General features: G+C 39.9%; 2 long non-coding RNA genes and 2 pseudogenes across 2 annotated transcripts; 1 reads left to right on the forward strand and 3 right to left on the reverse strand.

Moving 5' to 3' along the window:
* Positions 1-21,032: 21,032 nt before the first annotated feature.
* On the reverse strand, positions 21,033-25,791 carry LOC129351991 (very low-density lipoprotein receptor-like; annotated as a pseudogene).
* Positions 25,792-41,927: 16,136 nt separating this feature from the next.
* On the reverse strand, positions 41,928-47,057 carry LOC129352040 (uncharacterized). The gene is made up of 3 exons (XR_008604839.1): positions 46,949-47,057; positions 42,239-42,285; positions 41,928-42,097 (listed from the first exon to the last, which is right to left on the reverse strand). It is a non-coding gene; the product is annotated as an uncharacterized LOC129352040 (long non-coding RNA).
* Positions 47,058-55,662: 8,605 nt separating this feature from the next.
* LOC129352037 (uncharacterized) lies at positions 55,663-56,074 on the forward strand. Its single transcript, XR_008604836.1, has 2 exons — positions 55,663-55,895; positions 55,961-56,074. It is a non-coding gene; the product is annotated as an uncharacterized LOC129352037 (long non-coding RNA).
* Positions 56,075-63,822: 7,748 nt separating this feature from the next.
* LOC129351992 (very low-density lipoprotein receptor-like) lies at positions 63,823-65,986 on the reverse strand (annotated as a pseudogene).
* Between the last annotated feature and the right edge of the window lie 6,103 nt (positions 65,987-72,089).

The raw sequence follows: 72,089 nt of genomic DNA on the forward strand, positions 1-72,089 counted from the left end.
CCTTGTCCTGGTACAGACCTCTCTCCTCTTTAAAGATCTGTGTGAACACTCCTGAGTACACTGAGGCTGCTCTGATATCGATGCCACACTCTGTCAGGTCTGATTCATAGAAGATCAGGTTTCCTTTCTGCAGCTGATCAAAAGCCAGTTTTCCCAGAGACTTAATCATCTTCCTGCTCTCTGGACTCCAGGGTGGATCTGTTTCAGCTCCTCCATCATACTTGACCTTCTTCACTTTGGTCTGAACTACCAGGAAGTGGATGTACATCTCAGTCAGGGTTCTGGGCAGCTCTCCTCCATCTCTGGTCTCCAACACATCCTCCAGAACTGTAGCAGTGATCCAGCAGAAGACTGGGATGTGGCACATGATGTGGAGGCTTCGTGATGTCTTCATGTGGGAGATGATCCTGCTGGCCTGCTCCTTATCTCTGAATCTCTTCCTGAAGTACTCCTCCTTCTGAGGGTCATTGAACCCTCTGACCTCTGTTACCATGCCAACACACTGAGGAGGGATCTGATTGGCTGCTGCAGGTCGTGTGGTTATCCAGAGGAGAGCAGAGGGAAGCAGTTTCCCCTGATGAGGTTTGTCAGCAGAACATCCACTGAGGTGGACTCTGTAGCATCAGTCAGGATCTCCTTGTTGTGGAAGTCCAGTGGAAGTCGACTCTCATCCAAGCCATCAAAGATGAACAGAACCTGGAAGTGTTCAAAGCTGCAGATTTCTTTGGTTTCACTAAAGAAATGATGAACAAGTTCCACAAGCTGAACTTTTTCTCTTTCAGCACATTCAGCTCTCTGAAGGTGAATGGAAATATGAACTGGATGTTCTGGTGGGCTTTGTCTTCAGCCCAGTCCAGAGTGAACTTCTGTGTTAAGACTGTTTTCCCAATGCCAGCCACTCCCTTTGTCATCACTGCTCTGATTGGTTGATCTCTTCCAGGTGGGACTTTAAAGATGTCTTCTTGTCTGATTGTTGTTTCTGGTCTGTGTGGGTTTCCTGGATGCTGTTTCAATCTGTCTGACCTCATGTTCATCATTGACCTCTCCAGTCCCTCCCTCTGTGATGTAGAGCTCTGTAGATCTGGTTCAGAAGGGTTGGACTTCCTGCTTTAGCAATTCCCTCAAACACAGACTGGAACTTCTTCTTCAGACCAGATTTAAGTTGATGTTGACAAACTGCAGCAAGGTTGTCTAAATAAACATAAAAATTAAAATCAGGAACAAATAAAAATTATATTTTGAAGAGGTTTGAGTAAATGTGATTCCATCTCTTTACACATCAGTAAATGTGTGATTTATCCGTCTGGTTAAATCTTTGTAGAAATCCTCTTACTGATCTGCAGACGGTCAGCCAGCTCCTCCTGCTTCATCTTCCTCAGGAAGTTCAGTGTGATCTTCATCACTGCATTTCTGCTGCTCTTCCTCCGCTCCTCATCCTCACCTCCCAACATCTCATCATCTCTCTGACTCTCTGAGCATTCTTGGTCCTCTGGAGTCAGAACTTTCTGGATCTTCTTCAGCTCGTTCTTCACATAAGTGACAATGTTGTGCTCCAACAGCTGGAACAGAATAATAGATGAAGGAAACATCAGAGTGAAATCATGGAGCCAAACACCAGATGGATGTTGGACAGACTGACAGTCCTCTGTCTACAAAGTGCAGCATGAAGGTAACTTTGAACAAAACACATGGAAAAGTAGTTCTTGTACATTTACAGACCATAAATATGGAGTCCAGTTCTGTTTGATGCTGCTGGACAGATGGACCACTGGGAACCTCTGAGCTCTGCTGGTCCACTCTGTGGAGGAACCAGGAACAATTAGGATGTCAAGAAATATTCATCCAGCAGTTTTCACAGATGAAATCACTAGTATTTCACATTAAAAGTCCTTAATATAGAAAAACAGAACATCACATGAATACAATTCCAAGTTAGAAAGCATATGATGATCTAAGAACCAGCAGAACCTCTGATGGTCCACATCAGCTCAGTTTGGTTGAGTTCCAGCAGATCCCACCAACCACATCATGAAGCATCCTATTCCCCGCTGAACTGCTCTCACAATGCACACAGGAACCAAGTCCTGATGGACCAGAATGGCTTTACCAGGTATTTCACAGTGGGTTATGGAAATATGTCCACCGTTAGTGTGACATGGAGCTGGAAGCAGCAGATTATCATCATCAACACCCAGCCATGAAGATATGAAGGTGTTGTCCATGGATTTAGGTCTGGTGAGGAAGGGCACCACTTCATTATTCTTTCCTTTTCTGGATAGACACATGGTGGAGTACTTTGATGCATGCAATGGAGCATTGTCTTGAATAAAAATTATGGTCTTGAAAGATAAAAACTTGTTCCTGCAGAAACTGTCTTCTAAAAACTGGCAGTAGGTTTGGAAGTTGATTTTGAGTCTGTCTTCAACCCAAAAATGTCCAACTAGCTCATGTTTAATAAAACCAGCCCATACTAGTATCCCACCTCCACCTTGCTGGCATCTGATGCAAAGTGGAGCCCTGTGGCCATTACTGATCCATCTTCAGGCTGTGAAGTAGATTTTTCTTTAAAGAGAAAATATGTTATTTGCATCATACAGTGTCTTTTATGTATCACATAAATGTAATTGTATCATAGTCAAGATGTTTTTAGGTGCAGCTGCAGAGGGTGTACAAATTAACTGAACAAGATGTGTCTGCTGAAGTTTCCCAGGCGGGTCGTCTGGGAACTTGCTGTTTTTCCCATTCCCTTCCCTGCATGGAGATAGAGTGTTTAGTTTTTGCATCACGTAGACATGATAGTGAATGAGCGTACAAAGTTGAACTATTCCGTCTGTTTTTCTTTGTTTGGTCCTTGAAGATTAAATCTCTGCCTCTGTTAGCTGAGAGAGGTGAATAAAGCAACTAAGTAACTCTGAGTTGTTAGAGCAGATTTTGATTTTCGCCTAATGCGGTGTATTTTTTGCTCTCCGTCTGCAGGTGTGTTAAAGATTTATTTTGCTCCCTGAATTTGGACTAGATCTCAGTCTCTGAATTGTGCACTTCACACTGTAGCTGTACATCTCCTTAGGCCCCAGCCTTCCTCTTTAAACAAATACACATCAGCTGATATTCAATACGCCTTCCATGTATCCTGCTAAGAGCTGAAAAATGTGTATAAAAATGATATGGTCAAATCTAAAACTTGCCTAATAATTGTTCACACAGTGTAAGTGTATGTGACAGAATGGACATTAGAAATAATTACACCACTCCCCTTTTTCTTACTTTATTTAAAGACTTGACTATATTCTTAAGCTGCACTTTTCCTACTTGAACTGAGAAAATGCATTAAACTGCTGTTACAGCACTTTTGTCACTAGTTGGCACATTGAGCACAGTGAGCACTCCTGACTCAGAGAGCCAACAGCAATTTAGCACAGTAATGATTGGTCAGCGGAGGCACTCACTGTTGCTCTTGTTTGTTAACTAGCAAATATCAACTAGTACTACTATTTATATTTTGTCTCTTGTAGGGGAAATGAGCTAGAGTAAAGTAATGAAATACATCTGTGAAATTTTGAATGAATATTTCTTTTGACCTATATTGTAAATATTTATTTATTAAGTGAGCCAATGGCAATTTAGCACAGTAATGGCTGGTCAGGGGAGGCGCTCACTGTCACTCAGTTGTTAACAGTGTTCATCAATGAAAGAACCTTTGAAAACCACACTGATTAACCATTAAGTGTGCAACATGTAGTGAAGCATTCAAACCAGTTTCGAAACTCATTGTTATTAGTTTATTCAGTTCTGCAATGTCTGAAGCTCAAATTTTTGAATCCAATTATATATTTAAGAAGAAAATGCTGCACCTTTAAACTCATGTAATGAAACAACCCCAAGTCACTGGTTAAGTATTTGTGATTGTTCAAACTAGAGCTGAGAATAACTGAAACTCTTCATCACTACAACTGAGGAAGACTTTCAGATAAGATAACAGAACAAGTTAGGAACAAAGAAAGAATGTCCAACTGGTTTCATGTGAAATAAGATTAAATCATTATGAGAGGGATTGCACAGTGTAGTTATTCCTGTAACATGGAACAGAGAACCAATCAGAGAGAGCTACAGTACAGACTAATTATTTTACCTTAAGAAGACGAAAGTGTTTAATGATAGCAGCTAATCAAGGAGGTCCAACTCAACCTGATCATATCTGTTAAACATGATGCAGCATCATCCAGGATGCCTTTAACAACATCTATTCTTTCCACTTTGGTTCACTGTAAATGACTTTGTTTAGCACTTTATCTAGTCCAGAGGACCCCAAAGTGCCTCACACTACATTCATTCATTGATGGTGGTAAGCTACTGATAGTAGCTACAGCTGCCCTTGGGCAGTCTGAAAGAAGAGGGACTGCCATGCACTGGTGCCACTGGGGCCTGTGACCCCCGTAAGTAACCAAGGTGGGTGAAGTGTCTTTCCCAAGGACAAACAACAGAGGAAGGTTGAGCAAGGATTGAACCAGCAACCTGCCAATTGTCACAATTCACAATTGTCATATGTGAACATAGAAACGTAGGGAAATGAGCTGAGCTCACACTAAAACACATTTGAAATAAAGACATTTCAGACTGAACAGTTTGTACAGTTGCAGCAGTTAGAAACAGCTCAACTCTCTGATGATGGAGATCCAGGAGATTTGAAGTCAATCCATTTATCCTTTGACCTGTCGGTCTTAAAGGACACACAGCTGGGTTCTGGTTCTGGTTTGAGTCTCTGATGGATCCTGATAGAAAAACTCTTATTAAAAATCTTCTGTGGAGTAGATTATTTTTTAATCCACAAACAGATCAACCTGATGTTCTAAATGATTCCCATCAGAACCGGTCCAATCCTTCAACATGTTTCTGATCATTGATCCTCCTGAATAATGTCCAGCATTGTTTACAGAGCAGAAAGATCAGTTTCTGAGACTAAAATGATGGTTTGAGATGACTAGCAGAGGAGAACCTGACAGAACTTTATTCAGAACCAGATGATCAATTATAAACCATCTGCTTCTGAACGAGAACCACATAAGATATTATTTAGATTAACTGCAGAAATGATTGATAATCCACCATGTTGGATAATGTTCGAAGCTCATAAATTAATTTAAAAACGTTTTTCTTTTTCAGTATTAATCTGTCGTCAGATTTAAAAAATGATCCAAATATCAACCTAGTAAAGAAATTCACTTCTGCCTTTATGTTTTTGTTTTAATATTAATATTCAACTAAATAATGAGTCTGTTTCATCTGGGAGAAAATTGTTTGATGGAAAAAAAGATAAAAGTCATTTAAGTATTTGTGCTTCAAGAGTCATGTTAATATAATATTTAATATAACAATGTCCTTACTTGTTTTTTTTTCTTTATGTGTATTTTAAAGCTTATGGCGGAAATGTATGTTGATTCTGGTTAAATATTTTGTTTTTTGTAATTCACCAGCAGTATTTTTTTACCTATAGTCCCAATATCTGGCCAGTAGGGGGAGCATCACTACAAGAATGATGGTTAAATTGATCTCAGTAAAACTCAGATCAGATATTGAGATTTCTGTTAAATAGATGGACCTGGACATGCACTGAGTAGAGAATGTGGATCTAAATGGATCTGTTTTATTCACTGATGTTCTTCTGTCAGTCAGAATGCATTAAGATCCTGTTGAAGTTTTCCGGTCTTAGTTCAGCAAACTTTAACCATTTTTTCAATTTATGTATCACAGCATTCAGCTTCTTCTGCAGAAATGTGTTACATATTTTGCTAAATTTTACGACTGTCCTTTTTGAAATATTTCAGCTTTTATGCAGTTTAGCCTCATAAAATCTTCAAAGATCAAGAAAATTTAGGAAAATATTCTATGTTTTCATAACTTACTATTTCTGTCTACTTCAATGTAGAAATTCTATTAAAATTTTAAACAAGTCATGAGACTTTAAACTGTCTGGCGTTTTGATATCTCATAAGATTTTTCCATGAATGCGATTTAAGTTTTATACTGATTTTTAAAAATGTTTTCAGGTTTACAATGCAATTTTAGGATGGATTTCTTGGTAACACTTTATTGATGGGTTGTGAATAAGACATTTATGACTGTTGTCATTAAGTGTAAAATGTGACACTTATTAGAGCCATAAAAAGAAAATATTTTAGTTATTTTATGATGGTTTGTTTTTTATTGTATTATATTTAGTTAAGAAGATTGATATTTGCTCAGGCCAATTTTATTTTAATTTTATTTTTCAAAAGCTTACTTCCTCTTGGGCCATATATCGTTTTAGAAAAACTTGATAGATTGCTTAGACACGGATGGATTACCTAGACACAGTGCAGTACAGTTTTTGAGCATGTAAGCTGTGTATTTTTGGGGGAAAAAAGGAAAATGGGATTGTAAAACTGATTTATTATCAAGTTTGTATTTGCATTTTTTACAGGTAAAGAATTTTTGTTAAATTTATGGTTTGCGGGCGTCCTTTACCTCGAGTGTCTAAGGAATGACACAGATATTGGATTTGTTGCCATAAAAACACTTTTAAAAACAAAGTTGACATTATCCAAAATGTCTATTATGACAGCTTGACATTAACCCAGAAATCATGAACTCACATAAATTGGTTATAAAAGTATGTCTGATTAAACTTTAGCTTTAATAACATAAAGCTACATAATTTTTAAATGAACTCCCCCTGGATCTGCATAAAATGGTTCATTCCTGCTTAGCGTTCTTAACAATGTTCAGCAGCAGACAGTGGAAGATAAGAATGACTGTGGCAGTTACTATGCTGCCAACAAAAATAATAAAATCAGGTTTTCAAAAACACAGAGGGAGAGAGAAAAAGGTAACAGTGTCAATTTGTAACCCAATTTGTTGTATGTGACTGTTTCTTGTGAGGAGAGACATTTCAGTAATCTAAAACTGGTAGAAAAAATTAAAGCAACCTACTTGCATACTGTATGCAGACTGATGGATGTGAAATTCAAGAGCAGTAAATATTGTGCTAGTATCAGTTTTGAACCAAAGAAAGCAAAGCAGTTGCAAGCCTTTAAAATTGTGGCCCTTTTTATGGATCAAATAGACTAAAAAAATTGTAACAGCAGCTACATGGGGGGCCGATTTAATTTTTTGTCATGGGCCCAAGATTCCTTATGCCGCCTCTGCAGACAGATCCAAATGACTTATGAACCAGCACAAATTCCTCTGCAGATACAACCAGGAGGAATTTGTAAGGCTGTAGGTTCAGACCCCAGCAGTTAAACTGCTGGTATTTTTAGTGGAGTCGTTTGATTTAATTTATTATCAGGCCACAGTCTGTGGTTTTTCTCACTGTGGAGAAAAAGTTTAGAAGTTTATCTGCAGCTGAATAGCCTATTTTAATATGATGATAATTTGACAGGTAAAAATAGTACATGGCATGTTCCAGATCATTGATCCTCCTGAATAATGTCCAGCCTTGTTTAAAGAGCAGAAAGATCAGTTTCTGAGACAAACATGTTGGTTTAAATGTCTGAGAGAAGTTTGGTGATTTAGTGTTGAGTTCTGACATGGAGCAGAACCAGGAGTCCTTTCTACTCTGACCATCCAAGGAGGATCTGATGGAGCTTCAATCAGAATCAGATGGTCCATTAGAGACCATCAGATCCACAGGAGACTTTATGTTTTTTAGCTTAACTGTGGAAATGGTTAATAATCCACTATGTTGGATAATGTTTGAACCACAGAAATGAAATTGGATTCATAAAATTAATTCATAAAAGCCATTTTTTCAGCAATACTTTGTCTGGAAAATGAATTACATTATATTTAGACAATAATCCAAATTAGGCCTGTCGCAATAAACGAAATAAATTAATTGCACGATAAGTTAAAACTATCAACCTCATTTTAATTATCGGCTATATCGTGTCATCTCTTACTGTTGATGACATTGAATGAAAAAAGGCTAAACTCCGGTGCTCTCCACTGACCCTCCCTTCCTTATTTCCTTAGCGTAATGCCAGCGCGCGCTGCGCGATCTGATGTCACGGATTGTCGGTCCATTATCAAAACATATTAGCCGACAGAAATCCTAGCTATAACGGTTCGATCGAAACCGCGTTGTGTCCAACAATGGACACAAAATAATAAATCCAGTTCACTAATTTTGAAACCAGGCATTGATCAATTCCTTACTACAATCTACCTGCAATGCATGTGGCGAGTGTCAGTCTGACTGAATGAAAATCATTATAACTATTTATGTCACGTTAACGAAGAACAGCTGAAAAGTTACCGGGTTTTCTGGTAGTAATTTCGCTCCAACTCATCCCCTAGTTATTTATATTTCTTTGCACGAACTGTTGAATAAACATTCATGTTGTTTCCATGTCTGCTGGACTTCGGGTTGCATCGTGTCAGCTGTTCGGGATTCCCTCCGTGTTTCCCCTCAGAAAGCAGGAGGGGAATCCGCGCTTTCTGATTGGCTACCGGTCACATTCAACAGGCTGCGTCACTCTCCCAGTCTGGGCAAATCCTTGATTTAGATCGGAGCGGCACAACTATCGACCGTAACACACAAGGGACAATCTCAGAACGAAGAACGTTCTAAGATTGTCGTTCAGGGTAAAAAATCCTTTAGTTTGAACTATTGCATCAGACAGTCGGATTCTTCTCTATTAAAATCTAATGATTACTGAAGGGCAATAAACTATACAGACTTCATAATCTGCACTCTTTTGGTTGAATGCAGTATTTATTTCCACTTTGGCTTTATGTTGTTGAGTTTTAATTAAGTACATTTATTGTTCATGGAGACTAAGAATCTATTTTATTTTTGGTTTTGATTGTTTTATTTATTTTGTGTATCAGTCCCAGTGTTACGTGTTCTTTTGAAATTAAAGTGTATCTATCTTTGGCAGGAAATCGCATGTATTATTACGTAATTTCCATTAAATCAATATAAAAAGGTCTTCAAACAATATTATTGTTGGAGAAATTGTGATATTATTAATCAATTATTTGTTATTCTCATTGATCTTTATAATGTATCTTCAATTGATGCTTTCCTTAAAGTTAATCTCATTATAGAATTAAGAATGTTTCTTGTATTGTTGATTTGCTCTGATTCTTTTCTCAGAAGGCCTCACTGACAGAGAGCAGAAACAAAATCTTCCTGCAGGTTTACCTCTTGGTGAAGAGCTCTGCTTCGGTTGAGTTGCTGGCCCAATAAAACCATCATTGCTAAGATCACTACATATTTTATTAATCTTTGTGCCTGGAAGGACATTATTAGTACAGAATGATTGTGTGTTAGTTAGTGAATAACATTTGACGCTGTAGCTGTTTGCCCCCTCCCTTTAGAGCTACAGCGTCCTTGTGATTAGGGATCCTAGAAACAATAAAATAGAGGAGCAGACAAAATGTGCTTCAGAGCGGCAGGAGATTGTAACTGAAGCACATCTCTGTCCGTTCTCCTCGCGAGTGAAAAAGAATCTAACTCTTGTCTTTTCTGTCTTGTTAATGTATGTTTAACAGGTGTTAACCCTAACATTTTTGGTCCTTCGAGCTGGAGGTCATATACTGGAAAGATTCCGGCAGGTGTGGCGGACCCCAGTAAGACCGTGCGCACGGCAAGAGAACCTGTTAAAGGACTGGGCTCGCCTGCCTGCTGGGATCTGAAGGTTGACGACACTCCAGGGAAAGACAAGAGGGTGAGTGATTCTTTTTAAAAGTGGTGAATGACTGAGGGTCGTTGCGCGTACAGAGAAAACCCTGTCAATTCTAGACTCTAACAGGTAAAAATAGTTGCACAAAATCCGTGTAGGGCAGCGGAGTCCTGGCGCAAAAGTTCCGCGATAAGGTGTACGGAGCCTGGTGCTGCAAGGTTGGAGACCTTGTCCTGTTGTGGGCAACGGGGCCCGACGAATACCCGTGTTTAAACGGACGGCGGAGTCCGGCGATAACAGGCGCTTAAATTCCGTGATAAAAAAAAAGTGTGTATGTGAGTGTGATTGGAGGTATAAATACCACGTGGTATTTATCTCATATAAAACAGTAGGATTGCAAACAGCAAACCTCTTGTGGATGCACAGGCAAGAACTCTCCACTCGAAAGAGTTGAAGTGAGAGTTACCACAACAGGTCTTTTCAATTGCTGGCCTACTGAATCAGATCTCCAGTTTCTAGGACTCCCTAGGAGTCGGCAAAAACTGGTCCAAATTTAAATAAAAAAAAAAAAATGGGGAAATGAATAAGTAAAACTAAGCCAACAGACAGTCTAAAATCAAATAACTGGAAAGTTATTAAAGATCAGGATAAAAAAAAAACAAATTCAAAAAAAATTGTACGAGGAAGGGTATGATGATGTACAATTAGTAGCGCAAAAACAAGAAAGTGGGGAGAAAGAAATTACAAAAGAAAAGGAAAAGGTTCCAGGGGCCTTTTTCCAGGGTGAGGAACAAATGTTCTATCAGGAGAGGAGAGGAAGAGAAGGCTTTAGGGGCAGAGGTCAGAACCTTAGAGGTTTAAAAGGGAGACCGGGGAGAGGAAACTACAGGCAAAGTTACTCGGGTGCTGGTGTTGCGGGCAGAAGGACATTTAGCCAGAAATTGCCCAAGAAAAGAAAACAAAAAACACAGGACAGTCAGCATGATTAAGATCAGAGAAATTGGGGAGTGAAGAGGTCCAGTTAAATCTTCAGGATTTACTTTCTATGGACAGCATAAGACCTGAAATAACTCTCCTAATAAATAGCAAACCTGTAAATTTCCTCTGTGACACGGGTGCATGTAGAACAACATGTAGAGAAAACATTCTGGGGTAAAAAAAAAAAATTTGTGGTGAAAATGTCAAGATCAGCTACAGGAATAAAAGAAGGGGATTTCTTTGTTGTCTAGGGACACAGGGAACTGTATTACTTTTATTCATTGGATGTGCCCAACAAACCCCACACAAACACTGCACAAACACTTCTGGCAGAGGGGCGTAAAGCCATTTCTGCCCACAGGATCAAAAGTCTCCTGATGATTTGCATGTCACACTTTGGTTCAAAACAGTTCCTGGGCCTTATAGGAACTATGAAGCCAGACTCAACAAGGTCACCACAGCCAAGATAACTGTGACCTATCTGTACACAGACACAAAAACATGTGCCTGATCCACACACATTGTTGAATTCTCTTAGATCAGATGCAAAAGTATTCACGGTTGTAGACATCAGTAAATGCCTTTTCTCAATACCAATTGAGAAAGAGAGCCAATTTGGTTTGCTTTACTTTTGAAGGGAAAAGATACACATACACCAGACTACCTCAGGGCTACTGTGAAAGCCCTACAATTTTCTTTCAAGTAATGAGTGCAAGTATGTCAACTTTTCAACCCCCAGGAGGGAGCCAAGTTTTGTTGTACATAGATGATGTTTTATTGGCTTCTCCAGAGAGGGAAACCTGTAAGCAAAACACTTTAGCGCTTCTGTAACATTTAGCTAAAGAAGGTCATAAGGTTAACAAAAAAACTTTAACTGTGTAAACGACAAGTAAAATATTTGGGTCATAATTTGAGTGAAGGAGGACGAACCATAGCGGAGGATAGAAAAACGACAATTCTCCAAGCTCCCAAACCAAAAAACAAAAAAAACATGATGTCCTTTTTGGGGTTGACTAACTATTGTCGAAACTGGGTGCCTAATTATGCAGAAATTGTGGCAGCTCTGAATAAATTAATGTATAAAAGATTTTAAAATGTCTTCTTTGTTGTGGGCAGATGAAGCAGAAGAAGTACTTTGCAAACTAAAACAGGCCTCGTGTCAAGCGCTGCGTTAGCGTTACCAGATTATCAATAAAAAAAAACCTTTTGTTCAGATGGTGGATTGTAAAGGTCATGTCATGACCTCGGTGCTAGTCTAACAGCATGGTGATAAATGAGACTAATAGCATATTTTTCTTCAAACTTGATAGTGTAGCGTGTGCCTTACCACATTGTGTGAGAGCTGTAGTTGCTGCTTCTATGGCAGTAGAAGTTAGAGCTCCTATAGTTCTGTTTCACCCATTAACATCAAAAGTAACACATGCAGAATTATTAAAATAATTATTACAAGCCGTGCACCTACCAAAACAACTAGCAATCTGTAAATGTGCGGCGCACACTGCAGGGACAGATAAGGTGTCCCTAGGGAATGCTTTCGAAGACAAAATAATAATAAAATAATTTTAAAAAAGCAGCTGAGGGAGAGATAAATGTATTACATGTGGACGTAAAAATTAAATTTATGAAAGAAACTTTAAGAGACATGCAACAATTAAGTCCTCAAAATGAAAAGGATTTATGGATAAAAAATGGAGCAAAATTGGAAAATTATATGAAACTGAACCTATTTTACCAAGAAAAAGATGTGTATAAATGGGCTGCAATATTGAGCCATGGCGTTTTCGCATGTCTCAACAGGGGGGATGGTAGGATACATCAACATTTACACTACTTATGGATTTATTTCTTATTTAAAAAAATTCTGTAGGGCCTGTTTGATATGTGCAAAACATTACTCTCAGGGAAATCTAAGATCACTTAGAGGAAAGTTTGAATAAAAGTGAAGTATTGTTTAGAAATAATTGATGCTTTTCTAAATGGTTTGAACATTTCACTAAAAACCCAGATGTAGCGGAAAAGCCAACTTGGATACATTTAACACACTGCAAAAAGGAATTTAATTTCAAAAGTAATTGGGAAGCTCAAGACGCTCACCGACCTACAGGGCAAAGTCCAGGTTTAACCAAAGGGGGTTAAACCAAATAGTTTTTCCGTCTCAAAACTGGTGAAGATTGTCCACAACCCTGTAGTGTCTTTAGGAGCAGAACGGACTTGCACATTAATGAAAATAACAAGCGAATATATCTTTTTGTTTTTATTTTGTGTTTTTATCTGGGAACAATTCACGTCACGAATAAAAATGTTTTCTTGTAACACTGTTTACAGAATGAGGACGAGTATTCAGGTATGTTTTCCACCTAGTTCTATTATCTTTTTTTTTTTTTAGTCTGCTGGGCAAGCATGACGTCAGCAAAATACAGAGATTAAACTTGATGTATGACAAATGATGTTTTAACACTGGACTGTTCTCTCTGTGAACAATGAATTTAACCCTGTCTTTCGTGCGGATGTCTGGTGGTGGTGCAGTGGTGACAAAATTTTTAATAGATTACCTAGGAAGGTAACAGGGATGTCTGCATTAATTTCTTTATTATTGCCTGTTTCTGTTTATCCTATGACTGCTGATCATCTAATTCATGCTTTAAACTGATGTTGTGCCTCAGCAGTGGCGTCAGTTGCAGAAGCGAGACCTGACCTGGAGGAACAATGATCCTACATACATCGATGCCATTGGTGTTCCCCGTGGTGTACCAGATGAGTATAAATTGGCCGACCAAATTGCAGCAGGATTTGAGTCCACAATTTGTTGGTGGTGTACATTAAACAAAAACGTTGACAGAATCAACTACATCCATTACAATGTACAAAAACTGGGCAACTGGACACAAGCAGGCTTCGAGGCGGTACACGAGCAGCTGGCCGCTACATCACTGATGGCTTTCCAGAACCGTATTGCACTTGGCATGGTGCTGGCTGAACGGGGAGTGTGTGCAATCTTTGGTGAAGGATGCTGCACTTTTCTACCCAACAAACACAGCGGCTGATGGCAGCCTGACGAAGACCATTGAGGGGCTCCGTACCTTAATGGTAAGATGAAGGAGTTCTCTGGAGTGAATACTTCCAGGTGGGACGACTGGATGAATGTTTTTGGAAAGTACCGAACCCTTGTGTCCTCTGCTTTAGTGTCGATGGCAGTCTTTGCTGCCATTCTAACCTTGTGTGGATGCTGTTGTATTCCTTGCCTGCGTTCTTTGTTTAATAGTCTCATCACTACAGCAATTTAGCCCATGGGGAACCAGATGACGCCGATGTATCCTTTATTGGCGAGAGAACCTGAGTCTGACAGAGAAAGCTCTGATGAGGACTCTTTTGATGTGTTTCCTGATTCTAAGTTTTGGACTGAGTATAAACCTTGAGTGTAAACATGTTTGCTTTCTTAAAAATGAACTCCTAGTTGAAAATTGTTTGAAGTGGCTGTTTAGGAAGGATATGAGAATTAGAACAAATATTTGATAAACAGGGGGGAAATGTTGGAGAAATTGTGATATTATTAATCAATTATTTGTTATTCTCATTGATCTTTATAATGTATCTTTAATTGATGCTTTCCTTAAAGTTAATCTCATTATAGAATTAAGAATGTTTCTTGTATTGTTGATTTACTCTGATTCTTTTCTCAGAAGGCCTCACTGACAGAGAGCAGAGACAACAATCTTCCTGCAGGTTTACCTCTTGGTGAAGAGCTCTGCTTCGGTTGAGTTGCTGGCCTCCAATAAAACCATCATTGCTAAGATCACTACATATTTTATTAATCTTTGTGCCTGGAAGGACATTATCTAGTACAGAATGATTGTGTGTTAGTTAGTGAATAACATTTGACGCTGTAGCTGTTTGCCCCCTCCCTTTAGAGCTACAGCGTCCTTGTGATTAGAGATCCTAGAAACAATAAAATAGAGGAGCAGACAAAATGTGCTTCAGAGCGGTAGGAGATTGTAACTGAAGCACATCTCTGTCCGTTCTCCTCGCGAGTGAAAAAGAATCTAACTCTTTTGTCTTTTCTGTCTTTGTTAATGTATGTTTAACAGGTGTTAACCCTAACATTTATCATTTACCGCAATAAATTTTGAGACAATTTATTGCCCAGCAAAATCTGTTATAGTGACAGGCGTAATCCAAATACCAATCTATAAATTAAACTCACTTCTGCTATTTGTGTTTGTGTGTCAAATGAATATTGGATTGTCACAATGAGAGATATAATCAGAACAGTTACAGCAGTTAGAAACATCTCACCTCTCTGATGGTGGAGATCCAGGAGATTTAAAGTCAATGATCCCATACATTGACCTGTTGCTCTTAAAGGAGACACAGCTGGGTTCTGGTTCTGGTTTTGGCTGTGGATCTGGTTCTGGTTCTGGTTTGAGTCTCTGTTGGATCCTGACAGAAACATGATGATTAAAACTTAATCAGCAAAGAGGAGCAGCAGCAGCTTCATCACCACGTCTGTTCTGGCCTGATATAGTGAACGCTGTGTGAAAAGGGCTGTGGACAGTTAGAGATGGTGACCTCACCTCTGACCTTTGCTCTGGCTCTCATCTTCCCCACACAGAGTGGTTTTAGAGGGAGGGACTCCCTCCTCTCTGTCCTCACACTGATCCATGCTGCTGAATTCACATCAGCTCACACACACTTTCTAGCTTCACCTGCAGAGGAAACACACATCATTCATCTGCACATCAACTCTGATCATCCTTTACATCATTAGTGCTGGAAAAAGATCAGCTGCTCCTCCTCTGATTGGCTCTTCTTCTCTGCTTCATATCAGTGTCAGGTGAATGCAGTCAGACAGCAGAGAGGCAGAGGAAGCTGCCTCTCTGCTGCACTTCTACTATTAGTCCACTAGATGGAGACATGGAGCAACATTTACATTCACTGATTCAACCTGAACAAATAGGAAGTGATTTAGTTAGTTAATTATTAATCTTTACAAGCAGATCAAATGCACCACTAACAATGAACTATTTAGTAATTTGACTGAATTTAACACATTTTACTGTAGCAGCATTTTATTTTGAAAGGAAGCAGGACAAACTTGTGTTTGTCTTTAATGGTGGAGACCAGAGTTTGATTCAAGGAAATAAAAACCATCAATTTGTTCAGAGAAGGAAAAAAAATCTGATGTTGATCATGTTTGATTCTAACTCATCAATAATCCTGCAGATTAACCTTCAAACAGCATAGATTAAAGTTTGATCTGAAATTATAAATTCACATTTAATTTGTGAACATTTTATCTCCAAACTTCCGAGAGAAACATAATAACCAGATATTAATATTCTTGAAGACAAAGTTTGAGTAGAAAACAAAGCAAACTTACAGTTTCTTCAAATGATCCACAGAGTTGAACAAGAATATGTGATCAACAAACTGAGACCCAACAGAACCAGACTGGTGCCAAACATGAACAGGTGAGTTTAATCAGGAAGTAGAAATGAGGCCAAACTGGTTTGACTGGAAACTGTCAGAATAAAGATTATCTGTTGACGTCTGAAGATAAAAAATCTACTCATGACTCCCAGTTTGAACACAAACATTCTGCTGCTATTATTCTACTGATCCAGGTTCTGTTCAGCTCTAATGGAACCAGAACCTGTTTTAACTTTGAACCAACTGGACTCTTCATAGGGGATTTGTCTCCCTCTGGTGGAGAAACTACAACCTGCCTGATGTCTGATTATTAAACAGATGAATGATTTTAAACTATCCAAATGGTTTTTAGAAAAGTGACCAGAACCAGAACCAGTTCTGCTGCTCAGCACATGAATAAAAGATCATTTGTTTCTCAGCAGCTCTTAAATGAAATCAATACAACGGCAATAACATATTACATTGAGTCATTTATTAATGACCTGAACCAAAAGACTGAGTGAAAAAGTAAGTCCATTCTTTCTGCTTCCACAGCAGGTCAAAGGTCAGCATCTGCTGATCTAAGTGAAAGCTCAACTTTAACCACTTTTTCTCTTTAGCACTAAACAGAAATTATTACTGGTTCATGGAATTATGGCAAACAAAAGTAAAAACTAAGAAACAAGAACAAAGGTGTGCAGCTTGTTGGATGTTTGGAGGAGAACCTGAACATTCAACCTCCAGGTTTTGCAGGAGATTCTGGATTCTGACCTCAGTAGCTAAAACAATGACACAGATGAAACCAGTGACTCCTGAAAATGGGATGTTTGGATCTGATCAAGTCTGTAGACTCCACTGCAAATTAAGGTAGAAAGTTTACACTGATAATGTAAAAGCTGATCATCCTTTACATCATTAGTGCTGGAAAAAGATCAGCTGCTCCTCCTCTGATTGGCTCTTCTTCTCTGCTTCATATCAGTGTCAGGTGAATGCAGTCAGACAGCAGAGAGGCAGAGGAAGCTGCCATCAGCTGCTGCACTTCTACTATCAGTCCACTAGATGGAGACATGGAGCAACATTTACATTCACTGATTCAACCTGAACAAGTCTTATAGTTCACAATTATTAATTTCTACAAGGGATCAAATGCACCACTAAAGATGAACTATTTAGTAATTTGACTGAATTTAACAATTTAAAAATAACATTACTTTATTTTGAAAGGAAGCAACTTTCTGACTTTAATGGTGGAGACCAGAGTTTGATTCCAGGAAATAAAACCAAGAATCAGTTTGTTCAGAGAAGAAAATAAAGGAAACCAGATGTTCAGCAGAGAACTTCAAACAGCAGAGATTTTGGTTTTTTAGCTGAAATCAGGAGTGAACATTTTCTCCAAACATCAGAACAGAAACAAGCAGGAATATGCTGATGACAAAGGTCAAGTAGGAAACAAAGCAAACTTACAGTTTGTTCAAATGTTCCAAAGAGTTGATGAAGAAAATCTGAACAACAAGCTGAGACCCAACAGAACCACAGTAGATCCAGACTGGTGCCACAAATAAACAGGTTAGTTTAAACTGAAAGTGTTGTGAGGAAAAATGAGCCCAGACTGGTCTGACTGGTCTGACTGACTGGGAGTCAGAGGAAAGTTACTCTGCTGATGTTGGAATCTATCTGTCAATCAATCAAATTTTATTTGTATAGCACATTTCAGCAAGGCATTTCAAAGTGCTTTGCACCATAAACACAAAGTCATGCAACATAGAATCAACAATTAAAAAATTAAATTAAGTTCCATCATTAAATTTGTAATTGATTACGTGTCAAATCCGACTCTAAACAGGTGAGTTTTCAGTCGAGATTTAAAGAAAGTCAGTGTTTCAGCTGTTTTACAGTTTCTGAAGTTTGTTCCAAATTTGTGGTGCATAGATGCTGAAAGCTGCTTCTCCAATTTATTTTTTGCTAATAAAATATTCCAGTTTTATTAGCTGAACCAGAAGAACTGAGTGTCTGGAAGGTTGATACAACAACAGCAGATCTTTGATGTATTGTGGTGCTAAACCGTTCAGTAATTTATAAACTAACAGTATTTTAAAATCTATTCTTTGAGCTACAGGGAGCCAGTGGAGGGACTTTAAAACTGGTGTTATGTCTCTATCTTCCTGGTTTTAGTGAGAACAGGCAGCAGCAGCATTCTGGATCAGTTGCAGCTGTTTGATTTGTTGGACAGGCCTGTGAAGACGCAGTTGCAATAATCAATGCGACTAAAGACAAACGCATGGATGAGTTTCTCTAGATCTGGCTGAGACATTAGTCCTCTAATCCTGGAGATGTTCTTCAGATGATAGAAGGCCGACTTTGTAATCGTCTTTATGTGGCTCGCAAGGTTCAGGTCAGAGTCTAACGACACAATCACTTCTCATACATCTGGATCTGCTGTTATTCTGCTGATCCAGGTTCTGTTCAACACCAATTGAACCAGAACCTTTTTTAACTTGAAACCAACTGAACTCTTCATCAGTGGGGGTTTGTCTCCCTCTGGTGGTGAAACTCTTACCTCCGTATTATCTGGTTATTAATAACATATTAAGACCTTGTTAATGATTCAAAAACAGCTCTTGAAAAATTAAGAAACCTCTTCAAATGACCAGTTTCTCTGATTTTACTTTTTTATACATATAAGTTTGAGTAAAATGAACTTTGTTCTTTTATTCTATGAACTAATGACAATATTTCTCAGAAATTAATTTATTAGCAGAAAATGAGAAATGGTGAAAATAAGGAAAAAGATCTCAAATAATGCAAAGAAAACAAGTTGATTTAGAAACAACAATACTAATATATGAACTCAAGAAGAGATCAGAAATCAATATTTGCTGATTAACCAGGAGGTTTTCAATGAGCTTCAGTGCAGTGGCCTCTTCATTTCTTCAGAGCTGCATGTCAGAGACGGTAAAAAGTGATCAGAACCAGAACCAGTTCTAAGGTTTCATTATGAATGACTTCAGGGTTTGTTTGTTTCTGCTCACCTGGAGCACCAGCCGGGTGGAGTCAGTCTGAGTTCCTTCATCATCTAAAGAGAACATTGAAGATCCTCCTGGAACAAATGGAGCTTTGGAAAGAAATCAGCAGGAAGTGAAAGAAAAATGGATCTTCATCACTTGTGAAGTGAACAACACCAGAGTTGGATTCAGTGGAGTCACATGAAGAACAGAAAACTGAGGCTAGAATAATAAACATCATGTTAAATATTAGCTTATATTGCTCTCAGTGAACTTTATTTGCTGGACTTTGATTAGAAAAATAAAATCTATGATAATCCTGAAGTTACTATGAAGGAGTGTTTCTTCATCCAGTCATTTATTAAACTTGCCTGATTCTGTCTCCATAAAGCTCCACTGGGTCATCAATATGTGATTGAACAGTTCAGTCAGTTTAGCTCATTTTAGCAGAGACTGAAGGTAACAGACTGTGGGATAAATTGAGTTGGACTCATATGAACATTCATGGTTTGTCTGCACCAAAGCAATGTTAGAGTGGGAGATCCTGGATGTGGGGTGAGGGAGGTAAACTGGGTTACTGCTGCCCAGCAACTCCTTCCCATTTCCTTAAACTACATCTACCTGCAGGAACAAGGAATGTGGCTTTATGTCCACATCTGAAGCAGTGCTGACAGATATCACCCTGCATGCTTGGAATCCTTTAGCCCTCACAGATCTGCCATTAAACTGTAGATATGTTTAGAACTGCAAAGTGATCATTTAATGTAGCTGTCCCCACTAAGGAACCTGAATTATGTGGAAACCTTAAATGTATGGATTTCATTGCAGGATGATGCAAATGGCCAAGAGAACAAATGCAGAAAATTCTTTTCAATCTGTACCATTAGAAATGGTATAAATTGCTTTGCAGATCAGACATCAACTCCAACAGGGGGATGGATGGGACAAGAATTTTCCTTCCAAACATGAAAATGTTTAGTTTTCCAGCACTACTTTAGACCTAGAAATGTAAATTTGACATAATATTTTCAGAATCATAAGTAGATCTGGTAAGGAAGTAAACCAGAAAGCCCTTATGATGCAACTTGTATATTTGACCCATTTCACTCAAATTAAAAACATTCAAAGGGATTTTTTAACACTGATGTTTTAATTCAAAATTTCTTTGTGAATCAGTTCCTTCAGATACACATCATTTCATTCTCCTTCACTGTACAAGGTTATAAAAAGTTCACAGCAACAGCACAAACATACAAAATAGTCATTTTTACCAAATTCATGTTTTTCCTCCTCTGCTCTCCTTAAATAATCTGAACTCTGGTGAGGAACCAGCCATAGCAAAAAGATTCAAGTCAGTGTTTACAATCTTATTTACAGAGAACATTGATCAAAGTGCATTGAAGAGAGTCCTGATTTACAGTCACGTCTCTGAGGGAGGAAATATATTTACACTGTTTACAAACGCTGCAACCATGGTGATCTCAGCAGCAGCAATAATAATAATGCAATTAACAGAAGAAACCTGTCAGTCAGCAAAGCATGATCAGAAATATTAACAATCTGTTTCATAATTAAATACTTTTAGTCTCCAGACTTGTTCCCCGTTGAGACCTGAGAACTTTGACCCGGTTTGAATCGGAACCAGGAAACGGGTTGATGAAGACGCCTGGTTCTTCAGAGGTTCAGTCCAGGCTGGACATGAAAGACCCTCAAAGACAAACTGTTCTCTGAACAGACGGCAAAGACGACGTCGCAAAAGCAAGAATAAAAATTCCTCAACACTGTGGAGTGAATGTGGAAAACTCATGGAAGTATTCACATAATAAATAACATTTCCTCTTCACCACAGATCAGGACTTAATGCACTTCTGAAGGCATGTGGTTGAACTGTAAGGTCCGCCGTTACGGCGAACCGTTGGCATCGTAACACGGAGGAGGTTTCCGCAAGGAGAAGAAATAAAAACCAAAATCCTGAGAACGATCAGGATAAATCATCGTCTGTGCTCACTATGGAAATCTGAACAGAAACAGAGGAAGGAAAAGATGGGATTTTATTTAACTTTGTGAGGAAATGGCAGCATTTTCAACCACATCACAAAATATTGACTTGAAGATTTCCAAATATCAGATTTTAAAAAATTAAACTCACCGCTGGGTAGGTGTGGCCCACGTTGGCGCCGTGGCGGGTGATGTCGATGTTGAGGTCTTCTTCTGTGGTTTTCAGGTAGACTGGGTTGTCAAAGTTCATGCTCTTCTGGTTCTTCAGCTGCCAGTTCCTCCACATCAGGTAGGCGCCCGCTCCGGCCATGGCCAGCAGCACTGCAGCAGAGACACAGGCTGCTGTGAAACAGATTTGACCTCATGTTTGACCTTAGAGGAGGAGGCAGAGGCACTTACAGACAGGTAGGATGGTCCAGGCAGCAGCAGAGCCTCTGGCTGTGGAGTCCACCTGGATAGATGTGCTCACATTGGCTTCTGGAAGAGACGACAAAATCAGTAACTTCCATAAACCTTAAAGAGTTTAGGATAGGGTCATGGTCTACACAAAACCTGCAAAACTCAATCTTGGATAATGTTCAAGTCTGCTTAGTTCAGTGAGCCGTTTTAAGACTTCTTGTCACCAATTCCAAATAAAATATAAACAGATTCACCACTGTACAATTGTATAGCTTTTAAAAGTAGAAGTGGAGCCTCCTGCAGAAACGAGCAGCAAATGGTTTCTAGATTACGGTTGTCTTTTCCAGCAGCCATTGTACAGTGCAAACAGCAGTAAAACCTGCTGGGATGTTTCATTTGGAGGGTTTTAAGAAAGGCTCATTTTCTGAAGCAGAAAATATTTGCCAAATATCAGCTTGGTGTAAATCTAAAGCTCTCAATCAAAACGAGCTTCAGCGAATTCCTGTATTAATCTTTACAAATGCAGAATAGGGGGTAAAAAAAGGTTCCAATAGCACTAAAAATCTTCCAGCAGGTTTTGAGGTTTGTAAACTACAGTCAGGCAAGAATGTAGGTTTTGTTTGAGCCAAAATTGCATGTGTACTTCCCATTTTCTACTACTAGATGGCGCTCCTGTACTAGATTAATTTGTCAGAGCTTTAAACTCTTCCAGCAGCAGAGAGGTGATGACCGAATGTCACATGGATTGTTCAGCATTTAGCAACAAGTCACAGGGATTCCTCATGTTTCTGATTAAGATCAAAATTACTTCAGTAAAAAATAAAACAGGGAATTTAAGTTCTTCCAAGAGTTTCCAGTTTGAAATGATCCAACTGAACATTTATAATCTCAGCTGGATTAGAAGATTTGAGGAATTACAGGTTAATTTCAGCTCTTAGATTCAGATCAGGACCAAAGCAGCAGAAGTTTCAGTTAAAGCAGAAGAGAAGGTTAATTCAGAAAAATCTTTGCCAGGAGGAGAAAACTGGAAGCTACTTGATTTGAGAGCCCAGCATGCTGAGATGACGGCGTTAGGTTTTACCTTTAGGCTGCGTTACAGCTTCACTACCGTCCTCACAGGAAGAGTCTGTCACTAGAAGAGCAACAACAAACCTTAAGCATTCAAGGTCGTCCCATTTCTGAGTTCTCTTTGAATGTAGACCAGATCTCTGGAGAGTAAACTGGTTTATCTGATGCAAATCAAGAGGATGGGAGAGTCGCTGCAATCTGCATGAATGGTTTCACCATCCTGTAATAAACGACTCACACTGGGAAGTCTGGTCCTTTTGCCTGGAAAGGCCAGTTCATGTGGGAGGTGTGAATGTGGAAACTCTGGTCCACCTACAAACATCGGCCTGTTTGGTTGAAGTGAAGGCTGGTGCAGTTTGAATGCATATGAACGAACCACAGATTGTTCCTAAAGCAGGAAGTGAACTACAGCGTAGGGCATTCTGGGTAAATACAGTGAAACAAATGCTAGCTAGTTTAGTGCTAACAGGAGAAATGGCTTGTGGTCTTTTGCCAAAGACAAAATAAAACTAAAATCTGATGTCACTTTTGTGATGAAGGTTATTTATAGTTATTTATTGACTATACTGGAGCCTTTGGTCTTATTGCACAATGATCAGAGGCGTCGTCACACTGTGTGCATAAACTTCTATTTGAGTTCTGCAGCCAAATCTGGATTCCTAATGTAGAACAAATTGCAGGGTCCATTTTGTTAGATAATGCCACATACAGCATATTATTAGGCTCTGAAAACAGTCAGTAATGATCATATTCCTGTGAATTATCACAAATATCAAGAAGCTGCTGACATTTCTGAGGAGCTTTGAGTTTCTCGGTTCTGATCAGTCATTCTGTGAAGAGGAAAATAAAAAACTTTCTTCATGAAATGTAAACAAATCTCCCCACTCAAAGCATTATGGGACTTCAAGTTTCTCATTGTAAGCAATGAGAAACTGAAACGTCTATGATTTCAGCTCCACTGGAGGAAAAACCTCCACTGATCTGTAACGGCGTGAACAATAAAAACAGTCGTTTGTCGCTGTGAGTTGAGCTTCTGTTCACTTTGTGTTTCTAACTGGATTAGAGTCGGCCGGAGCAGCAGCCTCACAAAGCTCTACAGTTCCCGGTCGGCCCAGCTGGAAAATGGGCTGGACGGGCAGGAATTAGTCTTAAAGGGACAGGCACCCATTTTCACTGCAACCAACAGAGGTTCAGCATAGAGCTTCAGTCCTGCTAAACCTCCAAATGGGATTTAGGTAAGCTTCCCAATATAAAGAACTAAAATTGACCAAGTTTAGGGTAAATACTTCAACAAAATGTGGAACAACCAGAAACTAAAGGGGAAATGGAAGCAAACTCAGAAGATCAAGGATGCAGTCGAGCTGGGTGATAAAATTTAGTTTTTAAGGTTCGATATCTGAAAGATATTGATTCCCCCTGTTCTGTTGGGTTTTTTGAACCGACAACCTCAGCATGTTTTACACTCAGTTAAAACTCTTAATCCTCCACAGATTCTCAGCGTTTCCTGCAGTTTGTTCTGAGCGCCGTCATGAAGACGGTCCAGCGATCCGCGAGTCCCGGCTGGAACCAGAGTCCAATTAGTGCTGCGGATTCAGCTGTCAGGTTCTGTTGGGTTTGAAAAGGCTAATCTGTGAAAGGAGCGAAGCCGCAGGGAAAAACAAAGCGAGTCTCTAAGCAACCGGTCGTCCAGCAGGAGGGAAAGGCCAGCGCCGCTGCTCTGCCTTCACTCCTGCAACCGCTAATTGTTGCAAACAATCCTGGAGCCGCTGCAAACTGGACCACTGCAGACATTTACCCACAACTTAAAATTCAAGACGCCGCTTCCTTTTCTCCTCTAGAAGCCTTAAAACAGGCGAGTGGTTCTTACTATATTGAAAACAAAAAAGACTTCAGCAGTGGAAAGAGGTTGATGTTGAAAAGCTGCAGCAGCAGAATCAGTGTTTGCATTTCTGTGCAGAGCTCACCGGGTCTGCAGCGCTGGCCGTCTGCTGCCAGCTCCTGGCCTGCAGGACACACGCAGCTGTACTTGGGGAATGTTTGTTGATCTGTGGAGCAGGAAGACACAAGAAGCTGCAGCCGCCATTTTCACTTTTCTCTGTGCACCAGTTGGTACCTGCAGAAAAACAAAACAAATGAATCACTGAGTAACTGAAGCCCAAATCAAGCTGGAGAACTTGTTCCACACCAGTTCTGGGTTAAACTGGGTGACCTTTGACCCCTCACCAGCCAGCTGGATCAGCTCATGGTAGACGATGACGTCCTGAGGGTCGTTCAGGTTGCTGGCGAGCGTGACGACATCAGAACCAGAGAACTTGTTGGCGCCGAAGATGGCTTTGTTTTCACCGTCCGTCCAGAAAACCCGATCCTGCCAACAGAACCAAACATGGCCGACTTTCATACAGAGCTGCAACTGATTATTTCAGTAAGCAATTATTCTGATCAATGGTAATATTTTTTTTACAGATTTTTATTTGACTAAGCCTTTTTGTACAATTAGAAATAATTCTGTAAACATTTTATTGCTTAAAACTTTGTATTTGACTGTTATGTTTTATGAAACATTTTGAATTTGCTGAAATGTGCTAAACAAATAAACTTTATTAAAAAGCAGCAGCATTTCTTCAGTAAGTCTAAATGAACGAAGCTGAAGGCCAAACGAACCTCGAACACGGTGAGAGCGAATGGATGAGCCAGGAAGTCTGCAGACTAAATGAGGCCGATGTGTCTTAGTGACCAGAGGATCAATAAGGCCTTAATCAGCCCAGAGGTTCAAACTGATGAAACATGAGGATGGAGGCTCTATTAAAACATTCCTCACCATCTTCCATGTTCTTTCAGCAAACAGTTGAGACAGCTGGTTTTGGTTCCACCACTATTGACCTGCTGCTTTAGCCGCCATTGAAAGTTTTATTAAAAGTCTGTCTGTCAGGATTCCGGTTGTGAGAGCGTGTGCGTGAGAGTGTGAGTGGGAGTGTTACATCTTCTTTCAGCGAGGATCTTCGTGAGGAGCCTGTGGAGCCAGCGCAGGTGACGCTGATTTGCCTCATCAGCGTGCTGGAATAAAGGAGCGGCAGAATCCTCCAGTCATCCCTAGATGGTTAACGCTACCGGTAGTCACTCTGGCCTCACCTGTTGAAAACTTGTTTCTTGAACCTTGTTGTGTAACTCGAAGTTACTTACTCTCCGTATCCTGTTCGTTTCCAGGACTTTTTGTGTTCTCGTTTCAAGAAGCTCCTGAGATTGCCTGCCTGCTCCGCCGTTTCCACTGACTCCATCCTGTTCCAACACCCGAGCTAACTCCTCGCACTCCCTCCCGCACCGTTGCACACCCTCACGCCGGATCCTGACGCCTCACCCCTAAGCTCTGGAAAATCCGCACCATGTAAACCAGCTCCTGATTCCTCCTCCGAACTCACATTCTGAACCCATTATAATTCAGCTCTCGTTTCAGGCCAACCTGGTCGAGCGACCCTCGCCGCATATCGAAGTCCAGAGGACTGAATTTTATTTGTCCTGTTGTAAATAAATCACTTACCTTTCTATCCAGTGTGTGGTTACTGCATGTGGGTTTGCAAGTTAAATCAAACCATGTCACTGTCAGTCTGCAGATCATGTGACCAAACCAGAAAACACACTGAAAACATAGAGAACAGCAAGAAAAAGGGAAAGTTATCAAAAATTTTCATACTCGAGGAAAGTATGATGTACTCCAAAATATGCTAAAGTAAAGTAGTGAAGTATTTTTACTTTGTTACTATACAACACTGAATCAAATAAATACACCACAAGATTCATTGTATTTCATTGAGATGTTAAGGAACAGACCACCACAAGGTCCAGAACCTTTGTGAAGTCAATGAAAGCGATTGATGGTTTTAAATACTTTACAAAATAAAGTAAGATGCTTTTGTGTGAGTCAACGTGTCTCCTGCATCAGGTAAAGCTGCAAGTCTTTCAGGTTTTGTTTTTACCACCTTTGCACATCTGATAGGCAACATTGTTGCCATTCTTCTTGACAAAATAAAAAAAACAAACTCATCCACTGTGAATGGAGACTGTCTGTGAGTATCGATTTACAAGTCTTTTAAGAGATGCTGAATTGAGGTTTGGATTTTGTCTCTCATTCTAAATCAGGACATGGTTTAAGTAAATGAGTAGTTTTGACTGCATGTCTAGGGATGTTGTCTGAGGTTTGTTCTCTAACAAACATCTGAGTACATCAGTCGACTGCTTTCTGACATCTAAAAATCATTTTATTTGGAGGAATCAAACTACAGCATATTTAAATTGATCTTTTTCTTAAGAAAACTTGAAAAACCATAGAACTATCTTCTTCCTCTTTGAAATTATACATTGTCTTGTGTTGTAGATAATGTAACATCCATTTGCTGCTGTAATGAGACAAATTATTACAAAAAGTTCAAGGATAAGTAATCTTTTGTAAGGCACACTACTTCAGTTTGGTTTAAAACATGGTGGCACAAGGCTGTCAGGTTCACCATCGCCCTCCACCTGGACAATTTAGCTGAACAAAACACCAAGGTCCAATAGGACCGGCAGTCAAAGTCAATAATTCCCCACATTGATCTGTTCTCTTTTTTTCTGCTTTCTCGTGGGTCTCAAAACACAAAAGACTTGACATGTGATGTTCTCTTTGATAACTGCCTTTTCGGACGGCAATTGTGAGCTGATAGAACCAATGAACAAATTTATTTACTTGGTGCTTGTGAAAGGTAGTTTCTTGTTTCAAAGGCTCCTGAAGTTGTCCACAGATCTCAGTCCTTGCACCTTTTTCAAACGTAGCAGCAGGTGTTTTATTTCTGGCCGTGTCTTTTTGTCTTTCAAATATCCCTCTTTGACAAAATCCTTCAAAGCCACTGAAGCAGAAATAAAAGCCCTTTGTGGGATGGCTCACTCTGCCAAAGTTTTATAGAGTGGACTTTAGCTCTGGCATATTCTTGTTTATATCCACATGTATTCCACACTCAGCACAAGACTAAGAAATCATGCAAGAATAACATGCAAGAAAGAGCATGACATGTACCGACCATCAGGCATGGAGTCTTTGAAATATAAACTGATTGTGTCTGGTTTTAATTTACAAAGTCAAACTGAAAATAGCAGCACATGAAGTCACAAAGTTGATAAAAGTCTGTCTTTAAAACATTGCTAACCTGTTTTTCACTTTTTGTCAAAAGATACTCAAAAGTTGTTGGCAGGTGGAGACAATATGAATCTAACTGGTCAGTGATGTTGCCACGGCCGTTTAAAAGGTTTAGTGGTCGACATAAAATGTTTGTTCAGATTAAGGAAGATTGTCTTCATTCATGTTTGAGCCGTCAATGACGACTAATCTGTGATTTGGTAAAGCAAAATAATCCAAATCAGAGCAGAAAGCAGATGGCACTAAATTCATGCTAATGCAAATCTGCCCATCAATAATTTGCACTTGCTTATGCGACAGGTTGGGGTTGTTTTTAGTTCAGCCACAAACACAGAACATGCAGGAAAATGTTCAGAGAGAAAGATGTGCTTCTTTCACTTTTCATAACTTGACTGAGTAAAAACAGAACTGAGCTTCTGAATGCATATGATGCACAATTGTAGATTCCTAAAGGCCACAGAATAATGCGTTTCTGTAGCTTGTTGATTTTATATCACAGAATGACATTAATGCATCAAAAGCATTGAAAGCACTGATTAAAGTTTAGAAGGGATACGATTGGACAAACTGTGTGAACAAATTAAGGGGCAAAATCACAAAGATATTTCCAGTAGCTAATTGTGTGTGGACAATTTCAGCTAACTCTGAAACCAGCAACAGAAACATGTTTTCTAATTTCTTTACAAAGCCAATAGTCTTTCTCAGCTTCTCAGCTGTTTGTTCACTGATTTAGTTGATTGTGTCCTTGTCTGTCTGTCTATTTACGTAAAAAGTAGTAAAATAGTTGCAGAATTTGAAAAATGTGAATTTATTTGCACAAATTAGATTTCATGGCAAAAATACTGTGTGGTTAGAAATCCTGACAAATGGGAAAATAAAACGGTTGGCAACTCAGGTGTGTCAGAGACATTGAATTAATCTTCTCCTTTATTGAGGTGTCCCTTGTATTTTTACAAATAATTTCTCTATTTCTTCCAACAGATGCTTCACATGATCCTGCAGAGATTACTACACTCAATTCAACAAATTTAACTGAGCACAATTTGGGTGAGTTGAACTGAGGAATCTTCTGCTTATTATGCTGATGGCGAGAAAAGGGATATCCAAGAAAATGTTGAAGAGTCAGCTTCCTCATCATTTACTTTATACTATGCTACTATTAACTTGTACTTGTATCAAACTTGGAGACAAAATAAAACATGTGTCCAATTAATAACTTGTCTGTGGATGCTACTTTGGGACACAACAGTGGAGCAGTCCAGTCCCAACAGTTCCCCCAATAGTACCATAAACAATGGTACCACTTGTACCATTGTTTACCATGTTGTCCTTGTCAAACAATGTCCCTGTCCCTTTACCATCATTCCTCATTTTACAATGAGAACAGCAGTCAAATAGGACAGAGAATTAGGTTTTTTTTAAATTAGCACTAGATCTGCCAGCCACATTCCTGCACATATGCCAAACATACATCCAGCCCCATTACACACATCTTCACAAGCTGCACCTCATCATGTTCCTGCACCTTCAGCAGAGACACAGATGCAACCAATTCAATAGCATCTTCAAAATAACAGCCACAGATTCACCTGCAGCAGAATGTATGAAGAAAATAATAAAACATATTGATAAGGGCTGATCATCATCATCAGTCGTGTTCCTACAATGTCACTGCTAGTGCATGTTTTTGTGCTCAAATAAAGCTGAGGACAATAATATCTGTTTAGGTAAATACATTTTAATATCTTACAGGATGCAGCATTTATTTTTATCAATTATTCTCCAACAATCATTTTTACAAATACATGTAACCCATTTAGAAAGGAAAGAGGAGAAAAATGTTGATCTTGAAATGTTTCTATGCAGATGATGGAGAGAGAGGAGCAGAGCTGCAGAGAGGGTTGAGACGAGGCTTTATTCACAAGATCCATCTAATGGCCTTTACCACACAAAACGGGAACATTTAGGCATCATGGCTGAAAATGGTTCTGATGGCCCAAATCCAAGACCAGAGGAGAGTAACAGGTGTTTTCCCAAAGCTTACTGGTTTGGTTCACTGTCTAATGGAGAGAAAGTTGAAGGAGATTGGTTACTGTATTCCAGAAATACTAACAAAGTCTATTGTTTTGCATGAAAGCTCTTTGGAGAAGCTAAAGTTCCTGCCACGTGGCTTGTGGAGGGAATAATAACTGGCCATGTCTTTCAAAAACACAGAAGCCCCATGAAACCAGTAGTTGTCACATAAACGCTTCTCTGATGTGGAAAGAAATGTGGCTTACGCCTCGGTAAGACTATTGATAGTGAACTGCAGAGAACCAGCAGCTGGAAAAGCAACTGGAGAAATGTGTTGGCTCCAGTTATTGGCTGCATCCTCTTCCTTGCAGAGAGAAACTCGCCACTAAGGGGGAAAATTGTCAGCTAGGAAATCTTAAAACTGGAGCTTTTCTGTGAATCCTGGAGCTCAGAGCACGATCTGATGTCACACTGGCAGAACATGTTAGAAAGGCTGCAAACTCCAAACAAACCCCTGGATATCTGACATGCTGCTCAGAATGAACTGCTGGATTCAATGTCAGAGTGTTTGGGCTAAATATCTGCCCAGACCAAAGCCTCCAAGGACTTTGCAGTGGAACTGGAATATTTCAAAGCAAGAGCAGGCCTCAGTCATCATTCCATATATTGATACAGATGGGAAGAAAAAAGTCTCTATTGCAGAGTCTTTTGTGGGTTTCACTGCTGTGAAGGACACAACTGGGAAAGGCCTCACACTAACAGGGGACTGGAGAGTTTGGGCTTGGATTTGGCTGATTGTAGAGGGCAAAGTTACCATAATGGCTCTAATATGAGGGCAATAAACAAGGCTGCTGAAGCTTTAATACAGCAAAGATGTCCAGAGGCTCCATTCATCCCCTGCTGCAGCCACAGCCTGAACCTTTTGTTATGTGATGCAGCCTCATCTAGCAGAGAGTCTAACTGTCTTTGGCACTGTCCAAAGATTGGACACCATCTTTGGGTCTTCTGTGGAGCATTTTATCAATAGTTTTACTGAGATGGACATTTAATGCTAGTGCAGCACAAGTTAGTCTGGATCTTCCTGCAGCTTTAGATCACAGTTTTCTTCCTCTTAAACATGAATCTCTTTGAAGCCACTGCTTTCATTTCTTGTTGCTTTCATGGGCTGTAGGGTCAAAGGTCAAGCTGGCGTCTTTCTTTGGCATCTTTTGTGATAATTACAGCGAGATGAGAAACTTGTGTTTCAGCAGCAGGAATGTTGTAAAGATGGGATTGGCGACAGGATGACATGGGAAGCGATTCACATGAGTTTAATGGAGTTTGAGGCCTGAAGCATCAGAGAAAGTTTGGATGAGACGGATAACAGGAATTTGGTCGGCATCTCTCAGAAACAGAGTCGTGTCATCAGCAACTGGACTGATACACATTTCTCCATCAGCAACTGGGATGCGGCGCATTTTGTTTCCCAGAATAAATGTTGCAAGAAGTTGGGCTGCCATCAGGAATAAATAGGGGAAACTGGGCGGCCCAGTCTCTCTCCTCTGGATACTGGGAATCTGGGACAGGAACCAGTTTAACACAGCAGTTACCTTCTTGTAAAGAGGCTGGATATGAAATATGGCCTGAAAGCAAATGTTTCTAAGCTCCCATACGTAAAGCCGTCCTCTAGAGAGTCAGAAGCCTTATAAAAGTCCAACAAGCAAATCAAGCTGTTATCATTGATTGGTTCTGAAGGGTCCAGTAGATCCAGCACAAGCCTCAGGTTGTTTGTGTCTGTGGGACATGAAGCCTGATTGAGATTCATCAGTAATAGAACTGAGGGTTTGTTTCATTCTTCTGGCCAAATCCAAACTTTCCAGTCATTGTTCAGTCAGCAAATAGGTCTCCAGTTGTCAATGGGTAACTTGTCTTTGCCAGCCTTTGGGATCAGAGTAATAAGGCCTTGTGTTAAAGTAGGAGGCAATTCTCCACCATCAATACTTTCTGAAAGAGCCTGAGAATAAAGGGACTCACATCTTTGACACATTTCTCATAAAGCTACTTGACAGCCCATCACTACCTGCTGATTGGTTGTTTTAAGCCTTCAAATATCCTCTTCTACTTCCTGTAGCGTGAGGTTAGCATCACACATGTTGTTCTCAGATCAACTTCACAATGTTTCATGGAGTCAATCAGAAAAGAAGCTTTTTCATGGGAGTCTTCAGAGGAGTAGAGGTTGTTGTAGGAACTGGAACCAAATGAACCAAGAGTTTTATGGTCTGATACAATCTTGTCATGAACTTTAAGTGAGTCTAAAGTCTCATGAAGTTTAGATTGTTCTAAACCAAAACAGTAGGAAGAACACTGCTTCCCTTCCTCCAACCATCTGGCTCCAGACCTGACAAACGCGCCTCCAGCTTCTCTTTCTATATTTCATCCAGTTTAGTTTGACCTTCACTAAGGAGAGAAAGGTCATCCTCATGAAGGTCATCATGGCTGATCCTGGATAAAGAAGCTGTCTGAGAGCAAAGACTTTCTTCCTCTTGCCTTCTCTTGTCTGCAAGGTTCCTGCTGAAGGATCTGCTGGATTTTCCTCTGTCATATTTGAATAGTTCCCAAAAAGGACTAAAGGAGTTTTGTCTCCAGGCTTTTCCTCCCAGCGGGATTTAATCAGGGATCTGATGCTTTCAGTAACATCCTCATATGAGAGAAGACTGTTGTTCCTCTTCCAACAGACGGCTCTAGGAATGCCGGGCGTCCAGAGCCAAAGGCTTAACGGGATTATTTCACGGTCAGAGAAAGGAGCAGGGTGCGTATCAATATTAACAGCAGCAGAACCGACTGGCTTTGATACCAGCCAAAAGTCAATACGGACTTTTTAGAAAGGTCTTTGGTGGAGAGGAAAAGATCCGGTTTATTGCTGCCGATTCCGATGCCGATCACCATGAGGCCCATCTTTGCTGATCGCCTGGATCCGCTGATTATTTTTCATCTTAGTTAAAATGATACTATGTGATGTGGCAAAATTAAAATGGATCTGCTTATAAATTCACCTCATTAACATAAACATGCAACAAACTTGCAGGCATAAAACAGCAGCTACTGAGTCAAAAGAAGAGAAAAACCTGCAACCAGTTCAACAACATGAACAGTAAAGTTCTCTGTAGCATAAATTATACATGAGCCAATAATCTCCCAACATTATTAGATCAAATAATGTCCAGTAAAACAGGGAAACATTCATTCAAAGTAAAAATGCAGCTTGAACCAAAATCTATGATCCAAAGTTAATGAATCAAAACTTCCTGAGAGCAGCTAATGATTAACACTGGTTAGATAGCAGAAAATGCAGATTATGGATAGCTAGATGATAAATGCAGGTATTGGTTAGCTAGATGATTAAAGCTGGCTCTGGTTAGCTAGTTGATTAACACTGGTTCTGGTTAACTAGCTAAGTAATGCTGGTTCTGGTTAGCTAGCTGTTAACGCTGGTTCTGGTTAGCTAGCTGATTAACGCTGGTTCTGGTTAGCTAACTGCGTAATAAAGGTTCTGGTTACCTAGCTAAATAATGCAGATTCTGGTTAGCTAGCTGATTAATTATTGTTCTGATTATCTAGCTGAATAATGCTGGTTCTGGTTAGCTAGCTAATTAACGCTGGTTCTGGTTAGCTAGTTAAATAATGCAGGTTCTGGTTAGCTTGCTGATTAATGCTTGATCTGGTTAGCTAGCTGCATAATGCAGGTTCTGGTTAGATAGCTGATTAACGCTGGTTCTGGTTAGCTAGATGATAAATGCAGGTATTGGTTAGCTAGATGATTAAAGCTGGTTCTGGTTAACTAGCTAATTAATGATGGTTCTGGTTAGCTAGTTGATTAACGCTGGTTCTGGTTAACTAGCTAAGTAATGTTGGTTCTGGTTAGCTAGTTGATTAATGCTTGATCTAGTTAGCTAGCTAATTAATGCTGGTTCTGGTTAGCTAGCTGATTAACGCTGGTTCTGGTTAGCTAGCTGCGTAATAAAGGTTCTGGTTACCTAGCTAAATAATGCAGATTCTGGTTAGCTAGTTGATTAATGCTTGATCTGGTTAGCTAGCTGCATAATGCAGGTTCTGGTTAGCTAGCTGATTAACGCTGGTTCTGGTTAGCTAGATGATAAATGCAGGTATTGGTCAGCTAGATGATTAAAGCTGGTTCTGGTTAACTAGCTAAGTAACGCTGGTTCTGGTTAGCTAGTTGAATAATGCAGGTTCTGGTTAGCTAGTTGATTAATGCTTGATCTGGTTAGCTAGCTAATTAATGCTGTTTATGGTTAGCTAGTTGATTAATGCTGGTTCTGGTTAACTAGCTAAGTAATGCTGGTTCTGGTTATTTAGTTGATTAATGCTTGATCTGGTTAGCTAGCTAATTAATGCTGGTTCTGGTTAGCTAGTTGATTAATGCTTGATCTGGTTAGCTAGCTGCATAATGCAGGTGCTGGTTAGCTAGCTGATTAACGCTGGTTCTGGTTAGCTAGCTGCGTAATAAAGGTTCTGGTTAGCTAGTTGAATAATGCAGATTCTGGTTAGCTAGCTGATTAATTATTATTCTGATTATCTAGCTGAATAATGCTGGTTCTGGTTAGCTAGCTAATTAACGGTGGTTCTGGTTAGCTACTTATATAATGCAGATTCTGGTTAGCTAGCTGATTAATGCTTGATCTGGTTAGCTAGCTGCATAATGCAGGTTCTGGTTAGCTAGCTGATTAATGCTTGATCTGGTTAGCTAGCTGCATAATGCAGGTTCTGGTTAGCTAGGTGATGAATGCAGGTTCTGGTTAGCTAGGTGATGAACCCTGGTTCTGGTTAGCTAGTTGAATAATGCAGGTTCTGGTTAGCTAGGTGATGAATGCAGGTTCTGGTTAGCTAGCTGATTAATGCTGGTTCTGGTTAGCTAGCTGCATAATGCAGGTTCTGGTTAGCTAGTTGAATAATTCAGATTCTGGTTAGCTAGCTGATTAATTATTGTTCTGATTATCTAGCTGAATAATGCTGGTTCTGGTTAGCAAGCTAATTAATGCTGGTTCTCGTTAGCTAGTTAAATAATGCAGGTTCTGGTTAGCTAGCTGATTAATGCTTGATCTGGTTAGCTAGCTGCATAATGCAGGTTCTGGTTAGCTAGGTGATGAATGCAGGTTCTGGTTAGCTTGGTGATGAACCCTGGTTCTGGTTAGCTAGTTGAATAATGCAGGTTCTGGTTAGCTAGGGATGAATGCAGGTTCTGGTTAGCTAGCTGATTAATGCTGGTTCTGGTTAGCTAGCTGCATAATGCATGTTCTGGTTAGCTAGCTGAATAATTCAGATTCTGGTTAGCTAGCTGATTAATTATTGTTCTGATTATCTAGCTGAATAATGCTGGTTCTGGTTAGCTAGCTAATTAATACTGGTTCGTTAGCTAGTTAAATAATGCAGGTTCTGGTTAGCTAGCTGATTAATGCTTGATCTGGTTAGGTAGTTGAATAATGCAGGTTCTGGTTAGCTAGCTGATTAATGCTTGATCTGGTTAGCTAGCTGCATAATGCAGGTTCTGGTTAGCTAGGTGAATAATGCAGGTTCTGGTTAGCTAGCTGATTAACGCTGGTTCTGGTTAGCTAGCTGATTATGGTTGGTTCTGGTTAGCTACGTGATGAATGCAGGTGCTGTTAGCTAGCTGATTAAAGCTGGTTCTGGTTAGCTAGCTGAATAATGCAGGTTCTGGTTAGTTAGCTGATTAACGCTGCTTCTGGTTAGCTAGCTTATTATGGTTAGTTATGGTTAGCTAGATTATTAAAGCTTTTTCTAGTTAGCTAGCTGGTTAACGCTGGTTCTGGTTATCTTGCTGAATAATGCAAATTCTGGTGAGCTAGATTATTAATGCTTAATGCAGGTGCTGGTTAGCTAGCTGATTAACACTGGTTCTGGTTAGCTAGTTGATTAATCCTTGATCTGGTTAGCTAGCTGCATAATGCTTTTCCTGGTTATGGTTAGCTAGCTAATTAACGTTGCTTCTGGTTAGCTAGTTGAATAATGCAGGTTCTGGTTAGCTAGCTAATTAATGCTTGATCTGGTTAGCTAGCTGCATAATGCAGGTTCTGGTTAGCTAGCTGATTAATGCTTGATCTGGTTAGCTAGCTGCATAATGCAGGTTCTGGTTAGCTAGGTGATGAATGCAGGTTCTGGTTAGCTAGGTGATGAACCCTGGTTCTGGTTAGCTAGTTGAATGATGCAGGTTCTGGTAAGCTAGTTGATGAATGCAGGTTCTGGTTAGCTAGTTGAATAATGCAGGTTCTGGTTAGCTAGGTGATGAATGCAGGTTCTGGTTAGCTACTTGAATAATGCAGGTTCTGGTTAGCTAGGTGATGAACACTGGTTCTGGTTAGCTAGTTGAATAATGCAGGTTCTGGTTAGCTAGCTGAACAATGCAGGTTCTGGTTAGCTAGCTGATTAATGCTTGATCTGGTTAGCTAGCTGCATAATGCAGGTTCTGGTTAGCTAGGTGATGAATGCAGGTTCTGGTTAGCTAGGTGATGAACCCTGGTTCTGGTTAGCTAGTTGAATAATGCAGGTTCTGGTTAGCTAGGTGATTAATACTTGATCTGGTTAGCTAGCTGCATAATGCAGGTTCTGGTTAGCTAGGTGATGAATGCAGGTGCTGTTAGGTAGCTGATTAACGCAGGTTCTGGGTAGCTAGGTGACGAACGCTGGTTCTGGTTAGCTAGTTGAATAATGCAGGTTCTGGTTAGCTAGCTGATTAATGCTTGATCTGGTTAGCTAGCTGCATAATGCAGGTTCTGGTTAGCTAGCTGATTAAAGCTTGATCTGGTTAGCTAGCTGCATAATGCAGGTTCTGGTTAGCTAGCTGAATAATGCAGGTTCTGGTTAGTTAGCTGATTAACGCTGGTTCTGGTTAGCTAGCTGATTATGGTTGGTTCTGGTTAGCTAGGTGATGAATGCAGGTGCTGTTAGCTAGCTGATTAAAGCTGGTTCTGGTTAGCTAGCTGAATAATATAGGTTCTGGTTAGTTAGATGATTAAAGCTTTTTCTGGTTAGCTAGCTGGTTAACGTTGGTTCTGGTTATCTTGCTGAATAATGCAAAATCTAGTTAGCTAGGTGATGAATGCTGGTGCTGGTGAGCTAGATTATTAATGCTGGTTCCTTTTAGCTAGCTGATTAACGCTGATTCTGGTTAGCTAGCTTATTAACGCAGGTTCCAGTTAGCTAGCTGATTTATGCAGGTTCTGGTTAGCTAGATGAATAATGCAGATTATGGTTAGCTAGCTGATTAATGATCGTTCTGGTTAGCCAGCTGAAAAATGCTGGTTGTGGTTAGCTAGCTGATTAACGCCGATTCTGGTTAGCTAGATCATGAATGCTTGATCTGGTTAGCTAGCTGATTAATGCCGATTCTGGTTAGCTAGATCATGAATGCTTGATCTGGTTAGCTAGCTGATTAATGCTTGATCTGGTTAGCTAGCTGCATAATGCAGGTTCTGGTTAGCAAGTTGAATAATGCAGGTTCTGGTTAGCTAGCTGATTAACGCTGGTTCTGGTTAGCTAGTTGAATAATGCAGGTTCTGGTTAGCTAGGTGATGAATTCAGGTTCTGGTTAGCTAGCTGCATAATGCAGGTTCTGGTTAGCTAGGAGATGAATGCAGGTGCTGTTAGGTAGCTGATTAACGCAGGTTCTGGTTAGCTAGGTGATGAACGCTGGTTCTGCTTAGCTAGTTGAATAATGCAGGTTCTGGTTAGCTAGGTGATGAACGCTGGTTCTGGTTAGCTAGCTGATTAATGCTTGATCTGGTTAGCTGCATAATGCAGGTTCTGGTTAGCTAGGTGATGAATGCAGGTGCTGTCAGCTAGCTGAATAATGCAGGTTCTGGTTAGTTAGCTGAATAACGCTGGTTCTGGTTAGCTAGCTGATTATGGTTGGTTCTGGTTAGCTAGGTGATGAATGCTGGTGCTGGTGAGCTAGATTATTAATGCTGGTTCCTTTTAGCTAGCATATTAACGCTGATTCTGGTAAAGCTAGCTGATTAACGATGGTTCTGGTTAGCTAGCTGAATAATGCAGATTATGGTTAGGAAGATGATTAATGCAGGTATTGGTTAGCTACATGATTAAAGCTGGTTCTGGTTAGCTAGCTTTAACGCAGGTTCCATTTAGCTAGCTGATTAATGCAGGTTCTGGTTAGCTAGCTGAATAATGCAGATTATGGTTAGCAAGATGAATAATGCAGATTATAGTTAGCTAGCTGATTAACACCGATTCTGGTTAGCTAGATGATGAATGCTTGATCTGGTTAGCTAGCTGCATAATGCCGGTTCTGGTTAGCAAGGTGGTAATGCAGGTTCTGGTTAGCTAGCTGATTAACGCTGGTTCTGGTTAGCTAGCTGATTATGGTTGGTTCTGGTTAGCTAGGTGATGAATGCAGGTGCTGTTAGCTAGCTGATTAAAGCTGGGTTAGCTAGCTGAATAACAGGTTCTGGTTAGTTAAATGATTAAAGCTTTTTCTGGTTAGCTAGCTGAATAATGCAGGTTCTGGTTAGTTAAATGATTAAAGCTTTTTCTGGTTAGCTAGCTGGTTAACGCTGGTTCTGGTTATCTTGCTGAATAATGCAAATTCTAGTTAGCTAGGTGATGAATGCTGGTGCTGGTGAGCTAGATTATTAATGCTGGTTCCTTTTAGCTAGCTGATTAATGCTGGTTCTGGTTAGCTAGCTGCATAATGCAGGTTCTGGGTTAGTTGAATAATGCACGTTCTGGTTAGCTAGCTGATTAACGCTGGTTCTGGTTTGCTAGCTGATTAACGCAGGTTCCATTTAGCTAGCTGATTAATGCTGGTTGTTGTTAGACAGCTGTGTAATAAATGTTCTGGTTAGCTAGCTGATTAATGCTTGATCTGGTTAGCTAGCTGCATAATGCAGGTTCTGGTTAGCTAGCTGATTAATGCTTGTTTTGGTTAGCTAGTTGATTAATGCTTGTTTTGGTTAGCTACCTGATTAATGCTTGTTTTGGTTAGCTAGTTGATTAATGCTTGTTTTGGTTAGCTAGTTGATTAATGCTTGTTTTGGTTAGCTAGCTGCCTAATCAAATCAAATCAAATTTTATTTGTATAGCACATTTCAGCAGCAAGGCATTTCAGAGTGATTTACATCATAAACAAAAACAAAGTCATGCAACATATAATAAACAATATATTGTTACATATTACATTTAAAATAAAGTTCTAAACAGGTGTGTTTTTAGTTGTGATTTAAAGGAAGTCAGGGTTTCTGCTGTTTGTTGAATAATGCAACAAACAGCATCAAGCTGCTTCTCCTCTCTTGGTTCTGGTTCTGGGATGCAGAGCAGAACCAGAACCAGAACCTGAGAGTCTGGCAGGTTGATACAACAACAGCAGATCTTTGATGTATTGTGGTGTGTTGACATAGAATTTTAAGTTAGCACAATACTGCACAGGATAGCTTTGACACATATAAAATATAACATAGAAAGTTAAAGTACTCTAGGTTCATATAAATTTAGATGAAACTAAAAACAACGGCTCAATCTCTGAAACGCAGATAAATTCTTAAAAGGAGGATCAGACAGAAGAAACAGAAAACATAGGCCTAGACTCCTTGGATCTCTTGAGATAAGGAGCCTGTATGCCAGGCAATTAACAAATTCCTGAGCATGGTTCAAAAGTTCACTAGGATCTTAAAACTTTTTATAAATAATTTTATCTATATTAGAATTAACTATATTTCTTTAAGCATGTTTTTAATTAGTTACTTATTAGATCCAAACTTATAGTCATTATTTAGCATTACATTGTGTGCAAGCTTGGTTAAAATACAAACGACTTTCTTGTGAAAACAGTTTGAGGCACAGATAGCGCTGCAGCTGCAATCATATATCAAACTGGACAGCGGCTGATACGAGAAGGGTTTGCCGTATATCTGCTTTTGGGGCTCTTTAGCAGGAGGTAATAAAATTAACATTGAGACAGCCCACACAAAGGAAAAGAACACACCTCCTAATGCATATATTTAAATGATGAGATTACGCATTCTATAAAATGATTTGGTTTACAGCAGAAGTTGGAATCTCTTTGTGCTGGGGTGAGAGTTTCCCGGAGGATGCATCTTCTGTCTTTTTTACTCAGTTCTTTGTCTCTGTTCTGTAATGTCTTGGACTTTTGATATTCTAGGTGAGGTGCTTATTGTAACATTCTTCTTGCATTGATTTTCTCTGGATAAAACTCTGAATATCTGAAGTCTGACGTCGTATGATTGCTCTTTTCTCTCTGCACACTTACACAGACACAGGAATTCGGGACTAAGAATTAATTAACGAGCTAAGATCAAGTTCTTCATCTTTTAATTCTTAACAGGTGCTAAACCGTTCAGTGATTTATAAACTAACAACAGGATTTTAAAATCTATTCTTTGAGCTACAGGGAGCCAGTGGAGGGACTTAAAACTGCTGTTATGTCTCTATCTTCCTGGTTCTAGTGAGAACAGGAGCAGCAGCTTCTGGATCAGCTGCAGCTGTTTGATTGATTTGTGGGTCCAGCAATGGTTCTGGCTTTAGATTTGATGTGCAGATTAATCCTCTGATTTTTTAATTTTCTCTGAAAAGAAGCTGGAAAACTTGTTCCATCAGCATTAGATTGGAGTTCAGGTGGAAACGTCACAGGAGGGTTTGTGAGCCTGTCAACTGTTACAAATAAAGTTTGAGCATTGTTGATGTTTTTGTTTATTACATCTGCAAAGAAAGCCTCCCTTGCATGTTTTAGTGTTGAGTGATAGTTACGTAGTCTTTCTTTATAGATGTCATTATGAACGTGAAGTTGAGTTTTGCTCCATTTGTTCTGCTCTGTTGTCTTGCAGACCGAACTGTTTGTGCTTTTCTCCATGGAGATTTCTACCAGACACAACTTTTACTTTAATTGGAGCAATAGAATCAATGATATAGAAACTTTAGACTGAAAATCATCTACCAACTGATCTACATCATTACAGCTTAAAGGTGAGGAGGAAGAGTAGATTTGATTAAATGTTTCTGTGTGTTTTCTGTGAAAGAACGTTTTGTGACAGTAGCTGTTTGTCCAACTGGGTCAAAGAATAAAGAACCTTCAAAGATAACAGCAAAGTGATCCGACAGGGCGACATTATTTATAATGCTGGTTCCGATTGGCTTTTGGATTTTTTCTCCAAAGAAAAAAATGTTCTGCAGGTTCTGAGTTTCAGGTAGAAGTTCTGAATGAAACAGAAAATATTAAGATTTTCCCACTTTATGCTTGAAAGCATTGACCTCTGACCTTCATGGGATGGGAATGTTTTACTTTAACTAGGACTGTCTGAAAGGCAGAGTTGATGAAAAAATCATTTTAATGCAAATATTTAAATTAAAAACAGGAAAAGAACAGAATGAGCAGCAAATGAACCAAATGCAGAAGAAAAATGTTTTTATTTAAAACACGAAGAAAAACTGCAGCAAATTTACAAAAGGAAGATTTAATATTCAAATCTGACATGTTGAGAAAAATAGGGCCGATAGAAACAGAAACTGATCAGATTGAGAAAAACTGATCAATATTTCAATGAAATCTGATGAATGAAAGGAAAAATAAGAGAAACAACATCTTGATATTCAGTGTGAAGCTTTGACTGGAAACAAACAGAAAAACATGAGGATCCTGGAATAATCCTGGAATAATCCTGGAATAATCCTGGAATAATCCCAGCTTCCATCTTTAAAGGACTGGAAGAAGAAAAAGTTTCCAAGGACTCAATCAGAATCGTTTCACCAAGAAATAGATTGTAGAGACTGAACTATCTGTTCAACAGTGAGAGAGTTTCTCTGACAGGAGGAAAAACTTTAGACTCTTTAGACTCAAATCAGCTCAGAAACACTGAAGAACCAGAGTACAAGAATCCAAATCCAGGAATCAGAGGTTCAGTGAATGTGGTGTTGAAGGTGTGGAGGAGGATCAGTGAGTCAGAGGAGACTCTGTAGAAGGACAGAATGCCAGCAGGACAGTCCACATACACTGCTACTCTGTTAGAGTCAGAGGAGGAGGAGAGATGAGTTTCTATGGTATTGTGCCAGACAGAGTAACCAAGACGATCAGAGCAACTCAGACTCCAGGAATGATCATTACATCCAAACCAACAGTCTCTACTGATTCCTTTCCTCTTGATTCTTCTGTAACTCACTGATATTAACATCTCCTCTCCACTCAACCTCCCAGTAACAGCGACCAGTCAGACCAGTTCTACACAGCAGCTGATTCCAGTAATCAAATCTGTCTGGATGATCAGGATATGACTGAAACTCCTCCACATATGTCACCTTCCTGTTGCCTTCAGACAGTTGGAGGTTTCTGTTCACTGTGTTTGTGTTGATGGTGAGTTGACAGGAATCTGATGGAGAACAAACACAATCCAGCTGCAGTTATTGATCATTTATTGACACTTTGACTCCTGAATGAGTGATGTGACAGTTTGAAGATGGTTGAATGTGAGCTGCTTTGTTGTCATGAATCAGATGAAAAACACACTTACATTTCCTCAGACCTGGAGTCAAGAATCGGCCTCCAGCAGGCTCCACCCTGAAAGGAGGAGGGGGGTCAGACCATCAGTCTCTTTCAGCAGCAAACATGGACATTACATGTCTCTCAGACACACATTGTCCTCCACTGAGACAGGAACAGTCAGTAATGAACAAATTGCAGATAAATGTTTTATTGTGTTTTCTCTCTGTAACAGTTTAGATTAAATTTGTGATTCTATGCATCAGAATTTCAGGATGACCTGCGTCTCTCTAGCATCCTTAACTTCAGTCATTTTCAATAAATTACAATATTTATGAAAAGTATTTCAGTAACTCGGCTCACAAGTTAAACACATCATACAGATTAATTCCCCACAAACTGTTTTAAAGCTTTTATTTGTTAATGATGATGATTTGTTGCTTACAGCTCATGAAAACATTTCTGATCAGATTACAGATCAATAAAAACTATTAATGCAGAAATGTGGGTCTGATGAAAAATATGTTTAATATCTGCTGAAGTTGTTTTAAAACCTGACAAACGAGCCTCATGGGAACCATATTCTAATTTATTGAATATGACTGTAAATATGAGATTATTGACATTAATCCAGTTTAACGTTACTGGGACATTCATGGCAGGAGACGCTGCGCTCCATGCAGATCAACTTGTGCTGTGATAAATAACTGAGGTGGAATTGGTGACTGTGGAACCGTAAAACTAAACTGGAACTGGTTCAGACTGAAACTGGAGCTTTTAAGTCCTCAATCCATCCAAAGCTATTACAATCAGATTTATGATGTTCCCAACAGTCCTGCAGCTCAGCCTCAGTTGGATGATGGTCATTATGTCCTGTAGATTTACCCAATACACATTCATCAGCTTCAGTCTTCTGAATCTTAAAGGAAGCTCACCAGTTTCAACTTGCAAAGCAGCTAAAGGAGATGATCTGAAAGCTCCACAACATGTCCGTAACCCTTGTGTTTGTTCGCTATCAAGTTTTCTCCACTGACTGTCAGCAGCTGCTATATATGCTACACCTCCATAATCTAAGGAAGATCTCATGAGAGCCTGATAAACTCCCAACAGCCACTTCTTGAAGCTCCACATTCCTGTCCAGAAACACAACAAATTATTCACTTTTTACATTTATTTTGAACTAATTCTATTTACTGTCTCCAGGTTAATTTTTCATCAAAGATGACACCTAAAAATCTCACTTATTCACTTGATCAAGCTTCTGATTATAGAGTTTTAAATTAACCCTCTTCTATAAAAAACATCACTTGAGACTTTACACCTGACATCCTAAATCCCCATTTATTGGCCCAACTTTCAAAATGGCCTCCTGCATCTTTTTCTGTAAATATATGAGATGATGCACCCAGAGAGCCCATCATCAGCAAATAAAGATTTCCCTATACTTCTATCTGTCCCATCAAAAATATCATTTACCATAATATTAAAGAGAATTGGACAAACACACACGACCTTGTGTGGTAGTTTGTGTATCTAGAGGAAAAAGCAACTCTAACTTCCATTTCTCTACCAAACAGAAAATCTAAAACAGTTATAAACCTTCCCCTAAAACCAAGTTTTTCTGCTTTAATCAATAATCCATCTTTCCATAACATATCATATGTCTTTTCTATATCAGAGAACACAGCTATCACCATTTCTTTATTTGTTTCCTTACTTCTGACTCCAGGCAGTTTCACATCCATCGTATTTCTTCCTGCACTAAAACCACTTTGATATGGACAGAATATATTTTTACTTTCAAGAAAATATGATGGTCTTTCTGTTACTATCCTCTCCATTATTTTCCCAAATTGAGATGTAAGAGCTAAAGGTCTATAGTTTGAAGGGTCTGTAGGATTTTTACCTGGTTTCAACACAGGAATTATAACTGACTGTTTCCATGCAGCAGGAATTATTTCTGTCTCCCAAATCAGATTAAAACATTTTAAAATAATAGTAAGCGACATATCATTTAAATGTTTAAGCATTATATAACAAAGTCCATCTTTTACTGGTGTTGACTGTTTAGCTTTTTTCAGCTCATTCATAGTAAAAGGCAAATCCAGCTCTTGATTTGAGATGATTTTCTTATTAGAGACTCCTGGATTTTCAGCTAAAATCTAAAGAAATCATCTTTTCCCAACCCATGAACCTTCTGTAAGGTTTCAAAACTCTGCAATATCCCTTTGTGGGAAAATGAATATAGTATGTAGTTAGTCCTGTTGAGGTCCATAGTTTGAATCTGTTATCAGTTCTGTTTGGTGCAAAATCCCAGTCATAGGCACACCATCTCATAATTTTAGATATGTCTCCGATTCTGCAAATTTGGACCAATTCCTGCCAGGACTTAAGAAAGCGACCTGTTATGGAGTCTTCTGGTATCTGCTGTTCTTCCTGTAATTTATAATCACTAAGTAGGGCTGTTATTAGGATTCCTTTTATCGTGGTGCCTTCTATGTCCTTCCATGCTGCAGTGTATGCAGGTGAGCACAAACAGACTAAAGGTCTCAGTTGGGCTGCATGATAATATTCGTGTAGGCAGGGAAGGCCCATTCCTCCCTTTTCTTTTTTTAACTGCAGAGTGCTTAACTTAATTCTGGCCTTTTTACCCTGCCATAAATACCTCGCTATTAATCGATGCCATTCTAAAAATTGTTTAGATGGGATTCTGACATGTAGACATTGAAATAAATACAGCAACTGCAGGAGGATATTCATCCTGATGGATTCTATCCAGGAGCTTAAACTTAAAAAGGGAATAACATTCCATCTATGTAAATCTGATTTTATTTTCAAATTTAGTGGCCCATAATTTACATCATATAGTTTTGAGAAGTCCCTTGACAGTGAGACTCCCAAATACTTGATAGACTCATCCCCCAATTCCAGTTGTACTTTGTTTTAATAGAAGACGGTGGATCATAATGAAATGTTAATACTTGGGTTTTACTTATATTGATTTGTAGCCAGAGATCCAACTAAACTCTTCAAGTAACTTCATCAGTTTGGGGACAGTCAGTATGGGCTGTGTTATACTCATCAATAATCGTCTGTGAACAAGGATAGTTTCTGCTCCGTCATTTTAACCCCCTTTATATCCGCCCTTTTCCTGATCAGCTGACTCATGGGCTCAATAAACAAGGCAAAGAGGAGCGGCGACGCACAACATCCCTGTCTCGCACATAAAACTGAACACAATTTGTCCAAAAACTTCCTAGGTAGGGATCTATTAACCTGACCCTGTTGAGTCCCCACCAGGGGGTCGAAGGAAAAAGTCCCCCTCCTCAGTCCAGAGGGAGAGGCCCTTACCTGCAACAGTTGCATGTTGGAAAAAAGAAAAGGCGACAAAAATGTCCCAACTCCAAAGGAAAAAAGGTCCCGGTCGAACCGAGTTACTTTATAGTTTGTTTCCATCACTAGTTACAGATTTGGTTGAAGATATTTCACATTTCCTCTTGCCGTCTTCGGTCTGGGGAAGATCCGCTAGATCCCAGAGGGGCCAGTAGATCCCAGAGGGGCCACTAGATCCCAGAGGGGCCACTAGATCCCAGAGGGGCCACCGGTTTTCCTGAAGGCTCGCAGCTTCTCCCTGTAGTTGGATCCCCGGCCGGCTTTAGATTTGACGGAGTAGGTTTTTGACAAATGAGAACATTGTAGATTCCTTCTCGGATCCCTCAGGAACCCACACATTCTTATGTTCTCCCGTCTGGATCGACTCTCCAAATCCGTCAGCTTGTCCTCCAGCTTAGCGTGTAGCTTTAGCATAGCCGTTATGACCTCCTCCGTGTTTAGGATCCTTTCTCCTGCTTTCTCAATTCCTCCCTCCACCTCCTCCATCCTGGTATTCACCTTCGCAATTTCGTCTTTTATCATCTCCAGTTGTTCTTTATTTTCTTGGCGAAACCCTTTTAGTTCTCGCAAGATCAGTTCAGTGTCGACCATTTTTAGGCGTTGCTCCTCATGGCTTGTTAGCTTCAACATGTTAGCTGCTAATTGCTACTGCGTCTCTTTTCTTTAGTCAGCGTTTATTTCTCAAAATAGTGGTACGATCTTATCCCCTCTTTTAATTATTAAATTGGCATATTTACCCAGGTTTCATGGGGGAAATTTCTCTAATTACTAAGGTTCAACCAGGAGCTATCTTCCTATGTGACCATTGTGTTGGTCGTCCAATCCGGAAGCCGTTTTCTTCACTTTTTATGTCATTTATGTTTTATTAAATCCTGAAAGTTGCGAGTTTTGTTTAAAATCTAAAGTTCTTTATTTTTCTCTCCCAGAACTTTAAACATCCATCTGACCAACATGGAGTTACTTTTCTTCTCATCTTTGCTTCTTGGGGCTGATTGGTCTGGAGCTCCATCAAATATTGTTTTAAAGTCTTTCTGCCATCAGTAGATCATCTTGGAAATCTAACTGAACTTCTGTTATTAATTTAGTGAGAGTCCCTATTAAACTATTAAACCATCCCACTCTTTAATTTTTCTTGTGATCCGTTCTTAGTCTGGAGAATAATCCAGAAAACTGGGTGATGATCTCTGCCTCCAGATGAGGCGTCTAAATATTTAATTATCAAATTAAGTATTATCAAATATCACATTCAGCTTCAAACTAAATGTTTCCCAGCAGACTGACTAAAGACATTTCTCCCTCTTCCTCCTCTATCAGACCTTCTCTGCTCCTGCAGCAGGTTCCTCCATACCTGAGAGCTTCCAGTCTCCAGTGTGGATCCTTCAGTCCAGCCGACAGCAGCTTCACTCCTGAGTCTCCTGGATGATTGTAGCTCAGATCCAACTCTTTCAGATGGAGGGGTTGGAGGTCAGAGCTGAGGCCAGAGAAGCACAGCCTTCCTCTGAGACCAAACAGCCTGATAAGCTGCAGACACACAATTCATCACAAGATGAGAAAATGAGAACATTGAGGTAGAAACCAAGGACTGGACTGATGGATGGATGGATGGATGGATGGATCTATAATTATGCTTCTTTTTGCACCTAAGATGCATCAATTTGTCAAGAGCCCAGAGTTACCTGAGAGTTTCCAGGTTGCAGTTTGGACTCTTCAGTCCAGCAGAGAGAAGCTTCACTCCTGAATCCTGCAGGTTGTTGTTACTCAGGTCCAGTTCTCTGAGACTGGAGGACTGGGAGCTGAGAACTGAGGACAGAGCTTCACAGCTTCTCTCTGAGAGGTTACAGTCACTCAGTCTGAGGAGACAGGGAGGAAAATATATTATTAAATAATTCTACAAAAATGATGTTCTTTCAAATCAACAATGTTTTTTGTTGATTTGAACAAACAATTTTATTTTACATGATATTTGTTATGAACTGTTTCATTGTATAGTTCATACTGATGCTGAAGGAAGTCTGTTTCTTTATTACACAACCCCCCAATGGGACACTTTGAAGAGACAATGCACCAATATAGAAACTGAAAGTAACAAATGTGTGTCCTTACAGAGCTTTGTTGGAGGCTTTAACCACTGGCAGCAGCCTCAGAAAAACCTCCTCTGAAGCAGAGTATTCTTCAGGTCAAACACATCCAGATCTTTTCCTGATGACACTAAGATGAAACCCAGAGCTGACCACTGAGCAGGAGACAGTTTATCTGTGGAGAGACTTCCTGAACTCAGAGACTGTTGGATCTCCTCCACTAGAGAACGATCATTCAGTTCATTCAGACAGTGGAACAGATTGATGCTTTTCTCTGCAGACACATTCTCACTAATCTTCTCCTTGATGTATTGAACTGTTTCCTGATTGGTCTGTGATCTAATTCCTGTCTCTGTCACCAGACCTTGTAGGAGTCTCTGATTGGTCTGCACTGAAAGTCCCAGGAGGAAGCGGAGGAACAAGTCCAGGTGTCCATTTGGACTCTGTAAGGCCTGGTCAACAGCTCTCTGATGGAGAGACTTTAGTTTAGGTTATTAAATAATGAAGTTTTCTTAGATGTTTGTCTTTCTTTCATCAGATTGACTCCAGAGTTGATGAAGGTCAGATGAACATGAAGAGCAGCCAGAAACTCCTGAACACTCAGATGGACGAAGCAGAACACCTTGTCCTGGTACAGACCTCTCTCCTCTTTAAAGATCTGTGTGAACACTCCTGAGTACACTGAGGCTGCTCTGATATCAATGCCACACTCTGTCAGGTCTGATTCATAGAAGATCAGGTTTCCTTTCTGCAGCTGATCAAAAGCCAGTTTTCCCAGAGACTCAATCATCTTCCTGCTCTCTGGACTCCAGTGTGGATCTGTTTCAGCTCCTCCATCATACTTGACCTTCTTCACTTTGGTCTGAACCACCAGGAAGTGGATGTACATCTCAGTCAGGGTTCTGGGCAGCTCTCCTCCCTCTCTGGTCTCCAACACATCCTCCAGAACTGTAGCAGTGATCCAGCAGAAGACTGGGATGTGGCACATGATGTGGAGGCTTCGTGATGTCTTCATGTGGGAGATGATCCTGCTGGCCTGCTCCTCATCTCTGAATCTCTTCCTGAAGTACTCCTCCTTCTGAGGGTCATTGAACCCTCTGACCTCTGTCACCATGCCAACACACTGAGGAGGGATCTGATTGGCTGCTGCAGGTCGTGTGGTTATCCAGAGGAGAGCAGAGGGAAGCAGTTTCCCCCTGATGAGGTTTGTCAGCAGAACATCCACTGAGGTGGACTCTGTAGCATCAGTCAGGATCTCCTTGTTGTGGAAGTCCAGTGGAAGTCGACTCTCATCCAAGCCATCAAAGATGAACAGAACCTGGAAGTGTTCAAAGCTGCAGATTTCTTTGGTTTCACTAAAGAAATGATGAACAAGTTCCACCAAGCTGAACTTTTTCTCTTTCAGCACATTCAGCTCTCTGAAGGTGAATGGAAATATGAACTGGATGTTCTGGTGGGCTTTGTCTTCAGCCCAGTCCAGAGTGAACTTCTGTGTTAGGACTGTTTTCCCAATGCCAGCCACTCCCTTTGTCATCACTGTTCTGATTGGTTGATCTCTTCCAGGTGGGACTTTAAAGATGTCTTCTTGTCTGATTGTTGTTTCTGGTCTGTGTGGTTTCCTGGATGCTGTTTCAATCTGTCTGACCTCATGTTCATCATTGACCTCTCCAGTCCCTCCCTCTGTGATGTAGAGCTCTGTGTAGATCTGGTTCAGAAGGGTTGGACTTCCTGCTTTAGCAATTCCCTCAAACACAGACTGGAACTTCTTCTTCAGACCAGATTTAAGTTGATGTTGAAAAACTGCAGCAAAATGTCCTAAATTAACAAAATAACAAAAATCATATATGAAAGAAAATCATCTTTTGAATTTGATTACGTCACTTCAGCAAATGTGTAATTTATCTATCAATTAAATTTTTGAAGAAATCCTCTTACTGCTCTGCAGACGGTCAGCCAGCTCCTCCTGCTTCATCATCCTCAAGAAGATCAGTGTGATCTTCATCACTGCCTCTCTGCTGCTCCTCCTCTGCTCCTCATCCTCACCTCCCAACACCTCATCATCTCTCTGACTCTCTGAGAATGTTGGCTTCTCTGGACTCAGTAATTTCTGGATCTTCTTCAACTCGTTCTTCACAAAAGTGATCATGTTGTCCTCAAGCAGCTGGAACAGAATAATATACAAAGGAAACATCAGGCTGAAATAAATCTGGAGCCAAACACCTAGATGGACTCACAGTCCTCTACTTTACAAAGTCCAGCATGGAGATGACTGTGAACAGAACCCATGGAGAATTAAATGCTGTTCATGAACAGACCATAAATACAGAGTCCAATAGATGCTGCTGGACAGACGAACCACTGTGAACCTCTGAGCTCTGCTGGTCCACTCTGTGGAGGAACCAGGAACAATTAGGAAGTCAGGAAATATTTATTCAACAGTATTTACAGAGAAAATCAGTTTTCTTTTTTATGCTTTAAGATTTTAAATCATTTTAAAGCATAAAAACAGAACATCATATAGAGACAATATGAAGAATTTAGAAAGAGAAAGAAGAAGATGAACTACAGGGATGTAGGCCAGTAACACAGCAGATAATTTTAAAGTTAATGGTGAACTTGGACTTCAAACAGTCCAAACTGTCAGCAGATCTGATGCTTGTGGAGACAGTTTCCCAGAGCTTGGGGACAGTGGAAGTGAAGGCTCTGTCCACACAGGTCTTCAGGACAGTGTGGGACATCCATCAGGTTCTGATGACTAGATCTGAGGTGATGTGGACATGGAGGAGGTCTGATATATGTGAGTGTGTCCATGTGGGGTTCTCTCCTGAATGTTATAGAGGATTTTAAAATGAATCCTGTAGATCCCTGGAATCCAGTGAGCTCACATTGTATCTGTCCTCACAGAGACAATCAGAAGGTAAAGGGTCCATGAAGTGATATCTGGATGTGAGCAGTGAACCAGGTGATCTAAATAGTTGTAAAGATTTAATGTTCCTGCTGATCCCATTAAGAACCAGCAGAACCTCTGATGGTCCACATCAGCTCAGTTTGGTTGAGTTCCAGCAGATCTCACCAACCACATCATGAAGCTTTCCTTCCCTGCTGAACTGCTCTCACAATGCACACAGGAACCAAGTCCTGATGGACCAGAATGGCTTTACCAGGTATTTCCCAGTGGAAATGTGATCCACTGTTAGTCTGACATGGAGCCAGGAAGCAACAGAACATCATCATCAACATCCAGAGATAAAGATATGAAGGTGTTTTCATGAGAACAGAGCAGCTGATTTCTGTAGATAATGGATCAAACCTCTGGAAATATAACTGGAAACATCTGAGTTCTTACTGGTTCAATTTCCAGAGTTACAGCAGTTAGATACATCTCACCTCTCTGATGGTGGAGATCCAGGAGATTTAAAGTCAATGGGAACATCCTTTGACCTGTTGCTCTTAAAGGACACACAGCTGGGTTCTGGTTCTGGTTCTGGTTTGAGTCTCTGATGGATCCTGACAGAAACATGATGATTAAAACTGAATCAGCAAAGAGGAGCAGCAGCAGCTTCATCACCACGTCTGTTCTGGCCTGATATAGTGAACGCTGTGTGAAAAGGGCTGTGGACAGTTAGAGATGGTGACCTCACCTCTGACCTTTGCTCTGGCTCTCATCTTCCCACACAGAGTGGTTTTAGAGGGAGGGACTCCCTCCTCTCTGTCCTCACACTGATCCATGCTGCTGAATCCACATCAGCTCACACACACTTTCTAGCTTCACCTGCAGAGGAACACACATCATTCATCTGCACATCAACTCTGATCATCCTTTACATCATTAGTGCTGGAAAAAGATCAGCTGCTCCTCCTCTGATTGGCTCTTCTTCTCTGCTTCATATCAGTGTCAGGTGAATGCAGTCAGACATCAGAGAGGCAGAGGAAGCTGCCATCAGCTGCTGCACTTCTACTATCAGTCCACTAGATGGAGACATGGAGCAACATTTACATTCACTGATTCAACCTGAACAACAGGAAGGATTTTCTGCTCCTTCAAAGATTAACTATTTCATAATCTGACTGATAAATTGTTTTTTCTGACTTTAATGCTGGATTCCAGAGTTTGATTCCAGGAAATAAGACCAAGAATCAGTTTGTTCAGAGAAGAAAATAAAGAAAATCAGATGTTCAGCAGAGAACTTCAAACAGCAGAGATTTTAGTTTTTCAGCTGAAATCAGAAGTGAACATTTTCTCCAAAAATCAAAGTTCAAGTAGGAAACAAAGCAAACTTACAGTTTGTTCAAATGTTCCAAAGAGTTGATGAAGAAAATCTGAACAACAAGCTGAGACCCAACAGAATCACAGTAGATCCAGACTGGTGCCACAAATAAACAGGTTAGTTTAAACTGAAAGTGTTGTGAGGAGAAATGAGCGTAGACTGGTCTGACTGGTCTGACTGACTGGGAGTCAGAGGAAAGTTATTCTGTTGACGATTTAAGACAGGATCACTTTCCATAAAACTGGATCTGCTGTTATTCTGCTGATCCAGGTTCTGTTCAACACCAATTGAACCAGAACCTTTTTTAAACTTGGAACCAACTGATCTCTTCATTAATGGGGATTTGTCTCCCCCTGGTGGTGAAACTCTTACCTGCGTATTGTTTGGTTATTAATATCATGACGTGTTTTTACACGTTATGATATTAATGTCATAATGTTAATATCCAAAAGCTCTGTTTTGGATTACAGAGCTGTAATCTAGCTCTGTAATCCAAAAATTAAGAGACCACTTAAAATGATCAGTTTCTGTGATCTTATTTTTTTATAGGCTTATATTTGAGTAAAATGAACAATGTTCTCTTTTTCTATGAAGTATTGACAACATGTCTGACATTCCAAGCAAAAATGTGTTTGCAGAAAATGAGAAATGGTGAAAATAATAAAAAAGTTGAAGCGCTTTTAAACCACAAATAATCTAAAGAAAACAAGTTCATTTAAAATACTGATTTTACTCAGAAGTTCATAAATCATTTGGTGAATAACCAGGTTGTCAATGAGGTTCTCAGTGGTCTCCATGTTTTTTTTTTCATTGCTGGATGACCGCAACTGTAAAAAGTGATCAGAACCAGAACCAGTTCTAAGGTTTCATTTATCAGGACATGAATGACTTTAGGGTTTGTTTGTTTCTGCTCACCTGGAGCTCCAGCCGGGTGGAGTCAGTCTGAGTTCTTTCATCTAAAGAGAACATTGAAGATCCTCCTGGAACAAATGGAGCTTTGGAAAGAAATCAGCAGGAAGTGAAAGAAAAATGATCTTCATCACTTGTGAAGTGAACGACATCAGAGTTGGATTCATTGGAGTCACATGAAGATCAGAAAACTGAGGCTAGAATAATAAACATCATGTTAAATATTAGCTGCTTATATTGCTCTCAGTGAACTTTATTTGCTGGACTTTGATGAGAAAAAAAAATCTATGATAATCCTGATGTTACTATGAAGGAGTGTTTCTTCATCCAGTCATTTATTAAACTTGCCTGATTCTGTCTCACATTAAGCTCCACTGGGTCATCAATATGTGACTGAACAGTTCAGTCAGTTTAGCTCATTTTAGCAGAAACTGAAGGTAACAGACTGTGGGATAAATTGAATTGGACTCATATGAACATTCATGGTTTATCTGCACCAAAGCAATGTTAGAGTGGGAGATCCTGGATGTGGGGTGAGGGAGGTAAACTGGGTTACTGCTGACCAGCAACTCCTTCCCATTTCCTTAAACTACATCCACCTGCAGGAACAAGGAATGTGGCTTTTTGTCCACATGTGAAGCAGTGCTGACAGATATCACCCTGCATGCTTGGAATCCTTTAGTCCTCACAGATCTGCCATTAAACTGTAGATATGTTTAGAAACTGCAAAGTGATAATTTATTGTAGCTGTCCCCAGTAAGGAACCTGAATTATGTGGAAACCTTAAATGTATGGATTTTATTGCAGGATGATGCAAATGGCCAAGAGAACAAATGCAGAAAATGCTTCAATCTGTACCATTAGAAATGGTATAAATTGCTTTGCAGATCAGACATCAACTCCAACAGGGGGACGGATGGGACAAGAATTTTCCTTCCAAACATGAAAATATTTAGTTTTTACTTTAGACCTGGAAATGTAAATTTGACATAATATTTTCAGAATCATAAGTAGATCTGGTAAGGAAGTAAACCAGAAAGCCCTTATGATGCAACTTGTATATTTGACCCATTTCACTCAAAAACAAAAAACATTCAAAGGGATTTTTAACACTGATGTTTTAATTCAAAATTTCTTTGTGAATCAGTTCCTTCAGATACACATCATTTCATTCTCCTTCACTGTACAAGGTTATAAAAAGTTCACAGCAAAGCACAAACATACAAAATAGTCATTTTTACCAAATTCATGTTTTCCTCCTCTGCTCCTCCTTAAATAATCTGAACTCTGGTGAGGAACCAGCCATAGCAAAAAGATTCAAGTCAGTGTTTACAATCTTATTTACAGAGAACATTGATCAAAGTGCATTGAAGAGAGTCCTGATTTACAGTCACGTCTCTGAGGGAGGAAATATATTTACACTGTTTACAAACGCTGCAACCTGGTGATCTCAGCAGCAGCAATAATAATAATGCAATGAACAGAAGAACCTTAATGTCAGTCAGCAAAGCATGATCAGAAATATAACAATCTGTTTCATAATTAAATACTTTTAGTCTCCAGACTTGTTCCCCGTTGAGACTTGAGAACTTTGACCCGGTTTGAATCGGAACCAGGAAACGGGTTGATGAAGACGCCTGGTTCTTCAGAGGTTCAGTCCAGGCTGGACATGAAAGACCCTCAAGACAAAACTGTTCTCTGAACAGACGGCAAAGACGAAGTCGGAAAAGCAAGAATAAAAATTCATCAACACTGTGGAGTGAATGTGGAAAACTCATGGAAGTATTCACATAATAAATAACATTTCCTCTTCACCACAGATCAGGACTTAATGCACTTCTGAAGGCATGTGGTTGAACTGTAAGGTCCGCCGTTACGGCGAACCGTTGGCATCGTAACACGGAGGAGGTTTCCGCAAGGAGAAGAAATAAAAAACCAAAATCCTGAGAACGATCAGGATAAATCATCGTCTGTGTCACTATGGAAATCTGTCAACAGAAACAGAGGAAGGAAAAGATGGGATTTTATGTAACTGAGAGGAAATGGCAGCATTTTCAACCACATCACAAAATATTGACTTGAAGATTTCCAAATATCAGATTTTAAAAAATTAAACTCACGCTGGGTAGGTGTGGCCCACGTTGGCGCCGTGGCGGGTGATGTCGATGTTGAGGTCTTCTTCTGTGGTTTTCAGGTAGACTGGGTTGTCAAAGTTCATGCTCTCTGGTTCTCAGCTGCCAGTTCTCCATCAGGTAGGCGCCCCTCCGGCCATGGCCAGCAGCACTGCAGCAGAGACACAGGCTGCTGGGAAACAGATTTGACCTCATGTTTGACCTTAGAGGAGGAGGCAGAGGCACTTACAGACAGGTAGGATGGCCCAGGCAGCAGCAGAGCCTCTGGCTGTGGAGTCACCTGGATAGATGTGCTCACATTGTTCTCGGAAGAGACGACAAAATCAGTAACTTCCAAAACCTTAAAGAGTTTCGGATAGGGTCATGGTCTACACAAAACCTGCAAAACTCAATCTTAGATAATGTTCAAGTCTGCTTAGTTCAGTGAGCTGTTTTAAGACTTATTGTCTCCAATTCCAAAATAAAATATAAACAGATTCACAACTGTACAATTGTATAGCTTTGAAAAGTTGAAGTGGAGCCTCCTGCACAAACAAGCAGCAAGTGGTTTCTAGATTCCTGTAGTCTTTTCCAGCAGCCATTGTACAGTGCAAACAGCATGTAACGGATTGTAAAATGAAATGTCTAAATTATTTGTAGTTTATTTAAATTAAACAATTTAAATGAATTCTAATTTAAGACTGTTGCAGATTGTTTATGTATGTTTGTCTGTTTTGGTTTGCATTGTTGGTGATTTATTTGGTTTAATGGTATTTTGTAATGTTTTGGGATTTTTTTTGTTTAATACGTACCTCACGGGCTGCCGTAGAGAAAGAGGGCAGGGCCTATAAAACTGGGGAATTGCAGTGAACCAAATGAACTGTCAAACGTTGGACTAAGAAATGGCGTTCCCCAGTAAAGGCAGCGAGGTACGTTTTTGTTTGTTGTTGTATTGTTGATTTGTGTTTGTATTTTAATATTTGTATTTGTTTAGTTTTCACGGTGATGGTGATGATGATGGTGATGATGATGGAGGTTTTGAAGTCAAGTGACCTGACGATGATCCAGCAAAATCATCAAAGGAGAAATAAAGCCAATATCACCTGTCGAGACCGGCTGTTTTTTAATTCAAGTACTGGGGATCAGCTATAGTGAAAACTCGTAATCTCCGTGTGTCGCCTTCCACTGACGGTGAGACGTTTGGTACGGACATCGCCGAAGTTTGTCGCTCCTCGGAATCAACGCTACAATGAGGAACTGTCTTCGCGCTGGATCCAAGTTTGTATCAGAAACTGAATCTGACAGATGACCACTGGAGCGGTGAGACATTGACTGATCAATCAACGCGGAAATAACGGCACCTGCTCGATATTTATGAACTGAGTTTAGACCGCTATTGGGTCAAATGAAATTCTGAATTATTAATAAGGTAGTAGCTTATGTAAGAAAAAATTATTAAAAAAAAAAAAAAAAAAACAATGGTGTTTTGTAATTAAATGTTAAGTTTGAATGTGGGTTTAATTTCACTGTAAGGTCTTAGAGTTAAGATGTCACTGCCAAATGAAATGGATCTTTCTGCTGAAGATGTGAAAACTGAAGAAAAGCCAAAGGGACAAGAGTTGGTTTCAGGTCCTCGCACAAGAAAGTTGACTGAAAAGGGAGAGCAGTACAGAGAAGAAGAGTCTGCAAAACAGATAAAGGCATTTCTTAAGTCTTATGCATCCTGGAAACAAACTGCAAGAGAAGCAAGGAAGAAACTAAAGAGTTTCTGCTCTGAGGAGAATCTGGATGAAATAAATAAGCAAGTCCAGAACAGTCTTGATAAAGTGAAACAGAATTATGAGTTTCTTCAACGTAATTTTTTAAATACTCCAGATATTGTGCAAAACTAGATGCCTGTACTATATTAACAAATGAGATTTATGATCTTGTGTGTAAGCGTTTAGAAAGGGGTATTGTTGAGGAAAACTTTAATCAAGAAGTTGAAAAGGAAAGAGTGAGAGAAGTCTTAAATAGAGATGAATATCAATCTGTTTTTGGAGAAGCGTCTATTGAAAGTTCTCCCTGCAGTTCATCAATTACTAGCTCCAAGGTTTCTCAGGGGCGTGTAATGGCAGAAGCTGATCTTGCAGCCAAAAGGGTTCAAGTTAGATCAATGTTGGAGATTGAAGCTCAGCATGCTAAAGTCAGTAAACTTGAATGTGACTGGAAATGTCATGAGTCCCAGATTATGGCAGAAATGAAGCAGAAGGAAGCTGAAGTGCTACAGCAGCTTGATGAAGAGAAGAGCAAGTTAAAGGTAATGCAAACAGACATGGAAGTTAAGATGGCTGCAGCTCGGGTTGATGTTTACAGCAGACTTGAAGATGGTGTTGAAAAGGGAAATCTTGATTTTAAGTCTGAGGTTAAATCAGAGCAAACACTGAAACACCCAAGTCATAAAGCTGCAAAGGTTGCATCAATTCTACCACCTCATGTTTGTGCTGAGATTCCTGCAGTGAACTTGGCTGAAGCCTTAACGAGCTCATTGAGTTTAAGTCGCCTTCCTGTTCCTGAACCTGCTATATTCTCTGGTGACCCTTTGAAATTTGTGGACTTTAAAATATCATTCACAACTTTAATTGATTCAAAATCCATCTCTGCTGGGGAAAAAATGTTGTATCTGAAAAGTTATCTTTCAGGAGAAGCCCGAAAGGCTGTAGAAGGTTTCTTTTACAGAAGCTCTGAGGACGCATATGAAGGTGCTTGGTCAGTTTTACAAGATAGGTATGGAAACCCATTTGTCATCCAGAAAGCATTTAGGGATAAACTTATGTCATGGCCAAAGATTGCACCAAACGATCCATTGTCTCTCAGAGATTTTGCTGACTTTTTGAAAGGTTGTGAAGAGGCTATGCCTCAAGTAAAGGGACTGTCCATCTTAAATGACTGTGAGGAAAATCATAAGATGTTGAAGAAGTTACCAGACTGGGTTGTACGTAAATGGAGTAGAGTTGTTGTTGAAGTACTTGACGCATGTGGAGAATATCCATCCTTTGAATGTTTTTCTAGATTTATACAAAAGGAAGCACGTATAGTATGTAACCCTGTTGCTTCTCCATTTTTGTTAAAGTCTAGAACTTCTTCAAATGACCTTTCCAGGAAAGCAAAGGTTCTTAACACCAGTACAGAGTTTAAGAAACAAGAAAGTGTTCATGGTTTAAAATCTAAACTGCCTTGCTTGGTTTGTGCAGACATGTCACACAGTGTTGCTAAATGTCCTAAATTTGCAGTTAAATCAATGGAAGACAAAAGATCATTTATATATCAGAACCATCTTTGTTTTGGATGCTTAAGGAAAGGTCATTTATTGAAAGATTGTAAAACGCGGCATGTTTGTGGGGAGTGTAGACGGCATCATCCTACTTGTTTGCACAAGGAGAGAGTGAGATCTCATGATGTTGCTCAGCAGTGTTCCATAACTCCAGAAGAAACACCTCAGGTTTCTCATAGTGTTTTATCTCATGCACTCATCCGAAACATTTCTGCTACATCAAGTATTGTTCCAGTTTTCCTGTCCTCTGTGAAGGATCCTGGGAAGGAAATACTTACATATGCACTCCTTGATACTCAGAGTGACTCCTCCTTTGTTTTAGAAGATCTTGTGAGAAACTTGATTGTTGAAACCAAACCAGTACAGTTAAAACTTAGTACCATGGTTTCTGTTGATACACCCATTTCAAGTCAAAATGTGTATGGCTTGCAGGTTCGGAGTTTTTTCTCTGATACTTGTATACAGTTGCGGCAAGCATATACACGTGACTTTATTCCTGTTGATACATCTTGCATACCAAGTAGAAGTACAGCATTACAGTGGCCTCATCTTAAACATCTAGCTGGCAAAATGCCTGCTTTGCAAAATTGTGAAGTAGGTTACTTATTGGTTTTGACTGTCCTTCTGCTTTGGCTCCCTTGGAGGTTGTTGTTGGTGGGGAAAATGAACCTTTGCTCAGAAGACTGCTCTTGGTTGGAGTATTATTGGGGCAATTAATCCACATTTAGATCGGCAAGGAAACCAAAGATATGTACACAGAGTGATGGTGAAAGAAATGCCCACTCCATTAACTTCTGATGTTTTAAGAGCTTTGGAGTTGGATTTTAATGAAAGGGGTTCAGAAGGAAAATGTGTTTCCCAAGATGACATTCGGTTCATACGACTTCTGAGCGAAAACATTATACAAAAAGATGATGGCCATTTGGAGATGCCCCTTCCATTTAAAACATCCTGCCTTCCTATGTTGCCAAACAATAAGACACTGGCTACCGTTCGTTTACAACATCTGAGGAGAAGGTTAAAGAGAAATGATCAGTTCTACAATCATTATAAAACATTTATGGAGTCTATCATTAACTGTGGAGATGCTGAACTAGTTTCTGAGGAAAATGCCAATGATGGTTGTGAGTGGTATTTGCCTCATCATGGGGTGTATCATTCAAAGAAACCAGATAAGTTAACGGTAGTGTTTGACTGCTCAGCTAAATTTCGTGGCATCTCTTTGAATGATACTTTGTTGACTGGTCCAGATTTGATCAACTCTTTAACTGGAATCCTCTTGCGTTTCAGAAAAGAAGCTGTGGCTATTACTTGTGACATTGAAAGGATGTTCACCAGTTTTATGTTGCGTCTAACCATCGCTGTTACCTGAGGTTTTTATGGTGGGAGCAAGGAGATTTGGAAAGTGAGCCTAAAGAATATCAAATGAAGGTCCATCTTTTTGGTGCTGCCTCCTCTCCAGGCTGTGCTAATTTTGGTCTGAAATATTTGGCACAACCGCAGAGATTAAAGTTTCCATCTGCAGCAGCATTTGTGGAGAATAATTTTTATGTTGATGATGGTCTAATAAGTGTTCCTACAGCTAATGACACTCCAGATTTTTTGGAACGTTTCACTAAGTTTTCATCTTGGTCAAAATTGATTAAAGTTGTTGCCAGAATCAAAAGACTTGGATGCCACAACAAATGCTATTCAAACGTGGTGAGTGTTAAAGAACGGGAAGATGCTGTTAAATCAGTGGCGAAACTTGTACAAGAACAGGCTTTTGGCTCCGAGATGAGGTTGTTAAAAGGGGGAGACATCCTTCCCGTTCTAGCCCTTTGTTCAATTTGAATCCTATTGTAAAAGATGGACTGCTGCGAGTTGGTGGACGATTAAAACATTCACCTCTTAGTGAAGATTTTAGATATCCACTGATTTTGCCAAAACACAGCCATGTTACTCATCTTATTTTGTCTTACTGTCACAATCAAGTAAGTCATCAAGGCAGAGGTCAAACTCAAATGCAGGTCCGGCTTAATGGGTTTTGGATTATTGGCTGCAGCAGGTGGTGGCTCAGATGATTCATAAATGTGTGCAGTGCAGGAAGATCAGACGTCCAGTGGAAGAACAACTTATGGCTGAGCTTCCAAAAGAACGCTTGGAAGCATCTGCACCATTTACCTATTGTGGAATGGACTGTTTTGGTCCTTTTATTGTTAAAAGAAATCGTAAGGAATACAAAAGGTATGGGTTGTTGTTCACCTGCCTTTATTCAAGAGCTGTTCACATTGAAATGTTGGAGGATTTGTCCACAGATTCTTTTATTAATGGCCTGCGCTGTTTCATTAGTTTGAGAGGAGCCGTTCGCCAGATATATTGTGATCAAGAAGAAATTTTGTAGGAGCCCAAAATGAGTTTAAACAATGTGGTCCTAAACATTTGGAGTCTTTCCTGGCAGAAAATCAATGTGAGTTCATTTTTAATGTACCATCAGCAAGTCATGCTGGTGTGTTTGGGAGCGTCAGATACGAACCATTCGAAATGTATTAGCTTTTACTCTATCACAAAACTTGGAAACTTGATGATGCTTCATTAAGAACTTTCTTTTATGAAGCCATGGCCATAATTAATAGTCGTCCTTTAACACTGAAGGGAATGAATGACCTGGTTCTCTTGAACCTTTAACTCCTAACCATCTGCTTCAGATGAAGTCTGAGTCTGCCTTGCCTCCTGTAGGAAAATTTGTGAGGGAGGATATCTATTCCTCAAAACGTTGGTGCCGTGTGCAGTTTTTGGTTGAGCAGTTTTGGAGTCGGTGGAAGAGAGAATACCTCCAGAATATTTCCATTAGACAAAAATGGCATGTAGTTCGGCGCAATTTAAAAATAATGATATTGTAATAGTAAAAGAGGATTTTCTCCCAAGAAATAGGTGGCAGTTGGGTCGTGTTGTTGAAACAATTGTTGATAGCGATGGCTTGGTTCGAAAAGTAAAATTGAGGACAGGAGAACAAAGATCAGGTAGGGATATTATTTCTAAGAGTTCAGTAATAGAAAGACCGGTGCAAAAATTGGTGGTGTTATTAGAAAATGATTTGTAAACTTAATGTACACAGACGAGCATGTTTTTAAACAATCTGCATGATTTAAAAAAAAAAAAAAAAAAAAAAAACCTTTTAAATAATGCATAATTTTAGTAATGGTTCATGCATTATTGGTGGGAGTGTAACGGATTGTAAAATGAAATGTCTAAATTATTTGTAGTTTATTTAAATTAAACAATTTAAAATGAATTTCTAATTTAAGACTGTTGCAGATTGTTTATGTATGTTTGTCTGTTTTGGTTTGCATTGTTGGTGATTTATTTGGTTTAATGGTATTTTGTAATGTTTTGGGATTTTTTTTGTTTAATACGTACCTCACGGGCTGCCGTAGAGAAAGAGGGCAGGGCCTATAAAACTGGGGAATTGCAGTGAACCAAATGAAACTGTCAAACGTTGGACTAAGAAATGGCGTTCCCCAGTAAAGGCAGCGAGGTACGTTTTTGTTGTTGTTGTATTGTTGATTTGTGTTTGTATTTTAATATTTGTATTTGTTTAGTTTTCACGGTGATGGTGATGATGATGGTGATGATGATGGATGTTTTGAAGTCAAGTGACCTGACGATGATCCAGCAAAATCATCAAAGGAGAAATAAAGCCAATATCACCTGTCGAGACCGGCTGTTTTTTTTAATTCAAGTACTGGGGATCAGCTATACAGCAGTAAAACCTGCTGGGATGTTTCATTTGGAGGGTTTTATAAAGGCTCATTTTCTGAAGCAGAAAATATTTGCCAAATATCAGCTTGGTGTAAATCTAAAGCTCTCAATCAAAACGAGCTTCAGCGAATTCCTGCATTAATCTTTACAAATGCAGAATAGGGGGGTAAAAAAAAGGTCCAATAGCAAAACTAAAAATCTTCCAGCAGGTTTTGAGGTTTGTAAACTACATTGAGGGCAAGAATGTAGGTTTTGTTTGAGCCAAATATTGCATGTGTACTTCCCATTTTCTACCACTAGATGGCGCTCCTGTACTAGATTAATTTGTCAGAGCTTTAAACTCTTCCAGCAGCAGAGAGGTGATGACCTAATGTCACATGGATTGTTCAGCATTTAGCAACAAGTCACAGGGATTCCTCATGTTTCTGATTAAGATCAAAATTACTTCAGTAAAAATAAAACAGGGAATTTAAGTTCTTCCAAGAGTTCCAGGTTGAAATGATCCAACTGAACATTTATAATCTCAGCTGGATTAGAAGATTTGAGGAATTACAGGTTAATTTCAGCTCTTAGATTCAGATCAGGACCAAAGCAGCAGAAGTTTCAGTTAAAGCAGAAGAGAAGGTTAATTCAGAAAAATCTTTGCCAGGAGGAGAAAAACTGGAAGCTACTTGATTTGAGAGCCCAGCATGCTGAGATGACGGCGTTAGGTTTTACCTTTAGGCTGCGTTACAGCTTCACTACCGTCCTCACAGGAAGAGTCTGTCACTAGAAGAGCAACAACAAACCTTAAGCATTCAAGGTCGTCCCATTTCTGAGTTCTCTTTGAATGTAGACAGATCTCTGGAGAGTAAACTGGTTTATCTGATGCAAATCAAGAGGATGGGAGAGTCGCTGCAATCTGCATGAATGGTTTCACCATCCTGTAATAAACGACTCACACTGGGAAGTCTGGTCCTTTTGCCTGGAAAGGCCAGTTCATGTGGGGAGGTGTGAATGTGGAACTGAACTCTGGTCCACCTACAAACATCGGCCTGTTTGGTTGAAGTGAAGGCTGGTGCAGTTTGAATGCATATGAACGAACCACAGATTGTTCCTAAAGCAGGAAGTGAACTACAGCGTAGGGCATTCTGGGTAAATACAGTGAAACAAATGCTAGCTAGTTTAGTGCTAACGGGAGAAATGGCTTGTGGTCTTTTGCCAAAGACAAAATAAAACTAAAATCTGATGTCACTTTTTGTGATGAAGGTTATTTATAGTAATTTATTGAATATACTGGATCCTTTGGTCTTATTGCACAAGGATCAGAGGCGTCGTCACACTGTGTGCATAAACTTCTATTTGAGTTCTGCAGCCAAATCTGGATTCCTAATGTAGAACAAATTGCAGGGTTCATTTTGTTAAATTATCCCACATATAGCATATTATTAGGCTCTGAAAACAGTCAGTAATGATCATATTCCTGTGAATTATTACAAATATCAAGAAGCTGCTGACATTTCTGATGAGCTTTGAGTTTCTCGGTTCTGATCAGTCATTCTGTGAAGAGGAAAATAAAAGCTTTCTTCATGAAATGTAAACAAATCTCCCCACTCAAAGCATTATGGGATTTCAAGTTTCTCATTGTAAGCAATGAGAAACTGAAACGTCTATGATTTCAGCTCCAACTGGAGGAAAAACCTCCACTGATCTGTAACGGCGTGAACAATAAAAACAGTCGTTTGTCGCTGTGAGTTGAGCTTCTGTTCACTTTGTGTTTCTAACTGGATTAGAGTCGGCCGGAGCAGCAGCCTCACAAAGCTCTACAGTTCCCGGTCGGCCCAGCTGGAAAATGGGCTGGACGGGCAGGAATTAGTCTTAAAGGGACAGGCACCCATTTTCACTGCAACCAACAGAGGTTCAGCCTCCAAATAGGATTTAAGTAAGCTTCCCAATATAAAGAACTAAAATTGACCAAGTTTAGGGTAAATACTTCAATGAAATGTGGAACAACCAGAAACTAAAGGGGAAATGGAAGCAAACTCAGAAGATCAAGGATGCAGTCGAGCTGGGTGATAAAATTTAGTTTTTAAGGTTTGATATCTGAAAGATATGGATTCCCCCCGTTCTGTTGGGTTTTTTGAACCGACAACCTCAGCATGTTTTATACTCCCAGTTAAAACTCTTAATCCTCCACAGATTCTCAGCGTTTCCTGCAGTTTGTTCTGAGCGCCGTCATGAAGACGGTCCAGCGATCCGCGAGTCCCGGCTGGAACCAGAGTCCAATTAGTGCTGCGGATTCAGCTGTCAGGTTTCTGTTGGGTTTGAAAAGGCTAATCTGTGAAAGGAGCGAAGCCGCAGGGAAAAACAAAGCGAGTCTCTAAGCAACCGGTCGTCCAGCAGGAGGGAAAGGCCAGCGCCGCTGCTCTGCCTTCACTCCTGCAACCGCTAATTGTTGCAAACAATCCTGGAGCCGCTGCAAACTGGACCACTGCAGACATTTACCCACAACTTAAAATTCAAGACGCCGCTTCCTTTTCTCCTCTAGAAGCCTTAAAAACAGGCGAGTGGTTCTTACTATATTGAAAACAAAAAAGACTTCAGCAGTGGAAAGAGGTTGATGTTGAAAAGCTGCAGCAGCAGAATCAGTGTTTGCATTTCTGTGCAGAGCTCACCGGGTCTGCAGCGCTGGCCGTCTGCTGCCAGCTCCTGGCCTGCAGGACACACGCAGCTGTACTTGGGGAATGTTTGTTGATCTGAGGAGCAGGAAGACACAAGAAGCTGCAGCCGCCATTTTCACTTTTCTCTGTGCACCAGTTGGTACCTGCAGAAAAACAACATGAATAAATCACTGAGTGTAACTGAAGCCCAAATCAAGCTGGAGAACTTGTTCCACACCAGTTCTGGGTTAAACTGGGTGACCTTTGACCCCTCACCAGCCAGCTGGATCAGCTCATGGTAGACGATGACGTCCTGAGGGTCGTTCAGGTTGCTGGCGAGCGTGACGACATCAGAACCAGAGAACTTGTTGGCGCCGAAGATGGCTTTGTTTTCACCGTCCGTCCAGAAAACCCGATCCTGCCAACAGAACCAAACATGGCCGACTTTTACATACTGATCATTTCAGTAATCAATTATTCTGATCAATGGTAATATTTTTTTTACAGATTTTTATTTGACTAAAGCCTTTTTGTACAATTAGAAATAATTCTGTAAACATTTTATTGCTTAAAACTTTGTATTTGACTGTTATGTTTTATGAAACATTTTGAATTTGCTGAAATGTGCTAAACAAATAAACTTTATTAAAAAGCAGCAGCATTTCTTCAGTAAGTCTAAATGAACGAAAGCTGAAGGCCAAACGAACCTCGAACACGGTGAGAGCGAATGGATGAGCCAGGAAGTCTGCAGACTAAATGAGGCCTAATCGATGTTCTTAGTGACCAGAGGATCAATAAGGCCTTAATCAGCCCAGAGGTTCAAACTGATGAAACATGAGGATGGAGGCTCTATTAAAACATTCCTCACCATCTTCCATGTTCTTTCAGCAAACAGTTGAGACAGAGCTGGTTTTGGTTCCACCACTATTGACCTGCTGCTTTAGCCGCCATTGAAAGTTTTATTAAAAGTCTGTCTGTCAGGATTCCGGTTGTGAGAGCGTGTGCGTGAGAGTGTGAGTGGGAGTGTTACATCTTCTTTCAGCGAGGATCTTCGTGAGGAGCCTGTGGAGCCAGCGCAGGTGACGCTGATTTGCCTCATCAGCGTGCTGGAATATAGGAGCGGCAGAATCCTCCAGTCATCCCTAGATGGTTAACGCTACCGGTAGTCACTCTGGCCTCACCTGTTGAAAACTTGTTTCTTGAACCTTGTTGTGTAACTCGAAGTTACTTACTCTCCGTATCCTGTTCGTTTCCAGGACTTTTTGTGTTCTCGTTTCAAGAAGCTCCTGAGATTGCCTGCCTGCTCCGCCGTTTCCACTGACTCCATCCTGTTCCAACCACCCGAGCTAACTCCTCGCACTCCCTCCGGCACCGTTGCACACCCTCACGCCGGATCCTGACGCCTCACCCCTAAGCTCTGGAAAATCCGCACCAATGTAAACCAGCTCCTGATTCCTCCTCCGAACTCACATTCTGAACCCATTATAATTCAGCTCTCGTTTCAGGCCAACCTGGTCGAGCGACCCTCGCCGCATATCGAAGTCCAGAGGACTGAATTTTATTTGTCCTGTTGTAAATAAATCACTTACCTTTCTATCCAGTGTGTGGTTACTGCATGTGGGTCCGCAAGTTAAATCAAACCATGTCACTGTCAGTCTGCAGATCATGTGACCAAACCAGAAAACACACTGAAAACATAGAGAACAGCAAGAAAAAGGGAAAGTTATCAAAAATGTTCATACTCGAGGAAAGTATGATGTTCTCCAAAATATGCTAAAGTAAAGTAGTGAAGTATTTTTACTTTGTTACTATACAACACTGAATCAAATAAATACACCACAAGATTCATTGTATTTCATTGAGATGTTAAGGAACAGACCACCACAAGGTCCAGAACCTTTGTGAAGTCAATGAAAGCGATTGATGGTTTTAAATACTTTACAAAATAAAGTAAGATGCTTTTGTGTGAGTCAACGTGTCTCCTGCATCAGGTAAAGCTGCAAGTCTTTCAGGTTTTGTTTTTACCACCTTTGCACATCTGATAGGCAACATTGTTGCCATTCTTCTTGACAAAATAAAAAAAACAAACTCATCCACTGTGAATGGAGACTGTCTGTGAGTATCGATTTACAAGTCTTTTAAGAGATGCTGAATTGAGGTTTGGATTTTGTCTGCCTCATTCTAAATCAGGACATGGTTTAAGTAAATGAGTAGTTTTGACTGCGTGTCTAGGGATGTTGTCTGAGGTTTGTTCTCTAACAAACATCTGAGTACATCAGTCGACTGCTTTCTGACGTCTAAAAATCATTTTATTTTGAGGAATCAAACTACAGCATATTTAAATTGATCTTTTTCTTAAGAAACTTGAAAAACCATAGAACTATCTTCTTCCACTTTGAAATTATACATTGTCTTGTGTTGTAGATAATGTAACATCCATTTGCTGCTGTAATGAGACAAATTATTACAAAAAGTTCAAGGATAAGTAATCTTTTGTAAGGCCCACTACTTCAGTGTGGTTTAAAACATGGTGGCACAAGGCTGTCAGGTTCCCCATCGCCCTCCACCTGGACAATTTATCTGAACAAAACACCAAGGTCCAATAGGACCGGCAGTCAAAGTCAATAATTCCCACATTGATCTGTTCTTTTTTTTCTGCTTTCTCGTGGGTCTCAAAACACAAAAGACTTGACATGTGATGTTCTCTTTGATAACTGCCTTTTCGGACGGCAATTGTGAGCTGATAGAACCAATGAACAAATTGATTTACTTGGTGCTTGTGAAAGGTAGTTTCTTGTTTCAAAGGCTCCTGAAGTTGTCCACAGATCTCAGTCCTTGCACCTTTTTCAAACGTAGCAGCAGGTGTTTTATTTCTGGCCGTGTCTTTTTGTCTTTCAAATATCCCTCTTTGACAAAATCCTTCAAAGCCACTGAAGCAGAAATAAAAGCCCTTTGTGGGATGGCTCACTCTGCCAAAGTTTCATAGAGTGGACTTTAGCTCTGGCATATTCTTGTTTATATCCACATGTATTCCACACTCAGCACAAGACTAAGAAATCATGCAAGAATAACATGCAAGAAAGAGCATGACATGTACCGACCATCAGGCATGGAGTCTTTGAAATATAAACTGATTGGGTCTGGTTTTAATTTACAAAGTCAAACTGAAAATAGCAGCACATGAAGTCACAAAGTTGATAAAAGTCTGTCTTTAAAACATTGCTAACCTGTTTTTCACTTTTTGTCAAAAGATACTCAAAGGTTGTTGGCAGGTGGGTGACAATATGAATCTAACTGGTCAGTGATGTTGCCATGGTCATTTAAAAGTTTAGTGGTCGACATAAAATGTTTGTTCAGATTAAGGAAGATTGTCTTCATTCATGTTTGAGCCGTCAATGACGACTAATCTGTGATTTGGTAAAGCAAAATAATCCAAATCAGAGCAGAAAGCAGATGGCACTAAATTCATGCAAATGCAAATCTGCCCATCAATAATTTGCACTTGCTTATGCGACAGGTTGGGGTTGTTTTTAGTTCAGCCACAAACACAGAACATGCAGGAAAATGTTCAGAGAGAAAGATGTGCTTCTTTCACTTTTCATAACTTGACTGAGTAAAAACAGAACTGAGCTTCTGAATGCATATGATGCACAATTGTAGATTCCTAAAGGCCTCAGAATAATGTGTTTCTGTAGCTTGTTGATTTTATATCACAGAATGACAAGAATGCATCAAAAGCATTGAAAGCACTGATTAAAGTTTAGAAGGGATACGATTGGACAAACTGTGTGAACAAATTAAGGGGCAAAATCACAAAGATATTTCCAGTAGCTAATTGTGTGTGGACAATTTCAGCTAACTCTGAAACCAGCAACAGAAACATGTTTTCTAATTTCTTCACAAAGCCAATAGTCTTTCTCAGCTTCTCAGCTGTTTGTTCACTGATTTAGTTGATTATGTCCTTGTCTGTCTGTCTATTTACATAAAAAGTAGTAAAATAGTTGCAGAATTTGAAAAATGTGAATTTATTTGCACAAATTAGATTTCATGGCAAAAATACTGTGTGGTTAGAAATCCTGACAAATGGGAAAATAAAACGGTTGGCAACTCAGGTGTGTCAGAGACGTTGAATTAATCTTCTCCTTTATTGAGGGATCCCTTGTATTTTTACAAATAATTTCTCCATTTCTTCCAACAGATGCTTCACATGATCCTGCAGAGATTACTAAACTCAATTCAACAAATTTAACTGAGCACAATTTGGGTGAGTTGAACTGAGGAATCTTCTGCTTATTATGCTGATGGCGAGAAAAGGGATATCCAAGGAAAATGTTGAAGAGTCAGCTTCCTCATCATTGACTTTATACTATGCTACTATTAACTTGTACTTGTATCAAACTTGGAGACAAAATAAAACATGTGTCCAATTAATAACTTGTCTGTGGATGCTAATTTGGGACACAACAGTGGAGCAGTCCAGTCCCAACAGTTCTCCCAATAGTACCATAAACAATGGTACCACTTGTACCATTGTTTACCATGTTGTCCTTGTCAAACAATGTCCCTGTCCCTTTATCATCATTCCTCATTTCACAATGAGAACAGCAGTCAAACAGGACAGAGAATTAGGTTTTTTTTAAATTAGCACTAGATCTGCCAGCCACATTCCTGCTCATATGCCAAACATACATCCAGCCCCATTACACACATCTTCACAAGCTGCACCTCATCATGTTCCTGCACCTTTAGCAGAGACACAGATGCAACCAATTCAATAGCATCTTCAAAATAACAGCCACAGATTCACCTGCAGCAGAATGTATGAAGAAAATAATAAAACATATTGATAAGGGCTGATCATCATCATCAGTCGTGTTCCTACAATGTCACTGCTGTGCATGTTTTTGTGCTCAAATAAAGCTGAGGACAATAATATCTGTTTAGGTAAATACATTTTAATATCTTACAGGATGCAGCATTTATTTTTTATCAATTATTCTCCAACAATCATTTTTACAAATACATGTAACCCATTTAGAAAGGAAAGAGGAGAAAAATGTTGATCTTGAAATGTTTCTATGCAGATGATGGAGAGAGAGGAGCAGAGCTGCAGAGAGGGTTGAGACGAGGCTTTATTCACAAGATCCATCTAATGGCCTTTACCACACAAAACGGGAACATTTAGGCATCATGGCTGAAAATGGTTCTGATGGCCCAAATCCAAGACCAGAGGAGAGTAACAGGTGTTTTCCCAAAGCTTACTGTTTTGGTTTACTGTCTAATGGAGAGAAAGTTGAAGGAGATTGGTTACTGTATTCCAGAAATACTAACAAAGTCTATTGTTTTGCATGAAAGCTCTTTGGAGAAGCTAAAGTTCCTGCCACGTGGCTTGTGGAGGGAATAATAACTGGCCATGTCTTTCAAAACCACTGAAGCCCCATGAAACCAGTAGTTGTCACATAAACGCTTCTCTGATGTGGAAAGAAATGTGGCTTACGCCTCGGTAAGACTATTGATAGTGAACTGCAGAGAACCAGCAGCTGGAAAAGCAACTGGAGAAATGTGTTGGCTCCAGTTATTGGCTGCATCCTCTTCCTTGCAGAGAGAAACTCGCCACTAAGGGGGAAAATTGTCAGCTAGGAAATCCTAAAACTGGAGCTTTTCTGTGAATCCTGGAGCTCAGAGCACGATCTGATGTCACACTGGCAGAACATGTTAGAAAGGCTGCAAACTCCAAACAAACCCCTGGATATCTGACATGCTGCTCAGAATGAACTGCTGGATTCAATATCAGAGTGTTTGGGCTAAATATCTGCCCAGACCAAAGCCTCCAAGGACTTTGCAGTGGAACTGGAATATTTCAAAGCAAGAGCAGGCCTCAGTCATCATTCCATATATTGATACAGATGGGAAGAAAAAAGTCTCTATTGCAGAGTCTTTTGTGGGTTTCACTGCTGTGAAGGACTCAACTGGGAAAGGCCTCACACTAACAGGGTACTGGAGAGTTTGGGCTTGGATTTGGCTGATTGTAGAGGGCAAAGTTACCATAATGGCTCTAATATGAGGGCAATAAACAAGGCTGCTGAAGCTTTAATACAGCAAAGATGTCCAGAGGCTCCATTCATCCCCTGCTGCAGCCACAGCCTGAACCTTTTGTTATGTGATGCAGCCTCATCTAGCAGAGAGTCTAACTGTCTTTGGCACTGTCCAAAGATTGGACACCATCTTTGGGTCTTCTGTGGAGCATTTTATCAATAGTTTTACTGAGATGGACATTTAATGCTAGTGCAGCACAAGTTAGTCTGGATCTTCCTGCAGCTTTAGATCACAGTTTTCTTCCTCTTAAACATGAATCTCTTTGAAGCCACTGCTTTCATTTCTTGTTGCTTTCATCGGCTGTAGGGTCAAAGGTCAAGCTGGCATCTTTCTTTGGCATCTTTTGTGATAATTACAGCAAGATGAGAAACTTGTGTTTCAGCAGCAGGAATGTTGTAAAGATGGATTGGCGACAGGATGACATGGGAAGCGATTCACATGAGTTTAATGGAGTTTGAGGCCTGAAGCATCAGAGAAAGTTTGGATGAGACGGATAACAGGAATTTGGTCGGCATCTCTCAGAAACAGAGTCGTGTCATCAGCAACTGGACTGATACACGTTTCTCCATCAGCAACTGGGATGCGGCGCATTTTGTTTCCCAGAATAAATGTTGCAAGAAGTTGGGCTGCCATCAGGAATAAATAGGGGAAACTGGGCGGCCCAGTCTCTCTCCTCTGGATACTGGGAATCTGGGACAGGAACCAGTTTAACACAGCAGTTACCTTCTTGTAAAGAGGCTGGATATGAAATATGGCCTGAAAGCAAATGTTTCTAAGCTCCCATACGTAAAGCCGTCCTCTAGAGAGTCAGAAGCCTTATAAAAGTCCAACAAGCAAATCAAGCTGTTATCATTGATTGGTTCTGAAGGGTCCAGTAGATCCAGCACAAGCCTCAGGCTGTTTGTGTCTGTGGGACATGGAGCCTGATTGAGATTCATCAATAATAGAACTGAGGGTTTGTTTCATTCTTCTGGCCAAATCCAAACTTTCCAGTCATTGTTCAGTCAGCAAATAGGTCTCCAGTTGTCAATGGGTAACTTGTCTTTGCCAGCCTTTGGGATCAGAGTAATAAGGCCTTGTGTTAAAGTAGGAGGCAATTCTCCACCATCAATACTTTCTGAAAGAGCCTGAGAATAAAGGGACTCACATCTTTGACACATTTCTCATAAAGCTACTTGACAGCCCATCACTACCTGCTGATTGGTTGTTTTAAGGCTTCAAATATCCTCTTCTACTTCCTGTAGCGTGAGGTTAGCATCACACATTTTGTTCTCAGATCAACTTCACAATGTTTCATGGAGTTAATCAGAAAAGAAGCTTTTTCATGGGAGTCT

The sequence above is a fragment of the Poeciliopsis prolifica genome, unplaced genomic scaffold (assembly GCF_027474105.1).
Source record: "Poeciliopsis prolifica strain line A6 unplaced genomic scaffold, Auburn_PproV2 SCAFFOLD071, whole genome shotgun sequence".
Taxonomy (NCBI): domain Eukaryota; kingdom Metazoa; phylum Chordata; class Actinopteri; order Cyprinodontiformes; family Poeciliidae; genus Poeciliopsis; species Poeciliopsis prolifica.